Source organism: Triticum urartu, chromosome 7A (assembly GCF_056163025.1).
Source record: "Triticum urartu cultivar PI428250 chromosome 7A, HENAU_Tu73, whole genome shotgun sequence".
NCBI lineage: Eukaryota > Viridiplantae > Streptophyta > Magnoliopsida > Poales > Poaceae > Triticum > Triticum urartu.
Genome location: NC_141879.1, coordinates 169,392,414 through 169,464,502, shown reverse-complemented (window position 1 = coordinate 169,464,502; position 72,089 = coordinate 169,392,414). Strand labels below are relative to the sequence as shown.

The 72,089-nt window shown below is 46.1% G+C and overlaps 1 protein-coding gene and 1 pseudogene across 1 annotated transcript; one reads left to right on the top strand and one right to left on the bottom strand.

Annotated features, from left to right (window-relative positions):
* Positions 1-15,200: 15,200 nt before the first annotated feature.
* Positions 15,201-27,748, top strand: LOC147958812 (uncharacterized; annotated as a pseudogene).
* Positions 27,454-29,703, bottom strand: LOC125521635 (uncharacterized). The gene is made up of 2 exons (XM_048686697.2): positions 29,125-29,703; positions 27,454-27,932 (listed from the first exon to the last, which is right to left on the bottom strand). Exons 1-2 carry the CDS (start codon positions 29,521-29,523, stop codon positions 27,828-27,830), a joined length of 504 nt encoding a protein of 167 aa, XP_048542654.2. The 5' UTR covers positions 29,524-29,703; the 3' UTR covers positions 27,454-27,827.
* Positions 29,704-72,089: the final 42,386 nt, after the last annotated feature.

The following is a 72,089-nucleotide window of genomic DNA, read 5'->3' as shown; positions in this document are numbered from 1 at the left end:
TCCTTCATAGGATTTGGGATGAACTCTACCAAGTATCTTATTTCCCTTTGATTGTTCATGTACCTTGTGGATCTTGTGTGTTCGATTGTCTAGTGGATGTGTGATTGGACTTGTTCTTGAGTGTTCCTCTTGTTTTCCCTCTTGTGTTCATCTTTTTCTTGGGGATTCCCCCTCCAATTCATGAAAGATCTCCACTTAGGGTTCCACCCTACATCATTTTGGTATCATGAGCCATGGTTTCTCACGAAATTGGAGTCCCCCTCTTTGTTTTCTAGCCTAGTTTTGTTGATTTCGTCATAAATTCGAAAATTCCCCACCAAAAATAGCCCCAATTTTTTGTGATTTGTTGGTTTTGATGATGTTTTGTTGGATTTGATCCATGGATTTGCTTGGTTTCAAGTGGATCTAGCTTTCCTCCACCTTCCCCTACCTTCCATCCTTTGATTTTGACCCCAATTTCGAGATTACCCACGGATCCGGAGCAGTTCGTCCGCTCACAGAGCACCCCGTGCACACGGGCCATCGGGACCCCGTGCACATGGGACCCCATGCACACGGGCCAGACAGACCCCGTGCGCACGACCCTTCCAGTGCACTTCGGCCGCTGTCCCTTTGGGGCCTTTTCCGGCATCCTGTCGGAGGGGGATTTGATCACGGAGGGCTTCTACCACTACAAGAAATATCTCAACTTGCGACCACCACTATTGGTCACTGAAAGGTCATTGTTTTTCATTTGCGACCTTTTTTGACCAAAAATAGAAGGTCAAAAGGTGTCGGTCATAAACTGAAATTAACGACCTTCTCTGTGATATGTAAAAGGTCGTTGGTTCTTCGACCAAAATTTTGGTCACTAGCAGCCTCCCGAAGCCATGTAGGATCCAGCGTGGCAAGCTGACGTGGATAAGATTCAGCCCGGTCCGATTAGGTGTCTATATGGGCCGAGCCCATTAATTCAGCCTTTTTAATATATATTTTTCTGTTAATTTTCGCTAGCTACATGGGCCTGGCCCAACAATTTGGCCTTTTATATTCTAGAATGCAGCCTTTTATAGTCTACTGATTTCCTATTTTCAGCCATTTTATTTTGCAGCGGGTCCCACTTGTCATGCTTAGATTAAAATTGGTCCCACACATTAGAAATTTCGAAATTTGTCAAACAACCATTATAACTTGGACCGACTTGTCAGGTTTCCATTTCACGGGTATTCAAATCACATACACAATCATTGTTTCGAACAGACCAGAGAGCAAATGAAATTGGTCCAAAACAATACTGCATTAATCTATTACAATCGTTATAGTATATTATAACCCACATATGCCTACTACTGCCTACAGCTACAACACATAATATGCTACTCTTTGCTGATATGCTTCACAGCTTCGGACATGGATTCGCACTTCACCTGTGCAAGAAATAAGAATGAACATATAAGAATAAGAATAGGTACAGAACATCAAATAGTAGCCAATGAGGGATCCAATAACTTATAACCAAGAATTGACAGCAAATGCCATGTACATAAATAGTATGACTAACACTAACCAGTATGCGTTCATGAAGTGACTAAAATGTTCTCACTAGCTAGGAATTTTTTTGGTATATAATATACTGACATGTGCAACTCTCTAAATTGATCATAGAAATGAAAATTGTAAGACCGAGTTTTAGAATCCAGGCATGTCAAATTTTAAGCACCAGCAGAATAGATCTAACAAACCAGACCATGATCATCATGCGCATCAGGATTTATGGTTCTAGCAAAACAGTAAAGAGATGGACATACAAGCATCAAGCATACCAGCTACTGTATCACCATTCTCGTGAACACAGACATCACCATTCACTAATAATTCCCATTGGGAGATCAAACTATGCATCCAACAAGCTACAGCAACAGGGAATGCAGAAAAATTATGATCCGAGATGACGAATCAACTGGGTGCATCTCAATTTGAACAACCACGGCGAGACAACAACCCCATACTAATGCGGTGAATCAAATCCGCACGTAGGAGCAGCGCCGTTCGTGGCATCCACATGAGGTCGCGTAACATCAAGAACATGGCGCATGACAGCAACAGACCTAGAGATCTAGGACGGAGGGAGGGGGAGCTTACACTTGCGGATGCGGGCGGCCAGGTAACCGCACGAGGAGCAGGTGCTCTTCTGGAGGTGGAATCTGCGGTAGTCGCAACGGATGCAGAATTGAAGAGGGTCCTCATGTAGCAGTAGCAGCAGCAGCAGCATGAAGAATTGAAGACCGGCTAACAGAGCCTGCAATGAAAATAGAGAGGTGTGAGGAAACTGAATCCAATCACATCAAATCAAATCGAGCTACATAGGGAGGTTCAGATTATCTTCACTGTACTTTTAGTATTTTTTTACTTGAGACAAACTAAATGCTAACATCAGTGACAACAAGACTTGAACAGAAATAGCTATTGAAGAAACACGTTTATAAGATAGAATGAAAATGATTTACACCACAACATATAGTTCACATGTACTGGAGCTAGAGACTACAGAACACACATAATCACACATATGTGAACAGGGTACTACTCCATGGTTCAGGTTACACTAATAAACAAAATTATACAAGCGACTAGACGAGGCAGCGATGGAGCAAGTACAGGGAGCAAGTACTCTTAAAATCTGAATCTTATAGGCTTATACAACACCGGGAAATTCAGAGAAGAAAGGGAGAAAGAGAGATTGCAGGAGGAGGTCGAGGATTATGCAAATTAACTGCCATGTTCCTAATGGACCCCTGCCTGTCCCCAAATTCGGGACTCGCTCACTTTTATATATACAAAACTGGGAGTTAGCTATCTGTCATGTTCCCAAATTTGGGACTCGCTGTTCAGGCATCCTATAATACAACAATATATGCCCAGACAAGCAGTTGAAAAAAAATACTTAGAAAGAACTTTCACTTAAAAAGACACCCTGCCTATAATACTAGCTACACAAGCCCAGACAATGTGTTAAAAAATTCAGACAATGTGTTAAGAAAGACACCCTGCGCAGGTAATGAGGCGAGAAAAAGGACGCCAGCCAGCCCTTGATTTCTGAACAAGGGTCCAATGATGCCTGACTTGCACAGGTAAACTACTAGCAGCCTGATGCTTGGAGATGCATGGAGTAGGCTGGTGCTGTAACTTCAAAAAGAAACGGCACGACACGCATCATGCAGTAACTTTGAAAGTCGAAACGCTAAGATAACAACTAGATCTGCATGGTCGTAGTTAGGCAGCTAGCTACAGGTGGGCGAAGAAATAGTGGATAGTGCTTGGTGCTACTGGATAGACAGATGTGAATTGTTATTCTAATCAATGCAAAGCATATAAGAGTGGCCGAGGGTGTGGTGATCTGAATCTACGGGTAGACAATCACATAGTGACATGCATACTCCATAAGGCCATATGACACAAATGGATCCACACATGTTCTCTGTTTTGAATTGACAGCACATAACCTTGTAGAAATATGCAACAATAGAATAGAAGTAAATGCAACCTACATGGTTTCTAGATATATTATACGAAGATAATATTACTGCAATGTTTGGTGTGTGTGGTTAGTGCTACTGGGACAAATGCATAAGGAATCACAATTTTGAAAATCACTAGCTAGGCATCCTTTGCACCCGCAAGCACACACTATGCAAGTCATTTACACGTCTATCATTGGATTCCTAAGCATGTATTGCATATATGTATCAAACTGAAGTGGAAGCAGTCATCTAGGCTGGCTGCAGTGGTCACATGCGATCGCAGTCTTGGCTGGCTGCTGCCATCTAGGCGTTGGGCGAAGCAGACAATATGCATGGTGAGGGGGAGGAGCAGCAGAGGCGGCAGCGGTCAGTGGGAGTCGTGCGGGGCACCAGGCACGACCGCCCCTCTGTCTGGTGGGAGGCGTGGTGTGAGGAGGCTGGTGCTGATGGAGGCGGTGGCTGGAGATGGTGGCGCTGGTGGATGGAGGGGTGACGGAGGTGGCTCACCTCTTCTGGCTGGAGCCGTCGTCCTCCTTGAGCATGGTGATGTGGAACTCCTTGGAGGTGAAGGGCAGCGGGCCAGCGGTGTACATGCTCTTGCGGCGCTGCGGTAGACGGGTACGATGGGGCCGTCGGGGGGAGGATTTTGCGGAGGAGGACCGCTGCCACGGCGCAGAGCTCGACGGCGGTGGCTGTCGCCGCGAGCGACGAGGAGAGGCGCAACACGCGGAGGCGATGGGAGCGGCCTCAGCGGCTGCCTGGTCGGCGTTGGAGGCCGACGGGTGAGCAGCGCGCCGGACGTTGTTGGGTCGCCGCCCAGTAGAACCGCATAGATGGCTCGGCACGTGATGCGTCGGCCCACTCAGTGCGCCTCCAGCGCCTCTAGCGGATGGATGCGGTTGGGGACGTGCTGGATCTAATCTGGGACGGGGAAGAGGCGCGCCATGGCCGCCGGCGACAGAGCTCCCTCCCCTTCTCTTGTCTTGTGATGAGTGGAGGGGAGGGGAGGGTGCAGACGGTTGTAGACCGACGGCGAGGGGAGATCAGGTGGGTGTCAGAGGCGAGGGGAGAGGTGGGCGGCGGAAGGAAGGGGAGGATGGGGCGGCGGCGGAGGGATCTGGATCGGGGGAGAGGAGTAGGGGCGGGAGGGATCTGGATCGGCCAGGGTTCAGGCGTGTGTGTGCGAGAGAGAGAGAGAGGCTGCAGTGGGTTGGATGGATGGATGGATGGATGTATGGATGGAAGGATGGACGGATGTTTGCCACGTCATCGATCCATGCCACAATGGATTTCACCAGTCAGAATTCAGGTTATGTTTCTTTTCTAGTTTTATCCTCTTATTTAGGGCAAACATTCAACATATTAACCACGTATAGTTTGTTTAAATGATCTCGTATTGTGCACAAGGGTGCATCTTGGAATTCCAAACAATGTTGCCTAAGGGAGTTTTCATTTTCTTTGCACAGAAAATTCATTTTCTATTTTCTGAGTGCCCAAAATGAGTTTTTTGTGAAGGACCTACCATATATTTGTTGCAAAATTGGACCAAATCAATTTTATAAAATACTAGGCCATATTTAATGCACAATTGACAAAATGGTTGGGTGTTAAAAGTTTTGATCCACCTCTGGTGAAAAAGACAAATTCCCGCCGATTCAGTAGGAAGTGGGTCAAATTTGAACTGCAACTGCCTCATAGTTTGCTCTTTATTTTTTCCAAAAATCATTTCTAGGTACATAGGTATCTATTTAATCAGAGAAACACAAAAGGTTTTCCAAGATTCAACCACTAGCTAGGAACGGTCATTTCCGCGGTTTTGACCGCATTTTGAAACGGGCATAAAAAATTGAAATAAAATCAAAAAATTGGAAAACCTTCGCATTGTGTCATTATATGTGACCAAGTTACCAGGAAAAATAATAAACTTGTAATACGGTAATTATTTAAAAAAAGTGTTCTCAGAAACGAGCTATCGTGTGTTGGGATCAATGGCTTTCAAGCCAAATGATCAATCTTATGGCCACACTCATGACATAATTTGTTCAAATGATCTCATATTGTGCACAAGGGTGCATCTTGGAATTCCAGACAATGTTTCCTAAGGAAGTTTTCATTTTCTTTGGACGAAAAATTCATTTTCTATTTTCTGAGTGCCCAAAATGAGTTTTTTTATGAAGGATCTACCATATATTTGTTGCAATATTGGACCAAATCATTTTTATAAAATAATAGGCCATATTTAATGCACAATTGACCAAATGGTTGGGTGTCAAAAGATTTTATCCACCTCTCATGAAAAAGACAAATTTCCGCTGATTTAGAAGGAAGCAGGTAAAATTTGAACTGCGGCTGCCTCATAGTTTGCTCTTTATTTTTTCCAAAAATCATTTCTAGGTACATAGGTATCTATTTAATCAGAGAAACACAATTTTTTCCAAGATTCAACCACTAGCTAGGAACGGTCATTCCCGCCGTTTTGACCGCATTTTGAAACGGGCATAAAAAATTCAAAAAAAATAAAAAAAAATTGGAAAACCTTCGCATTGTGTCATTATATGTGACCAAGTTTACAGGAAAAATAATAAACTTGTAATACGGTAATTATTTAAAAAAGTGTTCTCAGAAACGAGCTATCATGTATGGAGATCAATGGCTTTCATGCCAAATGATCAATCTTATGGCCACACTCATGGCATAGTTTGTTCAAATGATCTCATATTATGCACAAGGGTGCATCTTGGAATTCCAAACAATGTTTCCTAAGGAAGTTTTCATTTTCTTTGGACGAAAAATTCATTTTCTATTTTCCGAGTGCCCAAAATGAGTTTTTTTTGTGAAGGACCTACCATATATTTGTTGCAATATTGGACCAAATCATTTTTATAAAATAATAGGTCATATTTAATGCACAATTGACCAAATGGTTGGGTGTCAAAAGATTTGATCCACCTCTCATGAAAAAGACAAATTTCTGCCGATTCAGACGGAAGCGGGTAAAATTTGAAGTGCGGCTGCCTCATTGTTTGCTCTTTATTTTTTTCCAAAAATCATTTCTATGTACATAGGTATCTATTTAATCATAGAAACACAAAAAAATTCCAAGATTCAACCACTAGCTAGGAACGGTCATTCCCGCTGTATTGACCGCATTTTGAAACAGGCATAAAAAATTCAAAACAAAATCAAAAAATTGGAAAACCTTCGCATTGTGTCATCATATGTGACCAAGTTTCCAGGAAAAATAATAAACTTGTAATACGGTAATAATTTAAAAAAAGTGTTCTCAGAAATGAGCTATCATGCGTGAAGATTCATGGCTTTCAAGCTAAATAATCAATCTTATGGCCACATTCATGGCATAGTTTGTTCAAATGACCTCATATTGTGCACAAGGGTGCATATTAGAATTCCAAACAATGTTGCCTAAGGGAGTTTTCATTTTCTTTGCACGGAAAATTCATTTTCCATTTTTCGAGTGCCCGCAATGAGGTTTTTTGTGAAGGAACTACCAAATAATTGTTGCAAAAACGGACTAAATCAATTTTATAAAATACTAGGCCATGTTTAATGCACAATTGACAAAATGGTTGGGTGTAGAAAAGTTTTATCGACCTCTGGTGAAAAAGACAAATTTCCGCCGATTTAGTAGGAAGCGGGTCAAATTTGAACTGCAGCTGCCTTATAGTTTGCTCTTTATTTTTTTCAAAAATCATTTCTGGGTACATAAGTATCTATTTAAGCATAAATACATGGTTTGGTGGTGATACGTTGAGGTTTGGATGGTGGCCCAGGGCCCCAACTCCAAAGCGTGTAGTCTTGCATGCCCGTCGCGTGGTCACCGCATGACCGTGGCGTTGCCATGCGGTCTAGGAAGCCTAGGCATGTCTAGTAGGTTTGGCACTCCTCAGGTAGATACTTGGAAGAAAATAACAACATAAGAATCTCACGAGGAGACCGAACAATGCTCAAACATGAATTAGCGCCCAAGTGTTTGATTAGTGGTACGGAAAATGCACATGGCCGATGGGCCTGAGTTTTGGCCGAGGATGATCATCTACTAAGGACACTATCTTGGAAATTTTGCAGCTCAAATGGAGGAGCCTGGGTGTCACTTGCTTTGCAACATACCACACTAGACAGAAATATGAATGTTGAAGCCACACATGTATTATTAGATGGGGCTCAAATTTTGTGGAGAGCAATGATTTGGGGATATAGAAGATGTGGCAAAAATTCTGCTCATTAGGATATGCTTAGCTAGTACTTCCTTCACAACAGTTCGAGTTGAACAAAAACTTTGGAAATTTGCTGAGGAAGATTTACAAGGCAAATGGAGTTGAATATTGTCATGAGGCAATGATTTGGATAGTAAAGAATGCCCAATTTTTTGGGGGACTTTTGGGAATGACAGAAATATAGGTTGCTTCACAACCTAGGGCAAAAATTGACACATGGACATGACACATAGGCAAAACTGATTAGGTGGCGCCTAGTCATAGCAATAAGTACCAATGCATCCACGTTCACAACCTCATGACCATTTATATTGGTCGTAATCAGGTAGAAATAAGGTCATTGGCCACTCTTGTCTGCTTTGTGACCATTTGGTGTAAGCAATTTCAGGGTTTGAGCCCTTCCAAGCGAAATGGACGTGGATTTACGACCAATTCAGTTGGGGTCACTAAGAGAAAGTCACAAGTTGACATATTTCTTGTAGTGTACATCAACTCTATTGCCCTTCTGATGAAGTGTGAGTAGTTTACCTCAGACCTACGGGTCCATAGCTAGTAGCTAGATGGCTTCTTCTCTCTCTTCGATTCTCAATACCATGTTCTCCTCGATGTTCTTGGAGATCTATCCAATGTATTCTTCTTTTGCGGTGTGTTTGTCGAGATCCGATGAATTGTGGATTTATGATCAGCTTATCTATGAATTTTACTTGAATCTTCTCTGATTCTTATATGCATGATTTGATATCTTTGTAATTCTCTTCGAACTATCGGTTTGGTTTGGCCAACTAGATTGGTTTTTCTTGCAATGGGAGAAGTGCTTAGCTTTGGGTTCAATCTTCGGTGTCCTTTCCCAGTGACAGTAGGGGCAACAAGGCACGTATTGTATTGTTTCGATCAAGGATAAAAAGATGGGATTTACATCATATTACTTGAGTTTATTCCTCTACATCATGTCATCTTAGTTAATGCGTTACTCTGTTCTTTATGAACTTAATACTCAAGATGCAGGCAGGAGTCGGTCGATGTGTGGAGTAATAGTAGTAGATGCAGAATCGTTCCGGTCTACTTGACACGAATGTGATACCTATATTTCATAATCATTGCCTTAGATATCGTCATAACTTTGAGCTTTTTATCAATTGCTCGACAGTAATTTGTTCACTCACCATATTATTTGCTATCTTGATAGAAGCCTCTAGTGAAACGTATGCCCCCCTGGTCTATTTTTCATCATATAAGTTTCCGATCTACTATTTTGCAATCTTTTACTTTGCGTTCCATAAACCAAAAAACCCAAAAATAATTACTTTATCGTTTGTTTAGTTTCATCTATCTCTATTAGATCTCACTTTTGCAAGTGACCGTGAAGGCGTTGACAACCCCTTTATCGTGTTGGGTGCAAATTGTTTGATTGTTTGTGCAGGTATTAGGTGATTTGTGCGTTGTCTCCTACTGGATTGATACCTTGGTTCTCTAACCGAGGGAAATACTTATCTCTACTTTGCTCCATCGCCCTTTTCTCTTCAAGGGAAAAACCAACGCAAGCTCAAGAAGTAGCACGCTGCCACCCCCCACTGTGACGCCCGGCCGCATGCCATGCTCTGGCCCAGGGGCTCCGACCCACGTCAGTCCCTCACGAGTGGGAGGGCCCCGAGTCCCCGCCGCCGCCAGCGACGGCAAGGCTTCGCCTGGCCGCGCCCTCGGGCGGTGGCAAGGGAGGACGAGGAGGGGGAGAGGGGGAGGCGGGTCAACGGGGTCTGGGGGCCTTCCGGCCGCCACACAGGGGTGACTTGGGAGGGGTAGAGAGCAAATGATCTTATTAAATGAATGATACACATATTATCATGCAAAAAAAAGCTTACATTTTTGTTAGATTTTGACAATTTCTAATTGTCAAATGCTTGTGAAAAACACATGGCTTCTTCAAAGAGTTTCAACGGTAAATTTAAGGGATTGTGGTCCTTACCTTTTTCTCAAATGCAGGTTGTTCAATTTGTAAAGGTAAAGTTTATAGGTATTTTCATACTATCCTTTTGCAAAATGTTTCACATTAAAAAATCATTAACTCAACCCTCTCGACAAAAATGATTTAGTTTTTGTATGTTCGACCGAACAACTTTTGGTGCTAATTCTATCAAATAGAATTCAAGTAGGGAATCATACATAATTCAAGTAGATACTCCCTCCGTTTTTATTTACTTCGCATATTAGCTTTGTCTCGAGCCAAACTTTGTAAACTTTGACCAAGTTAATACAAAAAAAATTAACATCCACAATAGCAAATCAATGCCATTAGAATCATCATTCAATATATTTTCATATTATATATATTTGTTATTGTGATAGTTTAGATTGTTTTTGATAAACTTGGTCAAACTTTATAAAGTTTGACTTAGATCAAAGCTAATATGGGGAGTAAATAAAAACGGGGGGAGTATAACATTGCAATACTAATAGACATAGGGGTGAGGTAGTTAATTATGAACAATCAATTATTGAGGCTTATTTTGCCATGTTATATATTTGTTGGGTTTTCTATTTAATAACAGTATATAGTAACAATCATGGTGAAACTGGAACACATTCGACAGAAAATGGATATTACCACTTGTTTTTCGAACAAAGATATTTGATACTATCCACATGTCTGATTCTGACGTTGGATATAATATGGAATGATTGATCCGACTACCCAAGGGTGGTAATGGAGCATAGAAGTCCACAACGTTGTCTTGGTCCTGGTGTTGTCGTTATGCCTGACACGATCCACCTGGAGATCTTGTGGTGTTTTAGTTCCGTAGATTGATGGATTCAAATCTCGTAGATTGTTGTCCAATGCTTCTTGTTTGGTGAGGGGTTGTGGCGACGATGGTTCCAATTGAGTTTTCATGGGTTCTCATATCCATTCCTTTCGCCGGTCTTCTTCGTCACCGATACGACTAGGAGACGGTGACTCAACGACTTGGCATGCAGAGGGTGTGTCCCCTAACCACGGCGCTTCAGGGATATATCAGAACCTTGACTATTCGAGTAGGCCGTTCAAGCGGCTTTTCAAAACCTTCAAGGTTACTAGCCCAACTTGTGTAGGCTCAGTGTAGAAGTGCGTGCTCTAGTCAATGTAATCAAAAGACCGATTTGATGGAAGAGACTAGACAACACATTATACGTCAACACTCTTTCTCACGTGTGGCTCCCTCAAATCTAAACGTGGACCGAAAATGGGCTGCAATTTAATTGCGTCAGCCGAGTCTTAAACTCAAGACTTCTTAGCTCTGATACCATATAAAAGTGCATGCTCTAGACAATGCAACCATAAGACTGATCTGATGCAATAGACTAGACAACATATTATACGTCAACACTCAGTCTTCTGCAATGTTTTCACTAGTTATTTAAAAAATCAATACACAAAAAGAGAAACACTGAGTTAGAAAAACGTTGACGGGACTTACAGTATTATGACCCATCGATGTTGTTTGCATTTTTTCCAATATTTTTGATCTGCTGCAAATGTATTGTGTTTATTTAGATACATGAAGACGGGTCATTGGTGTAAATACAATTAGCTAATTGTTTGGTTTAGTCAAGAAAACTTTCAGTTGGTAAATATGTTGTTTTAATTTGCTTCAGTGAGTTGACTTTGATGCCATCTCGCAAAAAGAAAAAAGAGAGCTGACTCTGTTGTCCCGAGAGCACCTCGCACAGTAACTATTCGACTGAAATCGCTCAGTTTTTTTTTATATATGAAACATTATGCATTTCGTTAGCTAGTGCGCACGGCTAAATCACCGGCGACAGCACCGATTACATCAAGGGGCAGGTCTGTAAGCCACACATGCTCATCTTCCGTCCGTATACTCGTACCAAGACTACGCTCAGCTTTGTACTTGTAGCAAAGTTGGAGCCACAGATGAACCGCATATGCCCATGACGGGACACAGCTTTGTGAACCGCCACGCGTGAGTGCGCGCTGGGCGCATGCGGACGGCATGCGTCGGTAGTGCCTCCTTTCCACCGTGAACCAAGAAACGAAAAGAAAAGACAGAGTAAACAGTTCATGCAATCCGGCATTCCAATACGATGGCGGCTAAATTTCGTGTTTTGACCCTTTTTCAATATCTATTCGAAATCTAGCGCTAGTTTGAAATTTTTTGTGATCTGACTCTTTTGCTATTGTCAGGGTCCATGACGGTGGGGTATAACTGCCTATCGCCAAGGTCCCTGGCAATAGGGTTGCACACCCTATCGCGAAATTTTGCTAAGTATTGAACACCGTGTGTACTTGTGCCTACTGCCGAGTACCTTGACGCTAGGGTTGTACATGTTACCGTCATTTTGTTTGACGGTAGGGATGTTTTCTACCGTCAAGGTCCTTGACGGTAGAGTGTTACATCCTACCGTCATGGACCCTGTCGGTAGCAAAAGGGTCAGATCTCAAAAAAAATAAATTAAACTAGAATTAGATCTCGCGTAGATATCAGAAAAGGACCAAAATATGAAATTTTGCCTACGATGCCCCTATGCCCTGGACACTTTTGCTCGCATGTCCCGGTCAGTGCCGCAGCCGCCCAACCCAACCCAACCCAACCCAACATGATGCTGAGTAAAGTCTGAAATAAACTTTGAGATTATAGATGCCGACGGGAACAAATCCTCATCTTCAAATCCCTGAAGTTGGTACCCAGTATTTACAGATTCCGGTCAATCCAAGCTGTGTATGAGTAAAATCTTGTTTGTTGTAATAGGAAGGCACGATCCCAGCCGGGATTGATTTTTACTGTGACTTACAATATAGACCCACCTATCATATGCATCTCCTCGGTGGCGAGCATGGCCGCGATGTCGGTGTCCATTGACTGATTGTTGGCGCTGTCGAGATTAACTGTGAACTACATTTCGATTATTATGAAAAGACAAGATATGCATCACAGGGCCTGTTGCAATCCATCCGTGTCCAGCGTCTTATGTGCGTGTATCCAGAAGAGATCATCTAATCAACCAAACTAGACTCATGTACTAGTTCAGGCATACATCAAGCCATCCATGTACGTGTGTGTCCTCCGGCGGAATTTCGATCCTGAGTCGGTGCTTGTCGATATCGTCGTGAATACAGAGAAGCTAGGTGGTTTTGGTCATCGTCCCCCTTGTCGCGCGTGCCCACAGACCACGTCTGCTAAGATGCAGCGGGAGGCGGCCATAGCAAGATGTCAAGCCACTGCGACGTCAGGAGCAGGGGCTAGCGGCACTGCAGCGAGATGGGGTCCTTGACGTAGCTCGAGACCCATCCCAGAGCACCGTCGTCGTTGCGACTCGACACAGGCCTCCAGGTCACGCGCCAGCTGCAGTGCTCTGACGCGAGTGCGCCCGCCGCGGTGGCCGCATGCATCGGCCTCAGCAGCGGCGGTGTACCCCTAACGCCTTACCTTCGTGATTTTTGGCAGGAGCTTCTCGTTGCGGACGGCGGCGGCCCGTAGACAGACGACGTCAACGAAGCCGAGGGAGATGTCGAGCCTCGTCCGGTGATCCTTGATGACGGCCTTCGTCCTTTTGATGGCAAACAACTCCTCTCCGTTGGCGTCCTAGCTCCTCAGCTGCCTTGGTTGTCAATTTGTCATGCACATGGCTGCCACCGCCATCATCGCCTCCTTGCTCACCATATGGCAGCAGGCTCGCCCCGGATGCATCTACTCCCGCCGATGCATCCTGCAGGCTATAGCTCGTCAACTCGCCGCCACCTTCCCTGGAGCATCTACCCGATAGACATAGATGGATCTGTGAGGAAAGGTAACAGTAGGATAGAGGTGTGCGCGAGGAAGAAGATGTGGCTTGACCCACGCAACCGTGAGAGAAGAGAGTTTCTGATCAGGATTGTGCTTTTCCAGTGTGCCAAACATATCTAGGGTCAAGATAGACCGGGATCAAAGAGTATAGGGTATCAACTTCAGGATTTGAAGGTGGGGATTTATTCATGTCGGCCTCTACAACCTCATGGTTTTTTTCAGACTTTACTCAATGCATGCGGGCGGAGTATGTGCGTCCTTGCGGGCAGTGGCGAATCTAGACAAAAAATAAAGGATAGGCTCAAAGGTTGGGCTGGCAAGTGACTGAATTAGACCTGAAGATTAGTAGTAAAAAACGTTTTTCAGTGCTGAAGGGGGGCTCAAGCCTGTTAAAAGCCCCTTATTAGATTCGCCCCTGCTTGCGGGGCTCCTTTCGGCAGGAACCCAACCAAATGCCCGGAACAGCGACCCTACGGCGGCGTGCATGATCATTTCATCGGAATCCGAAAAGGCTGAGATGGTATGGGCGTCGCGTACTGGCGGGGACGCGGAGGATCACACATAAACATGTGGAAGTAGTGGAGCCGTGGTGCATCCCCACGCCCTGGAACGGTATGTGGGCGCGGCCGTCCATCGCGTCCTCGGCGTGGCCTGCTTGTGCTTGTGGCCTGGCTCCGCGGCAGAGTGGGCGGAGAAGATCGAGAAGGCCCGCCTCCTTTCCGGGTGCGCCTTCTGTCGCCTGAAAACAACGGCGTTTACGTGTCGCGCTGCCGCGCGCTGGACTGCCCTGCTCGACTGAAAGCCCGTGTCCCAGTTAAAGTGGAGACCCGCTTTGCTAGGTAGGTCAGCGCGGCGAGCACTAGCGACCGTCTCTTACTCCTGCACAGGATGCTAAGCTAGGATACCACAATCGGCTCTCTGAAATCAATTAGGCACCAATCCAATCTCCAAAAAACATACTTATCACTTAGATAACACGATTACTCGTGGAGCATATCGTAACCAGCAGTGGGCTACTTGCATCAACATATACGCCTAGCTACTTGGAGGGTATCCTTATTTGGGGGTTGCAGAAACATGGCCAAATGCATCTTGATTCGGTGTGCCGAAACGAACAATCATTCCAACACAAGTGGCCCCACGATTCGTTCAGTTCAGGTGCGCGCGCGCCTGATCAAGGATCTTTCGGCCTTGTCAGTTGTCACTACCCACTCCATCTGCACAACCTCAAACAATAACAACACTGGACTTTGCTTCCAACACATAAGGCCAACTTCATCGCGCGATCCTATCCTATCCGACCCCGTTTGTTTGGGGCAAAAGGAACAAACGAGGCGGCTCAGCGCGCGACGGTCCGGACCCATTCTGTCCGTTTTGTATCCGGGCCGACCCATTTCGAGCGCAAACTTGCTGCGACGGACACCAAACGGGCGTGCGCCTCGTCCGCGTCGGGGCCGCGTGGCAGGCGACCACCTACCTCCCACCGGCCCACATCAATGCGCACGAGCGGGCGGCCCCACCTGCCATCCGCACATCGGACGGTCGTCATCCTTCTTTAAGTGGGAAGCGTGGACCGATCGTCGTCCACACTGCCCCACGCCACCCCGCGGCCTCCTCGAAACCCGACAGTGCCGAACCCTAGCCGAAGCTCTCCATTGTCCTCGAGCTCGCCGGCCGGCCACCTCGCCATGGGCTTCTGGAACAGCAAGGGGAAGCACGACCGTGAGGCCGGCTCCTCCTCGGGGCGCCACCGCGGCTCCGTGAAGAAGGAAGAATCCGCGTCTCCGCCGCGCTCCTCCCGTCGAGCCCCCGCGCCGGCCCCCTTCACCATCAACCCTAGGCCCGCCGGCGAGCGCGACCGGCAGTGCCTCGCGACGGACGTGTGCCGGAGTTACTGGGAGACGAGGACGCCGGTCCCGTGGAGCGACGTCCACCTCCCCAACGGATGGCACCTCAGCGCCGACCGGGTCCCGATCCCGCCTGTGCCGGCGAGCTGCTGCGCGCGCAACGATGAGATCGAGCGCCGCCGCCGCCTCCTCCCCGACGACCTGTTCTACGACGACAGGTACGCCCCCAGATTCTGACCTCTGGGACACGTGGCTCCGGGACGAGCACGACACGCGCTGCGCGTCATACTTCGCCGGCACGGTGTCGGGGCCGCGGCGGCCACGTCGAGAGGTGCGCGGGCGTACGCGCGTGCGCGGCCTCACGCCCACGCCGTCGCCTTCCCCGTCTCCGTCACCACCTCCACCTCCTCGCATGACAGCGGAGGAGGAGGCCCGGCTCGTGCAGCGTGTCATGAACGACTCCATGTACACCCACGACGAGCGCCAATGGGACGGCTTGGAGCAAGCGATGGCACTCTCTGCCGTCGGCGACGTCGCCTTCCCCGAGCTGCAAATGGTGGCTGTCAAGGAGGAGGAGAGGAGGGAGGAGGCAATGGAGGAGGAGCCGGTGGCCACGTTCCATCTGGGCCTGATGGGTCAGGGGTGGGGCTGGTCCTGCACTGCTTCGGAGATGGTGAAATATCGTGGATGTCGCCTAGAGGGGGGTGAATAGGCGCTTTAAAATAATTACGGTTTAGGCTTGAACAAATGCGGAATAAACCTAGCGGTTAATTTGCCAAGCACAAAACCTAAAACAACTAGGCTCACCTATGTGCACCAATAACTTATGCTAAGCAAGATAAACTACTAGGTGATAGCAAGATATATGACAAGAAACAATATGGCTATCACAAAGTAAAGTACATAAGTAAAAGGCTCGGGTAAGAGATAACCGAGGCACGCGGAGACGATGATGTATCCCGAAGTTCACACCCTTGCGGATGCTAATCTCTGTTTGGAGCGGTGTGGAGGCACAATGCTCCCCAAGAAGCCACTAGGGCCACCGTAATCTCCTCACGCCCTCGCACAATGCAAGATGCCGTGATTCCACTAAGGGACCCTTGAGGGCGGTCACCGAACCCGTACAAATGGCAACCCTTGGGGGCGGTCACCGAACCCGTACACTTTGACAACCCTTGGAGGCGGTCACCGGTACCCGTCAAATTGCTCGGGGCGATCTCCACAACCTAATTGGAGACCCCGACGCTTGCCCGGAGCTTTACACCACAATGATTGAGCTTCGAGCACCACCAACCGTCTAGGGCGCCCAAGCACTCAAGAGGAACAAGCTCAAGGGTACCAAGCACCCAAGAGTAATAAGCTTCTCAACTTGTAACTTCCACGTATCACCGTGGAGAACTCAAACTGATGCACCAAATGCAATGGCAAGGGCACACGAAGTGCCCAAGTCCTTCTCTCTCAAATCCCACTGAAGCAACTAATGCTAGGGAGGAAAATGAGAGGAAGAACAAGAAGGAGAACACCAAGAAGTCCAAGATCTAGATCCAAGGGGTTCCCCTCACATAGAGGAGAAAGTGATTGGTGGAAATGTGGATCTAGATCTCCTCTCTCTTTTCCCTCAAAAACTAGCAAGAATCCATGGAGGGATTGAGATTTAGCAAGCTCGAAGAAGGTCAACAATGGGGGAAGGACATGAGCTCAAAGGATTAGGTTCATTGGGGAAGAAGACCCCCTTTTATAGGAGGAGGGAAATCCAACTGTTATGTGCTCAGCCCGCACACGAGCAGTACTACCGCTGGAGGAGCGGTACTACCACTTAGCATGGTCAAAACACCCCAACGAGAGAGAAAAACACGAGCTGAAAAACTACCAGAGAGGTAGAGCAGAATGAGCGGCACTACCGATGTAGCCAGCGGTACTACCGTTGGCCGCAACGGTACTGCCGCTTGGCCCAGCGGTACTACCGCACAAGAGCGGTACTATCGCTCCTACTGCCGCTGAAGAGGCAGGGGAGGAATGCCTAACAAAAAGAGGAGGGAAACAAACTTGGCAAACACATTGCCAACCTCCAATCGAGAAGAACCAGCAAAACCTCCAACATCGAAAACATCATAGAAGATGCATGTGAACTCCGTTTTCGATGAACTCGAGCTTGTCATCAAGATGACCATAAGCTCTAAGACTCTCAAAGAGACCCAAACAAGAACTAAGAAAGATGATGCAAGGATGCAATGGTTTGAGCTTTCAACGAATGATACGATCAAACTACTCATTGAGAGTCCCCCTTGATAGTACGACAATTGATCCTATAACCCGATCTCCCAACTACCATTATGAGACCGGTAAAATAGAAAACCTATCAAGGGCAAACCTTTGCCTTGCACATGATCCACTTGAGCTAGATGATGACGATCTTGTCCTCCTCAAGATGGACCACCTTTCTTGATTGCGTTGGGTCGATGGAGACTAGATGATTGCTCCCCCATACTCCACTATGGGTGAGCCACTCTTCGGCACATCTTCACAAGTCCATTGACACCACAATGGATGGCACGCTTCAAGCACTTGATCTCTTTGTGATTCTCCACTTGAACTTGCACACTGCAATCTTGATGACGATCACCACTTGATGTCATCCTTCCCATGGGTTGTATGATATCATCCTCTTGACGCAAGCCCATGGACACGTACCTAACCCCACATAGACTCTCACATAGACCATGGGTTAGTACACAAAGTGCAATGGACAATGCTTACCATACCATGGGATCACTTGATCCCTCAGTATATCTTGTATGCTTTGTGTGTTGATCAACTTGATTCATTCTTGACTTAATCTTGATCAACCTTGAATCTTTTCAATTCTCTTCATTTGGATGATGTCTTGCAGGTAGACATGAATGATCACATAATCTTCTTCTTCAAGACATGCTTGCAATAAGCTCAACTCTCACATGACCAATCTTTGGATAATTCCTTGAATATCACCTTGGTCGACACCAACTCTCCTTGAAACCAACACATGTACTCCAAGAAAAGCCTATGGACAAAACCTTCAAATATAACTCAAGGCAACCATTAGTCCCTAGAGATTGTCATCAATTACCAAAACCAAACATGGGGGCACCGCATGTTCTTTCAATCTCCCCCATTTTGGTAATTAATGACAATCACTTTCAAGAGTGTTTATACAAAGAATTATGCATCACCGGTAATTGATGACAATCACTTTCAAGAGACTTTATACAAGGAATTATGCATCGCCATGCAATGAAACAACCAAGATGCATGCGTATGAGATGCAAATGCTTAGGAACAAAACCAAAGAAAGGAGAAAACTCTAAAGACTTCTCCACTAAACTCTCTGAAACTTCTCCTCCATTGACATCGATTGCCAAAATGGGCGAAAAGCTTAGAAGGCCAATATAGATTGAGTTCCTCCATAAATTGTGTATTTCTCAACAAGAGAGTGGAATGCAATACACATATCCAACGGTAATACTTGGAGGGAGACCAACTATATTGAGGCACCAAGATTGCTAAAGGAATGATATGCCACAAGGACATTACAAAGAGAGACACAAGCAATCAAGCAATCAAAAGATACCAATTGAAATAAGCTATCAAAAGATACCAATTGAACCAACTAGGCCAATGATCCTACGAGCCACATGATTAAAGGATATTATGATATGACCAAAGGAGTGTTCTAGAGAAACTAGAGAAGCTCCCCATGATTTGTGCACACATAAGGATATTTGTATTTCGATACAAAGTGCACAAAATAGGATCATAGCTCCCCCAAAATCAATAGAAACTAACAACAAGTGCAAGTGAGCATATAGGAAACTAAGCCTAGTACTTGCAACAAACACATGGTTGAGCAACAAGTAAAAGAGGCAACTGAAGAATGGGCTAAACCAAAATGATGTGAGTGAGTCAAGGCAATGCACTTGAGAAGACTAATGTACGGATGAGCATTAAGCATCAATAAAGTCTTGAAAGAATGAGGCACACGGTGCACGACCTATCATTCCCACACACAACTAGGAAATTGGTTCACAAGCTTACTAATAAGCATATAAAGAACCTATGCTTGTGACAACCCGTGGTGAAGATAGAAGATGAAAGCCTCATCAAGACGAGGGATACTAATTAAGATGGGAAAAGCCTCGTAAAGATAAGCATGAGGAAAATAATCTTCACCACACAAGAGTGCATCAAGATGCAACGAGATAAGACACACACTCAAGGCAAAAGCTCTCACGGAGCCACCAAAGAAATAACATAAGAAAGACAAGGTGGACGTGAAAGAAAGGATATCATCTAGATATGCAACTTCTCTCAAGTGTATAAGATTCTAGGTAGACGATATCTACAAAGAAGGGTGTACATCCGAAATAATTACAACACGAGGAACAAGATATCCAAAGGAAGTTCATACATATACCCATAAGATATTTGCTTGGAAGCATAGCACATGGCTAGATATGGTCTTATTGTATATAAATGAAGTCCACACACGAACAACAAAGACATCACAACTAGCAACAAGAGATCATTGTTGGGATACTTTGAGAAAGGAAACAAGTATCACAAGAATGAAAGAATAGCATGCCATGATACAACCTACGCAAGGTTGATGCAAGAAATGTGTGCATGAAGAATAAGAAGATACTTGTTACCGAGTTAACATTGGAAGGATGTAGTAGATACCAATTGAAGGTAGATAGTAATTCATTGATCATCCTAGCTCCACTCCAATATGCACATGATAACAACACCTTCCTTGTGAGTGAGCCGAGCATCCAATGTATCTCCAATTGTTCCTAGAAAAACAACACAAACAAAATGGTACCCAAACTCATTGGGACCAAAGAGTTAGAAACACCAATATACATAGGACAAACTCCACATAGATATGTGCATATAGATATGAAAATGAATTTCATGCACATCTCATCCAATTTGAGACTAGGAGGAGTTTCCCCTATATATTGGGTCAAAAAAAGGAAGCATGCCAAAGATACTACATGAAGTAAATATGCATGCTCAAGACTTTCAAGAGCCGATACCAAATGACAAGGAAATTCCAAGAGAAGAAAAGATACCAAATGAATAAATCATTACTTGGAGGATATCAAAAAGATACAACAAGGAATGAGATATCCATTGGCACACTCAAAAAAAAGATATCAAACTCCTAAAAGAGAGGATGGTTCCAAACAAACCAAGCTCTCTACAAAGTTTTATGATGGCACAAAGTACCAAAATGAAAACGGCTTGCCTTCCACCAACACACACTTGAAAAGGATCGCAAGATGAGTGTTTTATAGAAAATAGGATAGCTCCCCCAAGACTAGTGCATTATAGAGAATTTGCATTTGAATACAAAATGCACAAGGTGGGATCACCACTTTCACTATATCTAGAAAACACTAGACAAGATCAATAAATTAACAAGATCCACAAGTGTTATGGAAGACAATGGGAGTTGACACAATCTTGGCAAGAAATGAGGGCAAATAAAAGCAAAGGCCAATGTAAAGATGATCAATAATTTCGACCACACATAAGTGAGTACCTATTGTCATAAGACAAGAAGTAAATGGAAATAATTCCTGGTGGTAGATAACAAGGATATCCAACATCATCTTCACACCAAACACAAGCAAAATGTAACTTGTAGAGCTAACATGCCACCTAGGAACAAGATAATTTACAATATCAACACTAGGTGACAATATCTCAAATGTACACATTTTCTAGGCTAGTAATATACACATAGCATACTACTCCCCCATAAAGTGATACCAATTAAGGATAAACAAGAGGCAAATAAAAGGATCCAACAAGAGATAATTAATGGACTATTTAGAATTTAAATTTCTCATGAGAAGACATACCACATAGTGACTAGATAAGCTTGCAATATCAATACTAAGTGGTATTCCCCATGTACCACCTTTATAGGATTGTGAAGTGCACAAAGCACATCACTCCCCCATAATGGGATATTCCATTAATCTCTCACAAGAGCCAACTAAGATATTACCAAGATGCACAAAGGCTCAGCGAACGACACACATGTACATGATGTGCAAACCAACACACACATACTTGATTGCTCAAGATAATCAGGTTGGAAGCACAACATATACAAACACATGCAAGGAACAAAGCCAAACATGCAAAGGGGCAAGTAACTTTCAATGTAAACAATTTAAGCACGAGTTACCGCAAGGAGGAACATTGGATATAAGATAGAAACTTGATAATCCAAATGACTTGGCTTGAGACAATAAGAATGATGAAGTCCCCTTAATTCTTCATAATGTAGCCAAGTCTCCAATGTCCTACAACAACACCTATTGATCAAGTTTGAGCTTGTTGGTCCCCAACCAAGTTGGGTCCTAAGAGGTTAGTCACAATAGGATTGGCTACCCAAATGGTTCTTTGCTTCAAACCACTTTGAGTACCAACAAACTTGGCAAACACATTGCCAACCTTATCCCTCCCAAGAGAATAGATATCATCAATAATAATTGGGTTGATAGGTTACCACTAGTGCATGAAGAAGCGACATGACCTTTCTCACGACATAAGTAGCAACGTCTACTCTTCACTTTCTTATCACTTGATTTCTCAACAAGAGAAGCATTAACTTGAGTCTTCTTGGGAAGTGGCCTTTCTTCAACTTGAGGTTGAGCATGAGATTGAACTTGTGGCCTCTTCCCTTGTTGCTTGTCACTAATGGCCTTCTTCTTCAATGGGCAAGATCTAACATGATGCCCTTCAATTTTGCACTTGAAGCAAATAATCTTGGCCGAATTCTTGACTTGTTCTTGGCCCTTCTTCTTGATCATCTTGGACTTCTTCTTCTTATTGGAGTTGAATCCAAGTCCACCTTTGTCATTGGAGGATTTTTGCACACTCAAGATATTGTTGAGTGTGGATTTCCCTTCATGACTCTTTTCCAAGTCTTTCTTCAAAGAAGTGACTTGGGCCTTGAGCTCTTTGATTTCCTCTACATGGTTAGTCTCAACACAAGTACTAGAGGAAGTATAAGCTTCGCCATTTGAGCAGCAAGGCAAGGAAAGCAATTCATCACAAGATGTACCAACATTGTGAGTAGATGAATTACAAGGACTAGCACATGGCAATATGGCATTTTGACTAGAAGTAGTGCTAGTATCCACATGAGGCTCACTAGATGTTACCTTAAAAATCCTGGCCCCATGAGCTATATTTAGCTCATTATGGGATACTAGAATATCATCATGAGAGCTTGAGAGCTTTTCATGGTTTTCTTCCAATTTTCCATAATTGCAAGATAGCAACTCAAGTTGAGACCGAAGCTCAACATTCTCCTTCAAAATGGATGCTTCACAAGTAATAGAGTTAGTAGCACAAGCATCATCATTAGCAACAAGAGGAGAAGACAACTTGGCAAGCTCTTTTGAATATGAAGCTTTAAGTTGTGCATGAGACTCGATGAGTTTGATGAGCTCACTCTTAATGACCCTTGAGCCATTTTCGAGGTGCCCAAAGTCCTCAAGGAGTTTAGCATGCGCAACTTCAAGCTTCTAATTTTTAGTTTCAAACACATTGGCCACCTCAATAGCTCTATCATGAGATTCCTTCACTCTAGATAATTCTAGAGCAAAAGTCTCCTCAAGAGATTCCTTGGTGGTTTGTTCAAGTTCGAGAGCTTGGGAGAGGTCCGCGATCTCATTAGCGTAATCACGCTCATGACCTTCCATTTTATCAATGGTGACCTCATGCTCCTCAAGAAGAGATTCCAACTCATCAATATATTTCTTGCCCTCAATAGTAATAGACATGATTTCCATGAAGTTGGAACGAGCAATTTTATTCTTAAGAAGCGCTTTAAAAATCATTTCCCCCTTAATTTTTAAGGAGGCAACATCATCATTCTCTTCATCATAATCAACATCATCATCATTCTTGCCATCATTAATATCATCACAAGATATATTGGGATTCAAAGTGGGAGATACCTTTGAAGCCTTGGCCATAAGGCAAAATGCAATAGATGATGAAGTAGGATCTGTTAAAGCACCATTCAAGACCACATCTTGTTCCATGGGGTGTTGGGTTTCCTCTACGTTGTTAGCACAACAATTCGAGGAAATATATGCATTTTTATCATGGCAACAAGACATAGTAAACATATCATCCTGAGATTTAGTCAAGCAATTTCTACATGATATGCAAGGACTATCAATAGAAGCATGTGAAACATTTGGAGTGCTCGAAGTGTTAAAGCCCAAGGAAGGAGCATTGCAATAAGATAGTGATGAAGGATCATCCACAATAAGCATACTATCATCATTTCAATGACCAACACTACTCACCATATCATTACCTTGTGGCAAACTACATGTAGGTGAAGTAGAAGAAGTTGAGAAGACTATACAACCGGAGGTGGAGGGAGAACTATCATCCCCACAAAACTTGGACACGCCATATTTATCTTGAAGCTTTTTCCACAACTCATGAGCATCCCGGAACGACATGATTTGAAATATAACTACATTGCTCAAAGCATCGAAAAGCACATTAGAAGCTTGAGCATTGAGATAAGAGTTTTTCTCATCCTCTAAAGATAATCTTAGGGGATCCTTTGGAGGAGAAAAATCCATATCTACAATTCTCTCTAAATTTGGGTCCATGACCCTAAAGAGATTAAGCATGCGAATTACCCAAATATCAAAAATTGGCCATCGAAACTAAGAGTGTCAGAGAATCCTAATCCCCTAGTCGACATATTTACTCTCTAGGTGGTTAAGCCTAACAAAGAGAGACGAGGCTCTGTGAAAGATCGTGGATGTCTCCTAGAGGGGGGGGGGTGAATAGGCGCTTTAAAATAATTACGGTTTAGGCTTGAACAAATGCGGAATAAACCTAGCGGTTAATTTGCCAAGCACAAAACCTAAAACAACTAGGCTCACCTATGTGCACCAACAACTTATGCTAAGAAAGATAAACTACTAGGTGATAGCAAGATATATGACAAGAAGCAATATGGCTATCACAAAGTAAAGTGCATAAGTAAAGGGCTCGGGTAAGAGATAACCGAGGCACGTGGAGACGATGATGTATCCCGAAGTTCACACCCTTGTGGATGCTAATCTCCGTTTGGAGCGGTGTGGAGGCACAATGCTCCCCAAGAAGCCACTAGGGCCACCGTAATCTTCTCACGCCCTCGCACAATGCAAGATGTCGTGATTCCACTAAGGGACCCTTGAGGGCGGTTACCGAACCCGTACAAATGGCAACCCTTGGGGGCGGTCACCGAACCCATACACTTTGGCAACCCTTGGGGGCGGTCACCGGTACCCGTCAAATTGCTTGGAGCGATCTCCACAACCTAATTGGAGACCCCGACGCTTGCCCGGAGCTTTACACCACAATGATTGAGCTTCGAGCACCACCAACCGTCTAGGGCGCCCAAGCACTCAAGAGGAACAAGCTCAAGGGTACCAAGCACCCAAGAGTAATAAGCTTCTCAACTTGTAACTTCCACGTATCACCGTGAAGAACTCAAACTGATGCACCAAATGCAATGGCAAGGGCACACGAAGTGCCCAAGTCCTTCTCTCTCAAATCCCACTGAAGCAACTAATGCTAGGGAGGAAAATGAGAGGAAGAACAAGAAGGAGAACACCAAGAAGTCCAAGATCTAGATCCAAGGGGTTCCCCTCACATAGAGGAGAAAGTGATTGGTGGAAATGTGGATCTAGATCTCCTCTCTCTTTTCCCTCAAAAACTAGCAAGAATCCATGGAGGGATTGAGATTTAGCAAGCTCGAAGAAGGTCAACAATGGAGGAAGAACACGAGCTTAAAGGATTAGGTTCATTGAGGAAGAAGACCTCCCTTTATAGGAGGGGGGAAATCCAACCGTTATGTGCTCAGCCCGCACACAAGCGGTACTACCGCTCCATTAGCGGTACTACCGCTTAGCATGGTCAAAACACCCCAACGAGAGAGAAAAACACGAGCTAAAAAACTTCCAGAGAGGTAGAGCAGAATGAGCAGCACTACCACTGTAGCCAGCGGTACTACCGTTGGCCGCAGTAGTACTACCACACAAGAGCTGTACTACCGCTCCTACTGCCGCTGAACCCAACACGAGAAGAGCAGGACCCAAAATCGAGGCGGTAGAAGAGCGACACTGCAACGGTACTACGGCTAAGAGCTTCAAGCGGTACTACCGCTTGGGCTCGTGGTACTACCGTTGGGACCAGACAAAAGCCACTCTCAAGAAACAAGATCTGCCATAACTTCTTCATACGAGCTCCGAATTGAGCAAACTCAAGCTTGTTGGATACAAGACGACGAGTAGCATCAAAACAACGACTGGTTATAGTAAGAAGAAGCAGGGGAGGAATGCATAACAAAAAGAGGAGGGAAACCTCCAACCGAGAAGAACCGACAAAATCTTCAACATCGAAAACATCATAGAAGATGCATGTGAACTCCGTTTTCGATGAACTCGAGCTTGTCTTCAAGATGACCATAAGCTCTAAGACTCTCAAAGAGACCCAAACAAGAACCAAGAAAGTTGATGCAAGGATGCAATGGTTTGAGCTCTCAACGAGCGATACGATCAAGCTACTCATCGAGAGCCCCCCTTGATAGTACGTCAATTGATCCTATAACTCGGTCTCCCAACTACTATCATGAGACCGGTAAAATAGAAAACCTATCGAGGGCAAACCTTTGCCTTGCACATGATCCACTTGAGCTGGATGATGACGATCTTGTCCTCCTCAAGATGGACCACCTTTCTTGATTGTGTTGGGTCGATGGAGACTAGATGATTGCTCCCTCATACTTCATTATGGGTGAGCCACTCTTCGGCACATCTTCACAAGTTCATTGACACCATAATGGATGGCAAGCTTCAAGCACTTGATCTCTTCGTGATTCTCCACTTGAACTTGCACACGGCAATCTTGATGACGATCACCACTTGATGTCATCCTTCCCATGGGTTGTATGATATCATCCTCTTGATGCAAGCTCATGGACACGTACCTAACCCCACATAGACTCTCACATAGACCATGGGTTAGTACACAAAGTGCAATGGACAATGCTTACCATACCATGGGATCACTTGATCCCTCAGTACATCTTGTATGCTTTGTGTGTTGATCAACTTGATTCATTCTTGACTTAATCTTGATCAACTTTAAATCTTTTCAATTCTCTTCATTTGGATGATGTCTTGAAGGTAGACATGAATGATCACACAATCTTCTTCTTCAAGACATGCTTGCAATAAGCTCAACTCTCACATGACCAATCTTTGGATAATTCCTTGAATATCACCTTGGTCGGCACCAACTCTCCTTGAAACCAACACATGTACTCCAAGAAAAGTCTATGGACAAAATCTTCAAATATAACTCAAGGCACCCATTAGTCCATAGAGATTGTCATCAATTACCAAAACCAAACATGGGGGCACCGCATGTTCTTTCAGATGGCCGCCGCCGTGGGCGTGAACTGGTGCGCCACTCTGTCGCGGTCACCGGAGCGGGAGGCGTCGCCACGGGAGGAGGTCGCACAGGCACCTCCCGCCGTCCAGCCCGCCCCCGTCTACCATGCACCGCCGGCCCACCTCTGGACACCGCCGGCCTACGTGGACCTCGTCAGCAACGACGACGACGCCGACGGCGACGGCATCGAACGGGCACGGGCAGGAGTGCGCTGGCGGCGGCCGTTTTTTTTCTCTTTTTTATGTTTAATTATGTCAGGTTGGAAGTGAAACTGAGCCGTTTTGTGGCCATGGACCCTAACTTAAGTTTTAAGTTTTTTAAACTGCGTTTATTTACATTTTTAAGTCATTTTGTTTAAGTTTTTATGTTCTTTTTAAACACGTCCAACACAGACAAGATTTGGGGTGCGGCCGCGCGGTGGGCGCTCGCACGACCCAACGGACAGAGGCGGACACGGGCAAATCCATCAACGCCTCAAAGGGACAAAATCCGACCAAAACGGACATCCGTTTGGGGTCGTGCGGTGTAGTTGGCCTAAAAGCGTGGATTCCAGCTCCGAGTATATATCATAACATTGCAGCAGCCTTATGATTGCGAATTCGGCACCACCAACAACAATACTCACATTATAGTACACAGCAACAGCAAGATCCTCAAAACCCACCTGCAAAGATACGTACTTTGCATCATAACTGAATAATATACCACTACTACTACACCACCGAACACCAACACTGCTAGTTCAAACTTTCTCTTTGTCCCAACCCCAACACTGAGATGCGGAGGTACCAACCTTAATCTCACTAAAAACATGAGTTAAAACCGGTAATTTGCAGGCGCTCATCTTCCGGCGTTGAGCTGTCGAGCTTGAATAATCTAGCAACCATCTGATGAGACGAACTTGAGCTCTAAAATACAGGCCACACGTCGGCCGCATCAGCTGCTGACTTCGGCGATGCTGTGCAGAGACGGGCGCCACTGGCGATGCCTCGAGCCTTTCGTCGAGCTGCTCGGGTGGCCATCCCTGTCCTGCTGCTCCAACTGCAATACACACGACGGGCGGCAGCAGAATAATCAGAACATGCCAATTTGCCATGTTGTACCAAGTTTAAGGATCAGAGTAATCACTAATTAGTACATGCCACTTTGCCATGATATACTAAGTTTTAAAGATCGTAATGAGTGACGATTCCCATGAGTCTTGGGGGAATAAATAGTGAATGATTCCTTGTCCACTAGTAGTTGTAGGTAGGCGCCATATTCTTCATGTATCTGGCATTGCGATTGGAGAATGTCAACCTAGCTAGCTCGCGGGATTTTGTTTGGGCGGCGGCAGGAACTTCTAGGTATCCGTCGCTGCCGTTTCCATGTGGTGTGAGCAAAGCAGGATGTGGCCTAAAGTATAGTTTAGCTCTGAGTGGGAATAATGTGCCCGTTATATGTATGAGGAGCTATCATATCGTGTTTAGAGTAGTACATTATTCGAGTCATCATTGTGTCATGATCGGCTTAATGTATGATATCTTTAGTAAATCAAAAATGGTTGGGCGGTTAGGTACTATTGTGTCATGCATAACTCATACTAACTATATGATAGTAAGGTACTATAAAATTTGGGACGGTGGCCAACTGAGCAAGAAAAATAACAAGTGCAATGGTCTATGGTCAAAGGTACCCCGAGTTAATTAACACCAAACTGCAGCATCAGCAGGTTAACTAACTAGGCAGTTACCTACTCTTATGTCACAATCAAGAAAAACCTCTTTTCATATTGGAGATTGGATAAGGACTCTAAATACTCTTGTGAACTTCACAAATTTGAAAATTAGAAGTACATAAATACAAATTTTGGAAAAAACAAACGATGGGAGCAAAATCGCCTGCCTTATTTCGTTAGATACAAACGTTTTAGAGACTTAGTGATGACATGTCTTGATCAATTGCAAATATGCACTAGTTCGATATTGATCTCGATTAACTGCACATATGCACTAGTTCAAATTAAAAATGAGGAGGTAGTGGTAGTGATTAGTGAAGAGCTGGAATGAACCAGCGAAGAGGGGGAGACCACAGAGCAAAGAAAAAGAGTAGGTTCTTCTTGTACATGCAAAGTACTATTGGTTGATTATTGACCATTAAGGGGAAGAACATGCATGATACAGAAGCAAGGAGCTGCCATCGATGAACAGCGAAAGAAACATGGGTGTCAGTAATGAGCAAGAAGGTACTATACCTGATCGAGACCGTCGTCCATGAGGGACTGGTCGTCGCCGGCGGAGGCGGGCCCCCCGGCGGCCTGCTGCCGCTGCCGCTGCGCCCGCCTGGTCTTCTCCTCCTTCCTGGCCTGCACGGCCCTGGTGACCTCGTCGACGGCGATGAGGCGGTAGGCGTGGCCGAGCTGCAGCGTGTCCCGGGGCTTGAGCAGCTTCACCCGCGTCAGCCGCACCGCGCCGCGCCGCTGCTGCTGGCCGCCCCCCTCGGTGACGCGGAGGGTGACGAGCGCGACGTAGTGGCCCGGGTTGGCGCGCATGACCTCGGCGGCGCTGGTGGCCCAGTAGAGCCGCTCCACCCGCCCGCCGCCCGGGTGCTGCACCACCACCGTCGCCTCCTCCGCCGCCTGGCAGTTGCCCATCGGCGTCGGCGCTCCCTGCTTCTGGGCCGCCTCGTGAAAGGGGTGGGTCGATCGACGGGGGAGAAAGAATAGGAGGGCGGCGGCGGTGGAGGCGGGCAATGATGCTGCTGATTTATGGGGGCGGCGCCCGGTGGCGGTGGGTGGTCGGGTGGTACTAACGACCGAGGTGACGCTGCATGCTACATACTCTCGGGTCTGGACTCTGGTTGGGTGTCGCCCGCCGCTCGTCGCGCCTGCTGCTCTTGATGTTTGGCTCGAAGGGTTCGTCGTGTATCTTTTTTTTTCCAGGGAATTATGAGCTTTATTCAAATATAAACGCATTCACTGGCCAGTCAGCCAGAAGGCTACTGATCAGGAAGCTCGGAGTTTCAGTAAGCCAACTTTCAGTCACGGTCACAGTACAAGCGCGTTTTGCATAAAGGTGAGCTGAAACATTGGCTGATCTACTAACATGTTGAAATACAAAAGAAGTAAAACTAGCAGAAAGCTCACCAATGTCTTGAAGAATTGAAGCCACAACTGAATGACTGTTGCGACGAGTGTTCCAGAGGTTGACCACCTCGAGACTATCAGTCTCCAGTGCCACGTGCGTAAATCCTCTGAGATTTGCGAAGATAACTCCATCTCTTGCAGCTAGGGCTTCAATGATGAGGGGGTCGGTCACTCCATGGTGGGGTTTACACCAAGCACCCAAAAAGGCCGTAGATGAACGCGCAATACCTCCAGCTCCGCTTTTTCCTTCCTCACGTATAGTCGCCGCATCAGTATTTATCTTGATCTGGGGTAGCTTCGGGGGGCGCCAACCATGTTCTGGCAGCGTGATCACATGTTGTGAAGGAATATACAGCAATGCCAACGCCTCTCGGGTGAGTCTAACTGAATTTATTGGGTCTAGTTTGTCGACCCGAGAGTACTACTAATGACCGAGGTGACGCTGCATGGTACCGCCTGTTGGAATTTTGCTAGTGGGTCTTTGGCCAAAACCCAACAAAAATTTTGAAATTCTTTCGGCCCATTCGTGCATACATGTTTGTGGAGTAAGAGGCTAAACTTTAGTCCCACCACGGAAGTTGAGTTAGAGTTGCACCTCTTTATAAGGTGAGCTCTTCTACCACTTGTATGGGCATGAGAAGAGGAGACCTACACGCGCGCTCCTCCTCGCTCGCCACGCCACGCTTTGTCACGACGCGCCGCACCGCGTGGTTGGCGGATTGAGCCGAGCCGAGGACAGAGCTATGCATGTTGTCTATATTTTTGCTACTCGAAAAAATTAATGAGTAATTAATTAATAATTAACGGACGCATTAATTACTGAACCGTTTTCGATTCTTTTGAATCGCGACCCGCACTATATAGGCAGGCAGACGTCTACCCTAGCCGCAGCCGCTTTGTATGGTTTCGCATCACCGTTCCAGATCATTGCGCCGTCAAGCAAGTCTTCTCCATCCCTCCTTTCGGCATGCACCGGGAGAAGAAAAGCAGGTCTCCAGAACCCCGCCTCTCGTGATCCTGTACGGGAGAGGGGCGATCCGATTTTTGGGGAGCGCACTCGCGCGACTATTGGCATCGACGACTTCGCCAATGACGATTTCTTCCCCGACCTCGGCAACCCCATCCTCGACGACATGGGCAACAACGTCAACACCGGCGGTGCTGCACCCGCTGCACCGTATGTGATTCTATCCTTCCTGTTCGAGATCGTGGTATAATTCTGTAGCGACCCGACCTCAAACGGTCGAATCTCTATGCATAAGTGTCATCCCTGGATCGGTAATGCTGACACACACAGTACTTTGAAGGATTCATAACAAAGTAGCAATCACACACTTATTACATCGATAGTCTCAAGTGAGAGCTTAATACAATAATATGGCTTAAGGCCATCTAAATACGATAACAGCGGAAGGCTTGGAAAATAAAGTGAGTCCATCAACTCCAACGGCATAGCTGAGAGCACGACAACGACCTAGTGCACTTTACTCTTCGTCTGAAAAGTCTGCAACATGATATGAGGCAGCCTGAAACGGGTCAGCACATGGAATATGCTGGCAAGATAACACAGTAGAGCAATGAACAAGTAAAGACTATCACTACATGCATATGAGGCTGGTGGAGGCTCTATGGTTATAATGTTTTTGCGAAAAGCCAATTTTTTTTCCTACAACAAAGGAATATATTTATTTTACTATCATGGTAGTTGTTAAACATTGAGAAGGTTCCTCCAACTCAATCCCAATTAAACAGTATTAATAACCCAACATATTAATTTAGAGTGATGAGATCAATATGAAAATCCAAGAATCAGATACTCAAGATGTCCATAACAAGGGACACGGCTAACCATGATTAGTTTGTACACTCTGCAGAGGTTTGCACACTTTTTCCCACAAGACTCGATCTCCTCCGTTGGATTTCTCGCACTACATTATGTTTGAGAAACGGATGAACGAGACGCAGTCTTTCAGAAACATTTACTCTTTACTCTAGGTGGACAGTTACACCTACTTTCCCCTACATCTGCTAGCCCACCACTGAAAGAGGTCATACAACATAGTCAACTATGCTAGAGCCCATAATAGCTTGTGTCTGCACACGGAAGTTTCTAGCATGAATAATCTTATGATCCCTTTGAGCCTGGGTGGCGAACCATAGGATGATCTCACAGGTACTCCGGGATATCCTAGAACAACACTGGATTCTCCAGGTGCCCGCAACCAATCCATCCAGATGTGTATTTAAGTAGCCACCTTAAGTAAACCATTAATTAAGAATCTCATATCTGTCATGGATACACTCAAAACCAATCCACGTCTACGAGCATAGCATGGCAATATAAGCATAACGTACAAGTAACTCCCAAGGGTTTGGTAATAAAAGGGCAATAGGTTCTACCTCATCATCTACTTCCCAAACCCACATGTTAAGAGATCCTACTCAATGTTTGAGGGTTGCAACTAATGCATAAAAACTGGGTAATAGAGGGGTATGATCAACGTGTTACTTGCATTGCTGATGATCCGCAAAACCTAGTGACTCGTAGTAGCACGTTGTGCACTCCGGAAATTTTATCGCAAACAAACAATAGCATACATAAGTACTCAAGCAAAGATGCAAGTGTAAAACTTCAAATAATAAGATCAAATCTGAAAGTTCAACTTAAGAGATTCAATCTGCAAAAAGAATCAATCGAATCGGAACTACGGAACTGAAACTACGGTTAAAAGAACTTCAAGTACAAATCTGCTTTCAACCAAATTTTAATTTGTCAAAAACCTTGTTCAAGTTGATTTAACAGAAAGTGGGGTTTGAGACGAAGATTTTGGCGTTGGTTTCACTGGATTTGGACAAACGTTTAAGAAACGGCGAGGGTTTGAAGATCAGGGGCTAATCTGCGATAAAAATAATCACGGATAGGTCCCTAGCCGAAAATAAAATAAAATAAAAATAAAAGACTAACGAACGAACGTTCTCTGTCTGAACCTAACCGGCGAACAACGTTCGTTAAAACGAACGAACGGACAAACGTCCGCTAAGTAAATAAATCAACGAAAAACCGATCTAAGAAAATAAACCGGCAAACTAAAAAAACCGGGGTTAACCAAAAAAACGACCGGTCAAAACGAGGTCAACGGCGGCGGCTCCGGCGAGATCCGAGGCGGCGGCACCGAGTCCGGCAAGGCGGGCGACGGCGTGGCACGGGGCAGCGTGCGGCTTGCGGCGGCGCGAGTCCGGCGAGGCGGGCGACGGTGCGGCACGGGGCAACGTGCAGCGCGCCGGCTTGCGGCGGCGCGAGGCGGCGGGGCTGCAGCGGCGTGGGCGAGGGCAGGCGGCGGCGCAGGCGGCTTGGGGCTCCAAAGGGGCCCGGGTGGAGTATATAAACAGGGGGCGGCGAACCTCGGGAGGCGTCCCGAGTCGGCACGAGGCGGCGGCGGCGTTCCCTGGCCGGACTCCTCCAGGAGTCGGTCAGGGCGCTGGTGGCGGGCTGGGCCGCGGCTGCTGTCGGGCCTCGAGCCGGCCCAGTCGTGGCAGGGAAAGTTTTTTTAAACAGATTCCGCCGAAAAAAATCAAATAAATAAAAAAATTCTAAAAATGCTAAAAACAACTTTCACCGTCTAAATAGAATATTTAGAACAACGTGAACATTTTCTTCGCCTAAAATGCAATTTTTAAAAAATGCATATTTTTCTAATTCAAATAAAATAGCAATAAAATCCAAATAAAGTTATTTATTTGATTTTAACATTTTTCCTCTAGTATTTCATTTATTTTGGAGAAGTCATATTATCTCCTCTCATATATTTTAATATGAAATATTTTTGGAGGGAAAAATAATTAAAACCAAAAATGATCCTTGTTTCGATATTTGAGAAAATTCAAATATGAAAACGGTGAAATCCCCAACTCTCTCCGTGGGTCCTTGAGTTGCTTAGAATTTCAAGGATCGCAAGGCAAAAATGCAATTAAAATATGATATGCATATGATGACCTATGTATAACATTTCAAATCGGAAATTTGGAATGTTACAAACCTACCCCCCTTAAAGTGAATATCGCCCTCGAGATCCGGGTTAGCTAGAAAATAGGTGTGGGTGGTCTTTTCGTAGATCATCCTCTCGTTCCCAGGTGGCGTCATCCTCGGTATGGGCGCTCCACTAAACTTTGCAGAACTTGATAACCTTACTGCGTGTGACTCGGGTGGCAAACTCGAGAATCTTGACTGGTTTCTCCTCATAGGTCAGATCACTATCCAACTGAATTGCTTCCAGGGGCACTGTGTCTCTCAGAGGGATATCGGCCATCTCTACATGGCACTTCTTCAACTGGGAAACGTGAAACACATCATGAACTCCTAACAGACCTTCGGGTAACTCCAACTTGTAGGCTACTTCTCCCATACGTTCCAAAACTCGGTATGGTCCTACAAATCTTGGGGCTAACTTTCCCTTAACTCCAAAACATTTAACTCCTCACAGAGGTGACACATGAAGATATCCTCTGTCTCCGACTTCATAGACTACCTCCTTGCGTTTCGAGTCTGCATAACTCTTCTGCCTGGACTGAGCTACCTCCAGTCTATCTCGAATCAGCTTAACCTTCTCTTCTGACTCTTTGATTAAATCTGGTCCAAACAACCGACGGTCTCCAACTTCATCCCACACCAACGGTGTCCTGCACCTCCATCCATATAAAGCTTCGAAAGGTGCCATCTTCAAACTGGCATGGTAGCTATTCTTGTATGAGAACTCCGCGTAAGGCAAATTGTCATCCCATCTAGATCCATAATCTAGCGCACAAGCTCTCAACATATCCTCCAGAATCTGATTGACTCTCTCGGTCTGTCCATCTGTCTGTGGATGAAAAGTTGTACTGAACTCTAGCCTGGTGCCCAAGGTCTGGTGTAGCTGGTGCCAAAACTTTGAAATGAACTGTGTTCCTCTATCTGATACAATGGTTCTCGGAACTCCATGCAGACATACGATCCTGGTCATATATATCTTGGCCAACTTCGCACTTGTATAGGTGGTTTTCACTGGGATAAAGTGAGCCACTTTGGTCAAATGATGCACCACTACCCAAATAGAATCATATCCCGATCGGGTTCTGGGCAATTCGGTGATGAAATCCATGCCAAGCTTGTCCCACTTCCATTCGGGAATTGGCATAGGTTGCAGTAATCCTGTTGGCTTCTGATGTTCTGCCTTCACTCTCTGACATACATCACATAGGCCTACATACTCGACAATATCCTTCTTCATACCAGTCCACCAGAAACGCTCCTTCAAATCCAAATACATGTTTGTGTTTCCGGGGTGTATTGAGTATGGTGAGTCATGAGCTTCCTGAAGTAGCAACTTCCTGATCTCTGCATTATTGGGTACATAAACATGGTCCTCAAACCATAAAGTGTCGTGCTCATCCTCACGAAAACCCTTGGCTTTTCCTTTGCTCATTTTCTCCTTTATCTCGGCAATTTCTTTATCATCCTTCTGAGCTTCTCGAATCTTTCCCAATAATGTTGACTGAACCTCTAATGTTGCAACAAAACCTCTAGGGGCTATCTCCAAACGAAGCTCCCTGAGATCTTCGGCCAACTCCTTTGGTAAGCCTCCGCTTACGAGGGTATTGACGTGACTCTTCCGGCTCAAGGTGTCTGCTACGACATTAGCCTTGCCTGGATGATAGTGCAAATTTATATCATAATCCTTTATGAGCTCCAGCCATCTCCTTTGCCTGAGATTCAGCTCATTCTGGGTGAAAATATACTTCAAACTCTTATGATCCGTGTACACATCACAATGATTCCCAATAAGAAAATGTCTCCAGGTCTTGAGTGCATGAACTACAGCAGCTAACTCCAAATCATGCGTGGCATAATTCAACTCATGCGGTCGAAGCTGGCGGGAGGCATACGAAACAACTCTCCCATCTTGCATAAGTACGCCTCCAAGTCCTAAGCGAGATGTGTCGCAATACACTTGGAAATCCTTGCATATATCTGATAGAATCAACACTGGGGTTGTAGCCAAACGTTTCTTCAACTCCTAAAAACTTGCCTCACATTCATCTGTCCATCTGAACTTGGTGTCCTTCTTCAACAACTCCGTCATAGGTTTTGCAATCTTAGAGAAATTCTCAATGAATCTCCGATAATATCCCGCGAGTCCAAGAAAACTGCGGATCTCTCCAACTAAGGTGGGTGCCAACCACTCAGTGACTGACTAAACTTTAGTAGGGTCTACTGCTATACCTTCTCCTGATATAACATGTCCAAGGAACCCAACTTCCTTCAACCAAAACTCACATTTGCTGAACTTGGCATATAACTGATGTAACCTGAGCTTTTCAAGAACTAATCGCGAATGGTCCTTGCAGCTGGTCAAACAAATAATTGATCATCGGCAGGGGTACTTGTTCTTGATCGTCACTTCATTCAATGTGCGGTAATCAACAATCATTCTCAAGGATTTATCCTTCTTCTCAACCAAGAGCACTGTGGCTCCCCATGGTGACGAACTTCGGCGAATGTAACCTTTCTCCAATAACTCCTTAATCTGTTTCTTAATCTCCTCTAGATCATTCGCAGGCATCCGGTAGGGTCTCTTCGATATTGGTCCGGTGCCTGGCAACAGCTCTATCAAAAATTCAATGTCTCTATCCGGCAGCATGCTTGGTAGCTCCTCTGGAAATACATCTGGGTAATCCTTCACTACAGGCACTTCTTCCTGAACAACTCCCATGAGAGAATTTACTTGGGCCCTCTTTGGTGTATGCCTAGATACATACTTAATCCTTTTTCCCTCCGGTGTGGTGAGTAGAATTGACTTACTGGCGCAATCGATGTTTCCTCCATACATCGATAGCCAATCCATTCCTAGTATCACATCCAATCCTTGTGACTCCAAAATTATCAAGTCGGAGGGGAAAACATGCCTACATATGGTTAATGGCACCTGAAAACACCCTTGGCTTGCCATATGCTCCGCTCCTGGCGAGCTTACTAACATAGGTGTCCTAAGAACTTTGGTGGGCAACTTATACTTATCCACAAATCCCCTTGAAATGTAGGAATGTGATGCACCAGTATAAAAAAGAATGATTGCAGTAAATGACTTAACCAAAAACTTACCTATTACTGCATCGGGCTGCTCTTCAACCTCCTCCATGTTCACGTGGTTCACCTGTCCCCTATTGAAAGGGTTGGGCTTCTTCCTAGAGCTTCCATTGCCATTTCCATTCTTTGATTCAGAACACTCGGTGGTGTAGTGTCCAGTCTTCCCGCACTTGAAACAAGTGATGTGACTTAAATCCTTCTTGGCGGGCGTGCTTGGGTTAGAGCGGTTTTGGTTGCTGCCTGCTCCATTCCCGTTTCCATTGTTGGGGCCACTGTGGTTATGCAAAATTCCTACATTGTGGGTATGGCCTCCATGGTTATGGGTAAATCCTCCTAAGTTCGGGGCAAAACGGGGCTTCTGCTGAGCTCCTGAATTGTACTTCCCTGGTACATACTTCCTTTTATGGCTCTCAATTTGCTGCTGCTTTCCTTCAATCATGAGGGCCTTATCCACCAATTCCTGGTAGTTGTTAAATGTTGCCACCATCAACTGCACACTCATCTCATCATTCAGCCCTTCCATAAACTTCTCTTGCTTCGCGGCATCTGTGGCCACATCATCTGGGGCATAGCGAGCTAACTTGCTAAACTCCTCCACGTACTGCCCTACAGTACGGTTGCCCTAGCGTAAGTTGAGAAACTCACGCTTCTTCATGCTCATAGCTCCAGTTGAAACATGAGCAGTGCAAAATGCTTGCTGAAACTGCCCCCAAGTAACATTGACTATATGGAAAGTGGTTGTGTAATGGCTGTGTAATTCTCCCACCATGAGGCTGCAGGTCCATCCAATTGGTGTGAGGCAAAACACACCTTCTCAGCATCTGTGCAACCTGTAGTGGTCAACTCCCTTCCAATCCTGTGTAGCCAGTCATCTGCAACTATGGGCTCGGTGTTACTAGAAAACACGAGCGGTTGTAACCTCAGAAAACGGGCTAAGTTGTCAACTGGTGGTGGTGGCGGTGGGTTGTTGTTATTGTTTCCTTGATTCTGAACTAGCAACTGCATCAGTGTATTCTGCTGTTGGATCAACTGAGTGAGCTCCGGTGGGAAAGCAAATCCGGGGTCACGTCTCGGAGGCATCTGATAGGTTTAGAGGGGAGAGAATTAGAATAGAATGAGGTCTGGTGGGAAAACACTACCCATATGCACATGAGACAAACACACACATATCACTCCAAAACAATTTCAAGCAAGGGCATAAAATCGATCTAACTATCGTTACCGTGCTCGGACTACTATTATGTACATGGGGGAAAATACTACTAATAATATGGTGGTCTACTAGAAATTTTGATCGGTAGAAGACTCCATGATATCTGCTCCAGCTTCGTCTTCATAATCATCATCACTGGGGTCGGAGTCGGTGTCGTCGATGATGATGTAGTCCTTGGGATGGTCGTCATCTCCTCCTGGCGCAGGGTCTCCCATGAATACTCCTAGCTTCCTTGTCAGGTCGTCATTCTTCTCCACTAGTATGGTGATTTCCTCCTCATATCCGTCGCGTGTAGACTTGAGTTCCTCTTCCAGCTTCATGTTCCTAGTCATCAACTTCTTCAGATCTATCATGCTTGCGCACATTTGGTTCTCCTCGCGTCGAATGTGCTGGTTTAACTCCTGGATGTAAGCTGCAATGGACCTGTCCTTCCTGGTGCTGATCATCTCCCATTGCTCATCTCAGCGCCCACATATCTGGTAGATAGTGTCCTTAAGGTCCCTGTGATAAACTTCGCCAATGCGTCCTATGGTGATATGGGCTGCCATGCTCTTTCCTAGACTCCAGGTGGGTGCATCAAAGGAGAACTCTATGGGCTCAGTTACTGGCGTGAATGTCCTTCCTGGAACATGAACTCGAATCATCCAACGTTCCTCTTCTGGTAGAGTGGAGGTATAGGTCCCGGTGAAGCTTGGTATTCCAATGTTCAGGTACCTAGTGACTTCCATCAAGTGTCGTCCAAAAGGTATGTCTTCATCCGGCTGTGCAAACTTGTTCCTCGTGTCCGCCATCCTATAGAGTAGAAAATGGAGAGAAGTCAGAAATGGGTAGAGAAGAGTGACCTATGGCTTTTCTTAGTGGTCGTGCCCTACATTCAGCTTGTGCTCCGATACCATCTTGTAGCGACCCGACCTCAAACGGTCGAATCTCTGTGCATAAGTGTCATCCCTGGATCGGTAATGCTGACACACACAGTACTTCGAAGGATTTATAACAGAGTAGCAATCACACACTTATTACATCGATAGTCTCAAGAGAGAGCTTAATACAATAATATGGCTTAAGGCCATCTAAATACGATAACAGCAGAAGGCTTGGAAGATAAAGTGAGTCCATCAACTCCAACGACATAGCTGAGTGCACGACAACGACCTAGCGGACCTTACTCTTCGTCTGAAAAGTCTGCAACATGATATGTTGCAGCCGAAACGGGTCAGCACATGGAATATGCTGGCAAGATAACACAGTAGAGCAATGAACAAGTAAAGACTATCACTACATGCATATGAGGCTGGTGGAGGCTCTACGGTTATAATGTTTTTGCGAAAAGCCATTTTTTCCCTACAACAAAGGAATATATTTATTTAACTATCATGGTAGTTGTTAAACGTTGAGAAGGTTCCTCCAACTCAATACCAATTAAACAGTATTAATAACCCAACTTATTAATTTAGAGTGATGAGATCAACATGACAATCCAAGAACCAGATACTCAAGATGTCCATAACCGGGGACGCGACTAACCATGATTTGTTTGTACACTCTGCAGAGGTTTGCGCACTTTTCCCCACAAGACTCGATCTCCTCCGTTGGATTTTTCGCACTACATGATGTTTGAGAAACGGATGAACGAGACACAGTCTTTCAGAAACATTTACTCTTTACTCTGGGTGGACAGTTACACCTACTTTCCCCTACATCTGCTAGCCCACCACTGAAAGAGGTCATGCAACATACTCAACTATACTAGAGCCCATAATAGCTTGTGGCTGCACACGGAAGTTTCTAGCATGAATAATCTTTTGATCCCTTTGAGCTTGGGTGGCGAACCATAGGATGATCTCACAGGTACTCCGTGATATCCTAGAACAACACTGGATTCTCCAGGTGCCCGCAACCAATCCACCCGGATGTGTATTTAAGTAGCCACCTTAAGTAAACCATTAATTAAGAATCTCACATCTGTCATGGATACACTCAAACCCAATCCACGTCTACGAGCATAGCATGGCAATATAAGCACAACGTAGAAGTAACTCCCAAGGGTTTGATAATAAAAGGGCAATAGGTTCTACCTCATCATCTAATTCCCAAACCCACATGTTAAGAGATCCTACTCATGTAATGTTTGAGGGTTACAACTAATGCATAAAAACTGGGTAATATATGGGTATGATCAATGTGTTACTGGCCTTGCTGATGATCCGCAAAACCTAGTGACTCGTAGTAGCACGCTGCGCACTCCGGAAATTCTATCGCAAAATAACAATAGCATACATAAGCACTCAAGCAAAGATGAAAGTGTAAAACTTCAAATAATAAGATCAAATCTGAAAGTTCAACTGAAGAGATTCGATCTGCAAAAAGAATCAATCGAATCGGAGCTACGGAACTGAAACTATGGCCAAAAGAACTTCGAGTACAAATCTGCCTGCAACCAAATTTTAGTTTGTCAAAAACCTTGTTCAAGTTGATTTAACAGAAAGAGGGGTTCGATACAAATATTTTGGCGTTGGTTTCACTAGATTTCGACAAACGGTTACGAAACGGTGAGGGTTTGAAGATCAGGAGCTAATCTGCGATAAAAACAATCATGGATAGGTCCCTGGCTGAAAATAAAATAAAATAAAAAGAAACTACTAACGAACGAACGTTCGCTGTCTGAACCTAACCGGCGAACAACGTTCGTTAAAATGAACGAATGGACGAACGTCCGCTAAGTAAATAAACCGACGAAAAACCGATCTAAGAAAATAAACCGGCAAACTAAAAAAACAGGGTTAACCAAAAAACCGACCGGTCAAAACGAGGTCAACGACGGCGGCTCCGGCAAGATCCGTGGCGGCGGTGTGAGTCCGGCAAGGTGGGCGACGGCACGGCGCGGGGCGGTGGGGCAGCGGGCGGCGCGGAGCGGTGCGGCGCGGCGGCGTGAGGCTGCGGGGCTGCAGCGGCGTGGGCGAGGGCAGCCGGCGGCGCAGGCAGCTTGGGGCTCCAGGGGGGCCTGGGTGGAGTATATAAAGGGGGGCGGCGAACCTCGGGAGGCGTCCCGAGTCGGCACGAGGCGGCGGCGGCGTTCCCTGGCCGGACTCATCCCGGAGTCGGTCGGGGCACTGGTGGCGGGTTGGGCCGCGGCTACGGTCGGGCCTCGAGCTGGCCCAGTCGCGGCGGGGAAAGTTTTTTTAAACAGATTCCGCCGAAAAAAATCCTAATAAATAAAAAAATTCTAAAAATGCCAAAAACAATCCAAAAACTTGAATATAGGCAATTTACTATGGAAATTTGGGATGTTACAAATTCATGTTTCTAGTATGTGCCCTAGATGTGATCTGTTCATCTACTATGCTAGTTCGCATGATTAGTTTAATCTCTGTTATTGTAGTCATGATTTATCTTCTTCTTATTCGGATTAAATCTCGTAGTAATTTTCTCATATTTCCAACAATCCAAAAACCTGAATATAGGCAATTTACTCTAAGTGGATTGCCGCGCATTTGTAGCCACCTGCCTTTAAGGGGGCGCAATATAAGAGGTGGCGCACGAGAGCAGTCTACTAGTTTCAGACCATGTGCTGCTATGACGCCACTAAGGGCAAGCCTGAGGGCAATCTTAATCCAGCACAGCTGGAAGCTTTTGAGAAGATCAATACTCTCTTTAAAGGTGCTCTTCTGAGTGTTCTTGATGATTCCATTGTGGATTCGTATATGTCGTTTGACAATGGCAAGGACATGTGGGCTGCGCTCGAGGCCAAGTTTGGTGCCTCGGACGTCGGCAGCGAGTTGTACGTCATGGAGCAATTCTATGACTACAAGATGACTGATGAGCGCTCTGTTGTACAGCAGGCTCATGAGATACAGTCGCTCGTAAAGGAACTTGAGTACTTCAAGTGTGTGTTGGTAGAAAAATTTGTTGCCGGGGGCATCATTGCCAAGCTTCCACCTTCGTGGAACAATTTTGCTACTTCCCTGAAACAAAAGAGACAGGAGTTTTCTGTTGCGGATCTCATTGGTACTCTTGATGTTGAAGAGAAGGCGAGAGCAAAGGACACACGTGCTCGAGTTGCCGAGGGAGCTTCTAGTACCCACATGGTATAGAAGAAGAACTTCCAGCCCAACAAGTTCAAAAACAACAAGAACAAAACTCAGGGCAAAGGCAAGTTTGATACAAAGAACAAGCCGTCACATTCTACCAACTTCAAGAAGAATTCTCATAAGAAGGGGAAGGGACTTTGCCATGTATGCGGTGATCCTAATCACTGGGCTCCGAAGTGTCCTAACCGCTTTGAGGAGCGCGAACATGAGAAGAGCGGCAAGTCCGCTAATGTTGTCATCAGTGATAATGATATGAAGGAATCTGGGTATGGTATTCTTCCTACCATCCTTTCAGTATTTCAACCTCCTGATTGGTTGATTGACACCGGTGCCAATATACATGTTTGTGCTAATGCCTCTACGTTTTCTTCTTACCATGTCATAGGGACTTTTTCCGTGCTGATGGGGAACGGGTTGAAGGAAATATGCCCTAGAGGCAATAATAAAGTTATTATTTATTTCCTTATTTCATGATAAATGTTTATTATTCATGCTAGAATTGTATTAACCGGAAACATAATACATGTGTGAATACATAGACAAACAAAGTGTCACTAGTATGCCTCTACTTGACTAGCTCGTTGAATCAAAGATGGTTAAGTTTCCTAGCCATAGACATGAGTTGTCATTTGATTAACGGGATCACATCATTAGAGAATGATGTGATTGACTTGACCCATTCCGTTATCTTAGCACTTGATCGTTTTAGTTTACTGCTATTGCTTTCTTCATGACTTATACATGTTCCTATGACAATGCGATTATGCAACTCCCGATTACCGGAGGAACACTTTGTGTGCTACCAAACGTCACAACGTAACTGGCTGATTATAAAGGTGCTCTACAGGTGTCTCCGATGGTAATTGTTGAGTTGGCATAGATCGAGATTAGGGTTTGTCACTCCGGTTGTCGGAGAGGTATCTTTGGGCCCTCTCGGTAATGCACATCACTATAAGCGTTGCAAGCAATGTAATTAATGAGTTAGTTGCGGGATGATGCATTACGGAATGAGTAAAGAGACTTTCCGGTAACGAGATTGAGCTAGGTATTGAGATACCGACGGTCGAATCTCGGGCAAGTAACATACCGATGACAAAGGGAACAACGTATGTTGTTATGCGGTTTGACAGATAAAGATCTTCGTAGAATATGTAGGAACCAATATGAGCATCCAGGTTCCACTATTGGTTATTGAATGGAGATGAGTCTCGGTCATGTCTACATAGTTCTCAAACCTGTAGGGTCCGCACTCTTAACGTTTGGTGACGATCGGTATTACGAGTTTATGTGTTTTGATGTACCGAAGGTAGTTCGGAGTCCCGGATGAGATCGGGGACATGACGAGGAGTCTCGAAATGGTTGAGACATAAAGATCGATATATTGGACGACTATATTCGGACATCGGAAAGGTTCCGAGTGATTCAGATATTTTTCGGAGTACCGGAGAGTTACGGGAATTCGTCGGGGAGTATACGGGCCTTATTGGGCTTTGGGGGAAAGAGAGAGGGGAGGCTATGTGCCCCCCAAGGCCTTGTCCGAATTGGACTAGGGGGAGGGGCGGCACCTCCTCCTTCCTTCTCTTCTCTTTTCCCTTTCCTTCTCTTCTACTCCTACTACATGGAAGGGGAGAATCCTACTCCCGGTGGGAGTAGGACTCCCCAGGGCGCGCCATGGTAGAGGGCCGGCCCTCCACCTCCTCCACTTCTTTATATACGGGGGAGGTGGGCACCCCATGGACACACAAGTTGATTGTTTCAAGCCGTGTGCGGTGCCCCCCTCCACCATAATCCACCTCGATCATATCGTAGTGGTGCTTAGTTAAAGCCCTACGTCGGTAGCAACATCTTCACCGTCATCACGCCGTCGTGCTGATGGAACTCTCCTGTGAAGCTTGATACGTCTCCAACATATCTATAATTTTTGATTGTTCCATGCTATTATATATTCTGTTTTGGATGTTAAGGGCTTTATTTTACACTTTTATATTATTTTTGGGACTAACCTATTAACCCAAGGCCCAATGCAAATTGTTGATTTTTTTGCCTATTTCAGTGTTTCGCAGAAAAGGAATATCAAACGAAATGAAACCTTCGGGAGAGTTATTTTTGGAACAAACGTGATCTAGGGGACTTGGAGTGGACGTCAAGAAACAATCGAGGAGGCCACGAGGCAGGGGCACGCCTACCCCCCTGGGCACGCCCTCCACCCTTGTGGGTCCCTCGTTGCGCCACCGACCTACTTCTTCCTCCTATATATATTCATATACCCCGAAAACATCCAGGAGCACCACGAAACCCTATTTCCACCACCGCAACCTTCTGTACCCAAGAGATCCCATCTTGGGGCCTTTTTCGGAGCTCCGACGGAGGGGGCACCGATCACGGAGGGCCTCTACATCAACTCCATGGCCTCTCCGGTGATGTGTGAGTAGTTTACTTTAGACCTTCGGGTCCATAGCTAGTAGCTAGAGGGCTTCTTCTCTCTCTTTGGATCTAAATACAATGTTCTCCTTGATCTTCTTGGAGATCTATTTGACAACCCCTTTATCGCGTTGGTTGCAAGGTTCTTGATTGTTTGTGGAGGTACTAGGCGACTTGTGTGTAATCTCCTACTGGATTGATACCTTGGTTCTCAAAACCCGAGGGAAATACTTACGCTACTTTGCTGCATCACCCTTTCCTCTTCAAGGGAAAACCAACGCAGTGCTCAAGAGGTAGCAAGAAGGATTTCTGGCGCCGTTGTTGGGGAGTCTACGCACAAGTCAAGATATACCAAGTACCCATCACAAACTCTTATCCATCGCGTTACATTACATGCCATTTGCTTCTCGTTTTCCTCTCCCCCACTTCACCCTTGCCGTTTTATTCGCCCTCTTTCTCCGTTCCCCATCTCTTTTCTAGTTCGCTTTTTCTTTTTCTTGCTTCATCGTTATGGCTAGTCCTTTATCTACTCCTTTGTCTCCCGAGAATGAGGTCCTTAATTTTAAACAAAGGGAGGGAAAAAATCTAAAAGATGATTGGTACAGAATTTGCAATGCGCAAAATAGATCTACTAGGAAGCAATCTACTTCCGTTCTTCTTCGCAATTTTTACGTAGGCATCTTTCCTTGGAATAGATATATTTTTGATACCATTATCGGAGGAAATTTCTTGGGTAGCCACACTTTTGATTCTTATAATGTTATGATAGATTTTTTTGGCACACCACCTCTCTTGGTTAATGGAACTATGTTAACTTTGGAACACGTTATGCAAATGCTCGATATTATTGAAAATAAAGTTGCCACTTTTGAATTGATTGAGAATTTGGATAAAAAGATCCACAATCAAATTACCCAATATGGATCTAAGGTAGGAGTCATTTTGAAAAGTTTTAAATAAAAAGAACTCGTAGTGAATGAAAGAATAGACCAAGATTCCGAAAGAATTTAGGGTCCGCTTTTTCTGCCGTTAGGAGAACTTCAAATCCCCCTACCAAACTTGCCAAACTAATGTACGTTCCTAAGAATAAGGGTGAAACTTCTAGTAAGGAAAAAGCGGATATTAAATCCATAAGCGTTCACCCCAACTTTCTTGCTATCATTAAGGAACCTTTTGCTACAAATGATTTTCTTGATTTCTTGCCTAGGAGTTTGATCATTAATAAAAAGGAAATTCCAAAAGGGTATAAGTGTTCTATTGAAGAATTGCCTACCAAAGATGGCAATACCAAGATCTATCCTTGCTTTTATGCCTAGCTAGGGGCGTTAAACGATGGCGCTTGTTGGGAGGCAACCCAATTTAATTTTTTTCCTTGCTTTTTGATTCTGTTTAGTAATAAATAATTCATCTAGCCTCTGTTTAGATGTGGTTTTATGCTTTTAATTAGTGTTTGTGCCAAGTAGAACCTTTGGGAAGACTTGGGGAAAGTCTTTGTGATCTTGCTGTAAAAAACAGAAACTTTAGCGCTCACGAGAATTGCTGCCATTTTTTTTATTGAAGAGTGCTATTTAGTTAATTCTTTTTTCAGATTATTAATAGATAAATTCCTCACGTCCAGAAATTTATTTTAGAATTTTTGGGGTTCCAGAAGTAGTCAAAACCTACAGATTACTACAGACTGTTCTGTTTTTGACAGATTCTGTTTTTCGTGTGTTGTTTGCTTATTTTGATGAATCTATGGCCAGTAATAGAGTTTATGAACCATAGAGAAGTTGGAATATATTAGGTTTAACACCAATATAAATAAATAATGAGTTCATTACAGTACCTTGAAGTGGTAGTTTGTTTTATTTTACTAACGGAGCTCATGAGATTTTCTATTTGAGTTTTGTGTTGTGAAGTTTTCAAGTTTTGGGTAAGGATTTGATGGATTATGGAACAAGGAGTGGCAAGAGCTTAAGCTTGGGGATGCCCAAGGCACCCCAAGGTAAAATCCAAGGACAACCAAAAGCCTAAGCTTGGGGATGCCCCAGAAGGCATCCCCTCTTTTGTCTTCGTCCATCGGTAACTTTACTTGGAGTTATATTTTTATTCACCACATGATATGTGTGTTGCTTGGAGCATCTTGTATGATTTGATTCTTTGCTTTTTAGTATACCACAATCATCCTTGCTGTACACACCTTTTGGGAGAGACACACATAAATTGGAATTTGTTAGAATACTCTATGTGCTTCACTTATATTTTTTTGAGCTAGATAATTTCGCTCTAGTGCTTCACTTATATCTTTTTAGAGCACGGTGGTGGTTTTATTTTATAGAAATAATTGATCTCTCATGCTTCACTTATATTATTTTGAGAGTCCTTTAGAACAGCATGGTGATTTGCTTTGGGTATGAATTTAGTCCTAATATAATAGGCATCCAAGATCGGTATAATAAAAACTATCATACAAAAAGTGCATTTGATATTATGAGAAGTTTGATACTTGATAATTGTTTTGAGAGATGAAGATGGTGACATTAGAGTCATACTAGTTGAGTAGTTGTGGATTTTAGAAATACTTGTGTTAAAGTTTGCGATTCCCGTAGCATGCACTTATGGTGAACCGTTATGTGATGAAGTCGGAGCATGATTTATTTATTGATTGTCTTCCTTATGAGTGGCGGTCGGGGACGAGCGATGGTATTTTCCTACCAATCTACCCCCCTATGAGCATGCGCGTAGTACTTTGTTTCGATAACTAATAGGTTTCTGCAATAAGTATGTGAGTTCTTTATGACTAATGTTGACTCCATGGATTATACGCACTCTCACCCTTCCACCATTGCTAGCCTCTCTAATATCGCGCACCTTTCGCCGGTATCACACCCACCATATACCTTCCTTAAAACAGCCACCATACCTACCTATTATGGCATTTCCATCGGCATTCCGAGATATATTGTTGTTGGTGTCAAAACCGGCGGATCTCGAGTAGGGGGTCCTGAACTGTGCGTCTAAGGCCGATGGTAACAGGAGGCGGGGGACACAATGTTTACCCAGGTTCGGGCCCTCTCGATGGAGGTAATACCCTACTTCCTGCTTGATTGATCTTGATGATATGAGTATTACAAGATTTGACCTACCACGAGATCATAGAGGCTAAACCCTAGAAGCTAGCCTATGATTATGATTGTTCTTGTCCTATGGACTAAACCCTCCGGTTTATATAGACACAGGAGGGGGCTAGGGTTACACAGAGTCGGTTACAAAGAAGGAGATCTACATATCCGAATCGCCAAGCTTCCCTTCCACACAAAGGAGAGTCCCACCCGGACACGGGATGAAGTGTTCAATCTTGTATCCTCATAGTCCAACAGTCCGGCCAAAGTATATAGTTTGGCTGTTCGAGGACTCCCTAATCCAGGACTCCCTCATTAGCCCCTGAACCAGGCTTCAATGACGATGAGTCCGGCGCGCAGATTGTCTTCAGCATTGCAAGGCGGGCTCCTTCTCCGAATACTCCATAGAAGATTTTGAACACAAGGATTGTCTCCGGCTCTGTAAAACAAATTCCACATACCACCGCAGAAAGTATAACATTCCACAAATCTAATCTGCTGACAACTTTTCATAACATGACATCCTGCCGTGGTCCGGTCATTACGAACTATTTTTCCTAGCCTGCCACTGCACGTGTTGTGAGGCGGTTTATTGGCACGTCTTGTTGAAGCAGAGATCGTGTTCCCCTTATCACGGGATTCTCATGAATACGGGTGTGGGTAACCCTATCGTGCTTGTTAGTATGACTCCTCGATTTTAGGCAAGTTCCAAACGGCCACGCGGAGGACGGCTTGATATTCACCCTCTTTATAAAGGGGCCAAGGCTTGTCCTTTTATTCTCGCGCTCGATCCTTCCCCTCCCACACCTGGAGTTCCAACACCCAAGGCTCAGGCTAAGCGCTTCGGACCTCCAACTATGTCTGGATCCAACCTTCAAGGTCGGTGGATGGCCTCCTCTGTCACAGAGGAGGACATCAAGAAGCTAAGGGAAGCCAGGTATCTGAGTGCCGAAATCTCGCACAGGTTGCCTGCTCAAGGGCAGGTCATCCCCACTCCCGAACCCAACGAGAGTGTCGTATTTGTTTCCCACTTCCTCCGAGGGCTAGGATTTAGTCTTGATCCCTTTGTAAGAGGGCTTATGTTCTATTACAGGCTCGATTTCTACGATCTAGCTCCAGATTCCATCCTTCACATCTTGTCGTTTATCGTCGTGTGTGAGGCCTTCCTCTGCATCACCCCACACTTCGGCTTATGGCTCAAGACCTTCAATGTGAAGCCGAAGATGATCGACGGGAGACACGCAGAATGCGGAGGTGCCATAATAAGCAAAGGCGCCCATGCTCTATGGCCAAAGGGTTCCTTCCCGGAGGTGTCCAACTTATGGCAGCTAGAGTGGTTTTACATCACAGCTCCCCGAAGTACGAAGTGGGCAGCTGCCCCCGCCTTCCACTCCCCCCCCCCAGCCGCAACTGGCGTCATGGGTCAACAAGGGGATGGACTGGGGACCAGTTAATGATGTGCTAACATTGCAAAGTCGCATCCGAGATCTCCTCAAGAGGGATGTCAGTCTTGTCAAGGTAATGCAAGTTATGCTAGTTCGTCGGGTCCTGCCATGCCAACGTCGATCTCTCCGTATGTGGGAGTTCAACCCGGAAGGATCGCGAACTATTCAGTAGTTCTTTGGCGTGACGCTCGAAGAGATGTATGGATCGTTCTTCAGATCATGAATAAAGTGTCCGGACACCACCGAGGATGCGGGTCTCAACTACAACCGTCTAGATACCCACGTAAGTAATTCTGCGGCCGAACATGCTGTCTTTTTATTTGTCACAACATCATTCTGAAAAAATCGCTCTCGGCCAGGACTTGATAAGAAAGGCGGATATGATGAGGTGTTCGCCCCCCCTTCCCGAAGGCTCACCGGATCCTGTACTAGCCAGGATGCTTGAGCATGCACCTTATCAAGTGCCATCAGGGGAAGATAAAGGGAGGAATAAAGAAGCCGAAAGCGGGCTTCACGCATTACTCATCCAAACCGGGGGAATTAGTGTCTCCGCGAAAGAGGATAATCGGGGAGAAGAATCAATCCCCTCTCCCCAAGGAAGGAAAAGGACCGCCTCTGAAGACTTGGAAGCGAAGGTTTCCAAACGAGGGAAGAAACCTTCACCAGGGGGCCCTTCCTCGGAGGGCATCCTTACCGCATAGTGCCCGCAAGGGGGCCAGCCCTCCACTGAGCTGTAAGTGAACAAGAGTACTTTGGCAAATATATCATGTTTTATCTCCGAGGACAATAACCGAGACATATATCTTGCAGTCCGGCTCGTAGCCCTTCTCGACAGAGTTTGTCTTCGAGGGATCTTCTTCCGGAGATGATGGAGAGCGAAACGCCTCCCCCTGTCTCCCCGCCTCCTGGGGCGGACGACCCTGAGGTGCCATCACGGAGGATTTCTCCTGATCCGCCAAGGCCAGAAGGTAGCCCTTCGGCCACCCGAAGTCCAGAGTATTCGGCTCCTAAGGAGAGCAACAGAAAGAGTCTGGGATTGTCCGATGCACAACCGGATGCACTGATGGGTCTTTTGGACCAAGCGGCTATCTCAGAGGTGCATCGTACTTTAATGGGTACGGTGGTTTAGAGGATTTCATCCGCCAAAAGTGGGTTGCATGAGGCTTTTACGAGCCTGCTAAGATGTTTTGAGGTACGCAAAGTAATATAAAAAAATGATGGTATCGCACACGCTAGGTGTGCTCTATACAGATAGTAGCCCTTGAGACTCTGGTTGCTGTCCAGAGGCGGCAAACAGAGGATCAAAGTCACAGGTAATGATCGCGCTGCTTTCATGTGCAGGCGGCTGAGGGTCTGGTGGCTGGCCGGACTGTTGAGTTTGCCGGACTGAGGCGGCAACTTGACGCGGCAGATGCCGACATTGCTCTTGTGAACAAGCGGTTTGACGAGGCACAGGGTATGTATTTTCGGGTGGTCAACAAATATTAAGAGGAGCATGATGCAAGTATCTATAATATGATGTGACAGCAGATGGAGCTACCGCCGTGGAGACCCTTCGGGCGGAACTTGCCCGAGCCAAGGAACAAGCCAGGAGAAGTGATGCGACCGCCCTAAAGGCATCCGAAGACTTAAGAGCCGAACAGGCCGCTCATCGCCAGAGCGAAGGTAAGATAGCCAAGATGGCTGTTGATCTGAAAGATGCCGCCAGCCGATATGAGCTTCTTGAAAAGGAAAGCCAAGCAAAAGCGGCTGACCTAAAGAAAGCCATGGAAGCAGCCAAGGAAACCCGCTCTGAAATCAGAGCGGCGAAGGAGGAGCTCCATCAGGCTGGAGATATCATGGCTGGGAAGCCCTTTTTGTTGCGGACAAAGTTTGGAGATCCGCAGTATGCCCCTCTAGATCAATTATGGAGTGCTGCAGACGCGTATTCGGACTTGGCAATGAGTGCTGCTGATGCGACTGAGTTTTTCAAAGATCAGAAAGATCATGAAGTGGAAAATTTGTTCTGGTCGCAGTTTAGTGCTCCAACGCATCCGCTGCTGTTAAATGAACAAATGGCCGAGTGGGCCGAGCTCCATAGGTTGTCCGGACTTGCCATGAGTTTTGCCATGGATCATCTTTGGCTGAAGGGACCAAGGCCGAATAGTTATTCTGGTTTAGTGCAAAGATTCCTTGGTGTTGTGCCGCATATCGACGCTGTAAAGAGGTCGGCGTGCATAGAGGGTGCGCGGATGGCCCTTGCCCATGGTAAGACATACTGGGCAGAGATGGAGGCCACCGCTATTGCAACCCGGGATCTCGTCGTAGGCCAGGTCCCGGCTGAGCACTATTTTGAAGAAGTCCTAGAAGGCGCTTGTCGGTGTCAAAACCGGTGGATCTCGGGTAGGGGGTCCTGAACTGTGCGTCTAAGGCGGATGGTAACAGGAGGCAGGGGACACGATGTTTTACCTAGGTTCGGGCCCTCTTGATGGAGGTAAAACCCTACGTCCTGCTTGATTTATTCTTGATGATATGAGTATTACAAGATTTGATCTACCACGAGGTCGGAGAGGCTAAACCCTAGAAGATAGCCTATGGTATGATTGTATGTTGTCCTACGGACTAAAACCCTCCGGTTTATATAGACACCGGAGGGGGCTAGGGTTACACAAGGCCGGTTACAAAGGAGGAGATATACATATCCGTATTGCCTAGCTTGCCTTCCACGCCAAGTAGAGTCCTATCCGGACACGAGACAAAGTCTTCAATCTTGTATCTTCATAGTCCAACAGTCCGGCCAAAGGATATAGTCCGGCTGTCCGGAGACCCCCTAATCCAGGACTCCCTCAGTAGCCCCTGAACCAGGCTTCAATGATGATGAGTCCGGCGCGCAGTGTTGTCTTCGGCATTGCAAGGCGGGTTCCTCCGAATACACCACGGAAGAATTTGAATACAAGGATAGTGTCCGACCCTGAAAAATAAGTTCCACATACCACCGTAGATAGAATAATATTTCCACAAATCTAATCTGCTGACATGTTTCGGCAACATGACATCATGCCGTGGCCCGGTGATTATTCGAACCGTTTCTTTTAACTAGCCCCGCACATAACGCGAGGCAGTTTCTTGACACGTCTTGTCAAAGTAGAGATCGTGTCCCCCTTATTACGGGATTCTCATCAATACGGGCGCGGGTAACCCAACCGCGCCATCAATTACGGTGCTTGGGGGATAAGCGAGTTTTACCAGGCTAGTGGGGGCGCATAGTTTCAGCCTCCCTTATAAGGGGATAAGGTTTAACCTTTCTCTACCCACGCCTTCTTCCTCCTTGCTCATCCATTCTTGCTCACTCGAGCTCCAACGCCCAAGTCCACATCCTTCCCCTCAACATTCTCCAAACATGTCCGGAGCGGGAGGAAAATGGATGGCTTCCTCCGTTACGGAGGGACACATCAAGAAGCTGCACGGAGCCGGATACTTAGCTGCGAATATCACGCATCAGCTGCCTGCTGCGGGGCAGATTGTTCCTACCCCGGAACCTCACGAGAGGGTAGTTTTCCTCCACCACTTCCTCCGCGGACTGGGGTTTCCCCTCCATCCATTCATCCGTGGTCTTATGTTCTACTACGGGCTGGACTTTCATGATCTAGCCCCGAACTTCATCCTCAACATTTCGGCGTTCATCGTCGTGTGTGAGGCTTTCCTCCGCATCCGGCCCCACTTCGGCCTGTGGCTGAAGACCTTCAATATCAAGCCGAAGGTGGTGGGAGGCCAACAAGCAGAATGCGGAGGAGCCATGGTGGGCAAGATGCCCAATGTTATATGGCTTGAAGGCTCCTTTGTGGAGACCATAAAGGGGTGGCAATCGGTGTGGTTCTACATCACCGAGCCGCGTGACACCAACTGGGTGGCGGCCCCCGAGTCTCGATCCGGAATCCCCATGCGGCTCACCTCTTGGAAAGAGAAGGGCCTATCCTAGGGTTCATCGGTGGAGCTGGATGGACTCCAGAAATGTATCCGGAATATGGCAAGCAAGAAGCTCAAGCTTGTCAACATAGTCCAGGTCATGCTCTTCCGCCGGATCCTCCCGTGTCAACAACGGAATTTCAACTTGTGGGAGTTCGACCCGGCCCAGCACCAGACTCTGAGCGAGCTCTTCAACACAACGCACAAGGACGTCTAGAGGGTGCTGTTCAAGGGTGCCGAGGTCCCTCCCTCTCTCACCGAGGACCGCAGGCTAAGCACGAAGTGCCCTGCGAATCCGGTAAGTTTTGTACATCTGGTAGGATTTTTACTTCCCATAGCTTAACCACGCACGGGGTCTGAGCTCCCATGCCTTTGACAGGACTGGGTGGGGGCATCGAAGAAGATCGATTGTCCGGCCCCTCTGCCCGAAGACACCGCGGACGCTCTCCTGGCGGAGATGCTGACTCCGGCTCCATACAAGGTGCCGGAGAAGACCAAGAAGAAGGCCAAGGGAACCCAAAAGAGTTCCCGGCGCCAGGTGATTATGCAACGCACTCCTCCCCTGAAGACGAGGAGGAAGATGAAGATGCTCCCTCTTCAGCCGGGGGAGACAAGAAAAGGAAGGTCGCCCCAACCGGGGGGCAAAGGGTCCAAGAAGGGAAGGACTCTCCTTCCGGACTGCTCCACCACCATCGCCGAAGACGAAGATGAGTGGCTGCTCAGGGCCAAGCCCCTGGCGAAGTCGTAAGTATTTGGATACCAGAGTAACTCATAGCATACCTTTGACGCACTGCTTCTCCTAACGTCGAATATGATTATGCAGACCGCCCCAAGCCCGTATCGATGTATCTTCGTCGGGCGGCTCCTTGGACTCATCAGATATGGATAGCGATCCACTTCTGACCGCCACCTCCCTTTGCCCTACGGACAATGCCGAGGTGCTATCTCGTGAGGCACCGGGTCGGGGGAGACAGTCCCGAAGGCGCCTCAAGGCAACCTTCCGGACTCCGGGAGCAGAGGGGGTAAGGCTCCCGAGGGCTCCGAGTTCGGCCTTCAGCCGAACACTGCGCCGGAACCCCCAGTGGTTCCGGACTCGGTCAGGCGGCCTCCTTCCAAAAGGGGCAAGACGCCCGTGCCGGTGACCTCTGTCCATCCAGAGGCACCGGACAATCTGCTGGGAGCGCTTCGCGGTGCTTCCATCGACGAAGAGCACCACACTATTATGAGTGCGGTGATCCAGAAGGTTCAGTCCGCCAAGAGCGGACTGACTGAAGCCTGTGCTAGTCTTCTAACAGGCTTTAAGGTAAGTATTTGAAATATAGGAAAAATATTACCGCATAGACAGTAGCCCCTAATGCTCTATTTGGTGTTCAAAAAGAAAAGCCGAATAGAGGATCAACTAATATCTGTAGGAGTCTAATATAAGTATGTCTATATGCGTATGCAGGCTTCACTGCTGGCCTCTGCCGCACTGACTGCGGAGGTCGCCGTACTGAAGTAGGACCTCGAAGGGTCCAAGAAAGAGCTTCGCCTTGCCAAGAGGCAGCTCAAGGAGAACAAAGGTAAGTACTACCTAGTCTGTAGATATGTATATATATAAAAGTGATGCGATTGCAAAATGACAGGATCTTCTTTAATCTGCCAGGGACCATGACCGAAGTGGCAACCCTAAAGCAAGCGCTATCCAAGGCCGAAAACAAAGCGGCCCAGGAGCGCACCGAGCGAAAAAAACAAGAGGCACGGGTGGGCGAGGTGCAGCAAGAGCTCCACGCTCTCGTGACGAAGCACGAGGCGTTGGATCTTGACTTGAAGACACGAGAGTCTGAGCTTGCCACGGCCCTTGAGAGTGCAAAGAGTGACAAGGCTGAAGCCCAAAAGGCTCTCCAGGAGATTGATGCGATGAAGAAGATAGTGGCGGGTAAGGCATTCTATATGCAAAGCAAGCATGTGAAAGTAAATTACTTGTTACTTACCCGAATCCGGAGCTCTCCAGGAGCATTCACAGATTTTCCCTGCAGCGTGTCGAATACTGCATAGTTTTACCAGGCCGAGGAGGGAAGCTCAACAGAGAAGCTGTTCTGGTCTCAGTATACTGAGACCGAACACCCGATGCCTATGAGCGACCAGCTGAAGCAACTGGTCGAGCTGCACAAGGCGGCCGAACAGGCCATGAAGGGCTTTATAGTCAGGATGTAGCCTGGTGACGCCCTTCCCAACAGCTACTTCGGCCTGGTGAGGCGGCTTGTGCATGCCTTCCCACGGCTGGAAGTCATCAAGCGGTCCGTTTGCATCGAAGGTGCACGCCGGGCTTTCGCCCGTGCGAAGGTGCACTGGGCCAAGATGGACGTCATGAAGCTAGTGAAGGAAGGGCCGCCGGAGGGCAAGGAGCATCGCCACCCCAAGATGTACTATGAGGGTGTCCTGAAGGGTGCCCGTCTTGTAGCGGACGAGTGTGCGAAAGATGTAATATTTGAGTAAACTTGCTCGTGTAATCCTGTATTATGAAAACTTGTTCATATGCGCTATGCAACGCTTGTTTGAATTTAAAATATTGCCTTCTGTTCGGCTGTTTATCAAATCTGAGAGATGGCTAGTCGTCGGCTTCTGCCCCCACGCCACGAGTGCTGAGGTGTTCGGGATAAACCTGAGCACTCTTGTTCCCATTGTTGGGTCCTTCGAGGGAGGTGCTCAGCACAATGAACAAGGCAATCGGACTATAATGCGTTATCACTCTCACTTAGCCATAGAATTCTATAATTTTAAATTTCAGCGAAGCCCCTAGTATTCGGAAGGCCGAATTCGGGGCGCGATACACGCCTTAAGCCGGATAGGGCCGACTCCTCGCTCTAAGCGGCATAAGTCTTTAGGGACTTGAAACCTCTTGAATAGCGACCAGTCTCTCGCCTTATCATGACAGTCAGTTTTTGCTTTCTCTACTAAGGTGCTTAGCCCAGCAGAACCGGGGTACAATCACAGTAGTTCTCCCAGTGCTACCTTAGACGATATAGCGGAACGTAAGGTACCAAAACATGGGAGCCGGGCAAACCCAACTATTGACCCAAGACATGATTCGGAGCTGATGCATATAATGCTATAAGTTTGGGGTGCCGCACTGTTGAAAGTGTTCGGACTTCTCACGCCGCATTATGGGGTATGCTTAATCCCCTGGCGTATTGGCCGTACCAGAGTGTACGGGTGCTAGATGTCATGAATGAACATATATATGTAAAGGAAGAATGCAATAATAGTCTTAATGATATGCATTGTTTTATTCAAAAAGGTAGAGCAGAATGATATGCATTGTTAGAGCAGAATGATACAAGTAGTGCGATAAGCAAAAAGTAGGACTATTTGACATGTCCCTTCCAAGGACAAGCAGAGGAATAGTATTAAAGCAAGTATTTCACTCATTATCGTAATCCACCTGGGAGTTCCATGGTGTGACGTAGTTCTCTGCTTCCTTGGTTGCTGCATCATGTGTTCGGCAATCATGCTGCCGGACAGGGTTTCCAGAGATTAAAGTCCTGAAAGAGAAAAATAACAAAGCGGGAAGCCCCTAGTGCGGTTTAAGCCGCGTCTTGGGCCGTGCCGTACTTGTGCCCCCTCCCCATCTGTGCCCATGGTATTTTTAGTGCGTAATTATGTACGCGTGGCACGGATTTCGCTGTTTGGCTACGACCGGGGTGGGGGCTGTATTGCTATGCGAGCTCGGAACATGCTAGGCGGTCCAGTTGCCGATTACTCCGGGCGCGCTTGAAGGTGTTATTGGGGAACGTAGCAATTTCAAAAAAATTCCTACGCACATGCAAGATCATGGTGATGCATAGCAACGAGAGGGGAGAGTGTTGTCTACGTACCCTCGTAGACCGAAAGCGGAAGCATTAGCACAACGCGGTTGATGTAGTCGTACGTCTTCACGATCCGACCGATCCAAGTACCGAACACACGGCACCTCCGAGTTCAGCACACGTTCAGCTCGATGACGTCCTATGAACTCCAATCCAGTAGAGCTTCACGAGAGAGTTCCGTCAGCACGACGGTGTGGTGACGATGATGATGTTCTACCGTCGCAGGGCTTCACCTAAGCACCACTACAATATTATCGAGGACTATGGTGGAGGGGGGCACCACACACGGCTAAGAGATCAATGATCAACTGTTTTGTCTCTGGGATGCCCCCCTGCCCCCGTATATAAAGGAGCAAGGGAGGGAGGCGGCCGACCTAGGAGGAGGGTGCGCCAAGGGGGGAGTCCTACTCCCACCGGGAGTAGGACTCCTCCTTCCCTTGTTGGAGTAGGAGAGAAGGAAAGAGGGGGAGAGGAACAAGGAAAAGTGGCATGCACCCCTTGTCCAATTCGGACCAGAGGGGGGGGGGGCGCGCGCCTCCTTCCTTTTGGCCTCTCTCCTCTATTCCCGTATGGCCCAATAAGGCCCATATACTCCCCGGCGAATTCCCATAACTCTCCGGTACTCCGAAAAATACCCGAATCACTCGGAACCTTTCCGATGTCCGAATATAGTCGTCCAATATATCGATCTTTATGTCTCGACCATTTCAAGACTCCTCGTCATGTCCCCGATCTCATCCAGGACTCCGAACTCCTTCAGTACATCAAAACTCATAAACTCATAATATAATTGTCATCGAAACCTTAAGCGTGCGGACCCTATGGTTCGAGAACTATGTAGACATGACCGAGACACGTCTCCGGTCAATAACCAATAGCGGAACCTGGATGCTCATATTGGCTCCCACATATTCTACGAAGATCTTTATTGGTCAGACCGCATAACAACATATGTTGTCCCCTTTGTCATCGGTATGTTACTTGCCCGAGATTCGATCGTCGGTATCTCAATACCTAGTTCAATCTCGTTACCGGCAAGTCTCTTTACTCGTTCCGTAATACATCATCCCGCAACTAACTCATTAGTTGCAATGCTTGCAAGGCTTAAGTGATGTGCATTACCGAGAGGGCCCAGAGATACCTCTCTGACAATCGGACTGACAAATCCTAATCTCGAAATACGCCAACCCAACAAGTACCTTCGGAGACACCTGTAGAGCACCTTTATAATCACCCAGTTACGTTGTGACGTTTGGTAGCACACAAAGTGTTCCTCCGGTAAACGGGAGTTGCATAATCTCATAGTCATAGGAACATGTATAAGTCATGAAGAAAGCAATAGCAACAAATTAAACGATCAAGTGCTATGCTAACGGAATGGGTCAAGTCAATCACATCATTCTCTAATGATGTGACCCCATTAATCAAATGACAACTCATGTCTATGGCTAGGAAACTTAACCATCTTTGATTCAACGAGCTAGTCAAGTAGAGGCATACTAGTGACATACTGTTTGTCTATGTATTCACACATGTATTATGTTTCCGGTTAATACATTTCTAGCATGAATAATAAACATTTACCATGATATAAGGAAATAAATAATAACTTTATTATTGCCTCTAGGGCATATTTCCTTCAGTCTCCCACTTGCACTAGAGTTAATAATCTAGTTCACATCGCCATGTGATTTAACATCAATAGTTGACATCACCATGTGATTAACACCCATAGTTCACATCGTCATGTGACCAACACCCAAAGGGTTTACTAGAGTCAATAATCTAGTTCACATCGCTATGTGATGAATACCCAAAGAGTACTAAGGTGTGATCATGTTTTGCTTGTGAGGGAAGTTTAGTCAACGGGTCTGCCACATTCAGATCCGTATGTATTTTGCAAATTTCTATGTCAACAATGCTCTGCACGGAGCTACTCTAGCTAATTGCTCCCGCTTTCAATAGGTATCCAGATTGAGACTTTGAGTCATCTGGATTAGTGTCAAAACTTGCATCGACGTAACCTTTTACGATGAACCTTTTGTCACCTCCATAATCGAGAAACATATCCTTATTCCACTAAGGATAATTTTGACCAATGTCCAGTGATCTACTCCTAAATCACTATTGTACTCCCTTGCCAAACACAGGGCAGGGTATACAATAGGTCTGGTACACAGCATGGCATACTTTATAGAACCTATGGCTGAGGCATAGGGAACGACTTTCATTCTCTCTCTATCTTCTGCCGTGGTCGGGTTTTGAGTCTTACTCAGTTTCACACCTTGTAACACAGGCAAGAACTCTTTCTTTGACTATTCCATTTTGAACTACTTCAAAATCTTGTCAAGGTATGTACTCATTGAAAAACTTATCAAGCGTCTTGATCTATCTCTATAGATCTTGATGCTCAATATGTAAGCAGCTTCACCGAGGTCTTTCTTTGAAAAACTCCTTTCAAACACTCCTTTATGCTTTGCAGAATAATTCTACATTATCTCCGATCAACAATATGTCATTCACATATACTTATCAGAAATACTGTTGTGCTCCCACTCACTTTCTTGTAAATACATGCTTCACCGCAAGTCTGTATAAAACTATATGCTTTGATCAACTTATCAAAGTGTATATTCCAACTCCGAGATGCTTGCACCAGTCCATAGATGGATTGCTGGAGCTTCCATATTTTGTTAGCACCTTTAGGATTGACAAAACTTTCTTGTTGCATCATATACAACTCTTCTTTAATAAATCCATTAAGGAATGTAGTTTTGTTTATCCATTTGCCAGATTTCATAAAATGTGGCAATTGCTAACATGATTCGGACAGACTTAAGCATAGATACGAGTGAGAAACTCTCATCGTAGTCAACACCTTGAACTTGTCGAAGACCTTTTTGCGACAATTCTAGCTTTGTAGATAGTAACACTACTATCAGCGTCCGTCTTCCTCTTGAAGATCCATTTAATCTCAATGGCTCGCCGATCAATGGGCAAGTCAATCAAAGTCCATACTTAGTTCTCATACATGGATCTCATCTTAGATTTCATGGCCTCAAGCCATTTCACGGAATCTGGGCTCATCATCGCTTCCTCATAGTTCGTAGGCTCGTCATGGTCAAGTAACATGACCTCCAGAACAGGATTACCGTACCACTCTGGTGCAGATCTCACTCTGATTTACCTACGAGGTTCGGTAGTAACTTGATCTGAAGTTACATGATCATCATCATTAGCTTCCTCACTAAATGGTGTAGTAGTCACAGGAACAGATTTATGTGATGAACTACTTTCCAATAAGGGAGCAGGTACAGTTACCTCATCAAGTTCTACTTTCCTCCCACTCACTTCTTTCAAGAGAAACTCCTTCTCTAGAAAGGATCCATTCTCAGCAATGAATATCTTCCTTCGGATCTGTGATAGAAGGTGTACCCAACATTTTCTTTTGGGTATCCTATGAAGACGCACTTCTCCGATTTGGGTTTGAGCTTATCAGGTTGAAACTTTTTCACATAAGCATTGCAACCTCAAACTTTAAGAAACGACAGCTTAGGTTTCTTGCCAAACCATAGTTCATACGGTGTCATCTCAACGGATTTAGATGGTTCCCTATTTAACGTGAATGTAGCTGTCTCTAATGCATAACCTCAAAACTATAGTGGTTAATCGGTAAGAAACATCATAGATTGCACTATATCCAATAATAGTACGGTTATGATGTTCGGACACACCATTATGCTGTGGTGTTCCAGGTGGCACGATTTTGTGAAACTATTCCACATTGTTTTAATTGAAGACCAAACTCATAACTGAAATATTTGTCTCTGCGATCAGATCGTAGAAACTTTATTTTCTTGTCACGATGATTTTCCACTTCACTCTGAAGTTTTTGAACTTTTCAAATGTTTCAGACTTATGTTTCATCAAGTAGATATACCCATATCTGCTCAAATCATCTGTCAAGGTCATAGAATAACGATACCCGCCGCGAGCCTCAACATTCATCGGACTGCATACATCAATATGTATTATTTCCAATAATTCAGTTGCTTGCTCCATTGTTCCGGAGAACAGAGTCTTAGTCATCTTGCCCATGAGGCACGGTTCGCAAGCATCAACTGATTCATAATCAAGTGATTCCAAAAGCCCATCAGCATGGATTTTCTTCATGCATTTTACACCAATATGACCTAAACGGCAATGCCATAAATAAGTTGCACTATCATTATTAACTTTGCATCTTTTGGCTTCAATATTATGAGAATGTGTATCACCACGATCGAGATCCAACAAACCATTTTCATTGGGTGTATGACCATAGAAGGTTTTATTCATGTAAACAGAATAACAATTTATTCTCTTACTTAAATGAATAACTGTATTGCAATAAACATGATCAAATCATATTCATGCTCAACGCAAACACCAAATAACACTTATTTAGGTTCAACAGTAATCCCGAAAGTATAGGGAGTGTGCGATGATGATCATATCAATCTTGGAACCACTTCCAACACACATCGTCACTTCACCCTTAACTAGTCTCTGTTCATTCTGCAACTCCCGTTTCGAGTTACTACTCTTAGAAACTGAACCAGTATTAAATACCAAATACCGAGGGGTTGCTACGAACACTAGTAAAATACACATCAATAATTTGTATATCAAATATACCTTTGTTCACTTTGCCATCCTTCTTATCCGCCAAATACTTGGGGCAGTTCCACTTCCAGTGACCAGTCCCTTTGTAGTAGAAGCACTTAGTCTCAGGCTTAGGACCAGACTTGGGCTTCTTCACTTAAGCAGCAACTTGCTTGCCGTTCTTCTTGAAGTTCCCTTTCTTTCCCTTTGCCCTTTTCTTGAAACTAGTGGTCTTGTTAATCATCAACACTTGATGCTCTTTCTTGATTTCTACCTTCATCGATTTCATCATCATGAAAAGCTCGGGAATCGTTTTCATCATCCCTTGCATACTATAGTTCGTCACGAAGTTCTACTAACTTGGTGATGGTGACTAGAGAATTCTGTCAATCACTATTTTATCTGGAACACAAAGGACAATCTGAACACATGCTCACTGCTTGAGCTATTCTCCTCCATCTTTTAGCTATAGAACTTGTTGGAGACTTCATATCTCTCAACTCTGGTATTTTCTTGAAATATTAATTTCAACTCCTGGAACATCCATATGATCCATGACGTTCAAAACGTCTTTGAAGTCCTGATTCTAAGCTATTAAGCATGGTGCACTAAACTATCAAGTAGTCATCATATTGAGCTAGCCAAATATTCATGACGTCTGCATGTGCTCCTGCAATAGGTCTGTCACCTAGCGGTGCATTAAGGACATAATTCTTATGTGCAGCAATGAGGATAAACCTCAGATCACGGATCCAATCCGCATCATTGCTACTAACATCTTTCAACTTAGTTTTCTCTAGGAACATATCAAAAATAAAACAGGGGAGCTAAACACGAGCTATTGATCTACAACATAGATATGCTAATACTACTAGGACTAAGTTCATGATAAATTTAAGTTCAATTAATCATATTACTTAAGAACTCCCACTTAGAAAGACATCCCTCTAATCTTCTAAGTGATCACGTGATCCAAAGCAACTAAACCATAACCGATCATCACGTGAAATGGAGTAGTTTTCAATGGTGAACATCACTATGTTGATCATATCTACTATATGATTCACGCTCGACCTTTCGGTCTCAGTGTTCCAAGGCCATATCTGCATATGCTAGGATCGTCAAGTTTAACCTGAGCATTCTGCGAGTGCAAAACTGGTTTGCATCCGTTGTAGATGGACGTAGAGCTTATCACACCCGATCATCACGTGGTGTCTGGGCACGACGAACTTTGGCAATGGTGCATACTCAGGGAGAACACTTTTATATTGAAATTTAGTGAGAGAGCATCTTATAATGCTACCGTCAATTAAAGCAAGATAAGATGCATAAAAGATAAACATCACATGCAATCAAAATATGTGACATGATATGGCCATCATCATCTTGTGCCTTTGATCTCCATCTCCAAAACATCGTCATGATTTCCATCATCACCGGCATGACACCATGATCTCCATCATCTTGATCTATATCAATGTGTCGTCACATGGTCGTCTCGCCAACTATTGCTCTTGCAACTATTGCTATCGCATAGCGATAATTGTAAAGCAATTATTTGGCGCTTGCATCTTATGCAATAAAGAGACAACCATAAGGATTCTGCCAGTTGCTGATAACTTCAACAAAACATGATCATCTTATACAACAACTTATATCTCATGACGTCTTGACCATATCACATCACAACATGCCCTGCAAAAACAAGTTAGACATCCTCTACTTTGTTGTTGCAAGTTTTACGTGGCTGCTACGGGCTTAGCAAGAACCATTCTTACCTACGCATCAAAACCACAATGATAGTTTGTCAAGTTGGTGCTATTTTAACCTTCTCAAGGACCGGGCGTAGCCACACTCGGTTCAACTAAAGTTGGAGAAACTGACACCCGCTAGTCACCTGTGTGCATAGCACGACGGTAAAACCAGTCTCGCGTAAGCGTACGCGTAATGTCGGTCCGGGCCGCTTCATCCAACAATACCACTGAACCAAAGTGTGACATGCTGGTAAGCAGTATGACTTATATCGCCCACAACTCACTTGTGTTCTAATCGTGCATATAACATCAACACATAAAACCTAGCTCGGATGCCACTATTGGGGAACGTAGCAATTTCAAAAAAATTCCTACGCACACGCAAGATCATGGTGATGCATAGCAATGAGAGGGGAGAGTGTTGTCTACGTACCCTCGTAGACCGAAAGCGGAAGCGCTAGCACAACGCGGTTGATGTAGTCGTACGTCTTCACGATCCGACCGATCCAAGTACCGAACGCACGACACCTCCGAGTTCAGCACATGTTCAGCTCGATGACGTTCCACGAACTCCAATCCAGTAGAGCTTCACGAGAGAGTTCCGTCAGCACGACGGCGTGGTGACGATGATGATGTTCTACCGTCGCACGGTTTCGCCTAAGCACCACTACAATATTATCGAGGACTATGGTGGAGGGGGACACCGCACACGGCTAAGAGATCAATGATCAACTGTTGTGTCTCTGGGGTACCCCCTGCCCCCGTATATAAAGGACCAAGGGAGGGAGGCGGCCGGCCTAGGAGGAGGGTGCGCCAAGGGGGGAGTCCTACTCCCACCGGGAGTAGGACTCCTCCTTCCCTTGTTGGAGTAGGAGAGAAGGAAAGAGGGGGAGAGGAACAAGGAAAAGTGGCCTGCACCCCTTGTCCAATTCGGACCAGAGGGGGGGGCGCGCACCTCCTTCCTTTTGGCCTCTCTCCTCTATTCCCGTATGGCCCAATAAGGCCCATATACTCCCCGGCGAATTCCCGTAACTCGTTGGTACTTCGAAAAATACCCGAATCACTCGGAACCTTTCCGATGTCCGAATATAGTCGTCCAATATATCGATCTTTACGTCTCGACCATTTAGAGACTCCTCGTCATGTCCCCGATCTCATCCGGGACTCCGAACTCCTTCGGTACATCAAAACTCATAAACTCATAATATAACTACCATCGAAACCTTAAGCATGCGGACCCTACGGGTTCGAGAACTATGTAGACATGACCGAGACACGTCTCCGGTCAATAACCAATAGCGGAACCTGGATGCTCATATTGGCTCCCACATATTCTACGAAGATCTTTATCGGTCAGACCACATAACAACATACATTGTTCCCTTTGTCATCGGTATGTTACTTGTCCGAGATTCAATCGTCGGTATCTCAATACCTAGTTCAATCTCGTTACCGGCAAGTCTCTTTACTCGTTCCGTAATACATCATCCCGCAACTAACTCATTAGTTGCAATGCTTGCAAGGCTTAAGTGATGTGCATTACCGAGAGGGCCTAGAGATACCTCTCCGACAATCGGAGTGACAAATCCTAATCTCGAAATACGCCAACCCAACAAGTACCTTCGGAGACACCTGTAGAGCACCTTTATAATCACCCAGTTACGTTGTGACATTTGGTAGCACACCAAATAGCATTGTTTTCAGGCAAAAGTATAAACACAACATTTATAATCCAAATAGCATTGTTTCTACAATTGGGATACATGTCACTCGAACATGATACTCTTCGAGCACTGAGCCTATATTAAACGAGCGCTGAGGGAGTCCTGGATTAGGGGGTCTCCGGACAGCCGGACTATATCCTTTGGCCAGACTGTTGGACTATGAAGATACAAGATTGAAGACTTCGTCTCGTGTCCGGATAGGACTCTACTTGGCGTGGAAGGCAAGCTAGGCAATACGGATATGTATATCTCCTCCTTTGTAACCGACCTTGTGTAACCCTAGCCCCCTCCAGTGTCTATATAAACCGGAGGGTTTTAGTCCGTAGGACAACATACAATCATACCATAGGCTAGCTTCTAGCGTTTAGCCTCTCCGATCTCATGGTAGATCTACTCTTGTACTACCCATATCATCAATATTAATCAAGCAGGATGTAGGGTTTTACCTCCATCAAGAGGGCCCGAACCTGGGTAAAACATCGTGTCCCTTGCCTCCTGTTACCATCTGGCCTAGACGCACAGTTCGGGACCCCCTACCCGAGATCCGCCGGTTTTGACACCGACATTGGTGCTTTCATTGAGAGTTCCTCTATGTCGTCGCCATCGGGCTTGATGGCTCCTACGATCATCAATAGCGATGCAGTCCAGGGTGAGACCTTCCTCCCCGGACAGATCTTCGTCTTTGGCGGCTTCGCACTACGGGCCAATTCACTTGGCCATCTGGAGCAGATCGAAAGCTATGCGCCTGGCCGTCAGGTCAGATTTGGAAGTTTAAACTACACGGCTGACATCCGCAGGGACTTGATCTTAGTCGGATTCGAGCCACTGCCGAGCGCGCCGCACTATCACGACGAGCAAGATCTAGCTATGCCGCCGAGCAGTGCCTTGGAGGCCGCACCCGCATCGGCTTCGACCCTTAATTCGGAGCCAACTGCACCGATCGAGGATGGGTGGTTGGACGCCGCCTCAGGGGCTGTGATCCCAACGGCGGTCAAGCCGAACACCGGCCCCGCACTCCGCGAGACTCGTGACTCCAAGGAGCCGGACTCCTCTCTGGACCCCGAACCCTCCGCACCCCTGCCAATTGAATCCGATTGGGCGCCGATCATGGAGTTTACTACCACGGACATCTTTCAGCACTCGCCTTTCGGCGATATTCTGAAGACACTAAAGTCTCTCTCTTTATCAGGAGAGCCCTGGCCAGACTATGGTCGGCAAGGTTGGGATACGGACGATGAAGAAATTCAAAGCCCACCCACCACCCACTTTGTAGCCACTGTCGACGATTTAACCGACATGCTCGACTTCGACTCTGAAGACATCGACGGTATGGACGCCGATAAAGGAGACGATGAAGAACCAGCGCCTATTGGGCCCTGGAAAGCCACCTCGTCATATGACGTATACATGGTGGATGCACCAAAAGATGACGACGAGGAGCGTAAGGACGCACCGAAGGCTTGTTCCCTCGAGAAGCAGTCAAAGCGGCGACGCAAGCGCCACCCCAAATCCCGCCTCGACAGAAATAACAATCACACAGACCCAGCGTTGGAGCCGGGAGAACCGCTGCCGGACAACGGCAATCCGGATAATCAAACCGAACAAACAAATTCTATCAAGGATAATGGTCCGGACGACATAACGTCGGACAGGCACCCGGAGCAGCAGAATGCCCGTAAAAGGCTTGTTGCCACCGCGAGGAGTCTTAAAAAGCAGAAGCAAAGGCTCAAGGCTGCGCAAGACACACTCCAAATCAGATGGAGTAAAATACTCAACACAGCAGCGAGGTACGACGACAATCGCCCCTCCAAGAGCTACCCAAAGCGTAAGCTGCTACCTGAATTCGATGAGGAGGCCTCAGACCCCCCACAACCAAATATCAAAGCAGCCACCTGGCCGGATAGACGACCCCTCTACCAACACAGAGCGGCATACAACGCCACTCACAATACAACACGCGACCCATGCGAGGGCTCGCACCCAAAGGACGGCGCAACAAGATCCATCTATGGACCACGCAAGAGCGCCCCAGCATACAATGCAACACAACAAACATCCGAACAACGCAGTACACCCAGCTACAGGGGTGCCGCACATCCCCTATGTTTCACCGATGAGGTGCTGGACCATGAATTTCCAGAGGGATTCAAACCCGTAAACATAGAGACATACGACGGAACAACAGACCCTGGGGTCTGGATTGAGGACTACATCCTTCATATCCATATGGCTCGAGGAGATGATCTCCACGCCATCAAGTACTTACCCCTCAAGCTCAAAGGGCCAGCTCGTCACTGGCTTAAAGGCCTCCCCGAAGGCTCCATTGGAAGTTGGGAAGATCTCGAAGACGCCTTTCGGGCAAATTTTCAAGGGACTTATGTCCGACCTTTGGATGCGGACGATTTGAGTCATATAACTCAACAGCCCGGAGAGTCAGCCCGAAAGCTTTGGAACATGTTTCTTACTAAAAAGAACTAGATTGTCGACTGTCCGGACGCCAAAGCCTTGGCAGCTTTTAAGCATAGCGTCTGTGACGAATGGCTTGCCAGACACCTCGGCCAAAATAAGCCGAGAACGATGGCCGCATTAACAAGCCTCATGACCTGCTTTTGCGCGGGTGAGGACAGCTGGCTAGCCAGATGCAGCACAAGCGACCCCAGTACATCTGAAGTTAGAGATGGAAACGGGAAATCACGGCGCAACAACAATAACAAACGCTGGAATAAAGAAGACAACACAAAGGCCACAACAGTAAACGCCAAATTCAAAAGCTCTCGGCCAGGTCAAAAGCCGCCCTCTAAAGGCACCAGGGATGAACTCTCCAGCCTCAACAAAATTCTGGACCAAGTATGTCAGATCCATAGTACCCCTGGTAAACCTGCTAATCATACCCACAGAGAATGTTGGGTCTTCAAGCAGTCCGGCAAGCTCAACGCCGTACACAAGGGGGAGGATACACCAAGTGAAGACGAGGACGAGCCTCCCAAGCAAGACACTGGGGAACAAAAGAAATTTCCACCATAAGTCAAAACAGTAAACGTGTTACACGTGATCAAGGGAAAAAACAACGCGGCACTCCTAGGAAAAAATACCCAAGTGCCTGTCACCGCGAAGTTCTGCCACTGGTCGTCTCAACCTACCACTTTCGACCATCGCGATTACTCAGCAAGTATCCGACGCGCAGGATGGGCTCCCCTAGTATTAGACCCAGTAATTGGCGGATATCACTTCACACGAGTCTTGATGGACGCTGGCAGCAATCTAAACCTAATATATCAGGATACAATCCGCGGGATGGGGTTAGAACCAACACAAATTTGCCATAGAAATACTACCTTTAAAGGAGTAACGCTAGGCCCAGGGGCTCGTTGTACGGGCGCCCTCCTACTACAAGTTATATTCGGCTCCCCCAATAACTTCTGTCGCGAGCATTTAACCTTCCACATCGCTCCGTTCCAAAGTGGCTATCAAGCACTACTCGGACGCGAAGCTTTCGCTCGCTTTAATGCAATACCACACTACGCCTCCCTCACACTCAAGATGCCCGGTCCACATGGTATCATTTCAGTGAACGGAAATATCAAGCGATCTCTGCGCGCCGAAGAGATGTGGCTGCCTAGGCAGCTGCACACTAAAGGCGCCCGGACCAGCGAAAGCATCCAATAGGTCGTCAAGACCTCAGACACAACTAATCAAGTCCGGCGCTGCTATTTATACCGAATAAATGGTCACACCCCTATTTGTCAATACAAGGGGCTCAATGCACGCAGACAAGTGGCAATTTCTTCTCATCTTGAATTATACATGGTTTCTTTCAAAAATTATCTTTTTGCACGACAACTTTTTCACCTAAATTCCTCTCTTTTACAGACGATCATCATGCTACACCCGTCCAGGATACGGCACAACGGAGACACAGGCGCAGACGCGTAGCAGGGACCCGCTCCAAGGATTCTTTTTAGATTAAGACCCTACATAAACCTTTTTTACTGTCTCTTGTTGATACATATCCACCGTTGAGAAGGATGCTGAAGTCTTGGCATGTGGCCACGCCAGAACAATGCACGTACCTGGACACAAGGGGCTTCTTACAAAGGCCATTATATAGGCCCGGTTTATACCACAAAGACCGAATACCTTAGGGAGTGTTCGGCGTCGCGAGTTTGGCCCTATATGCATCAGCTCCGAATCATTGTCTCTGGTCAAATGTTGGGTTTGCCCGGCTCCTGTGTTTTGGTGCCTTACGTTCCACTTTACCGGCTAAGGTAGCACCAGGAGAACTACTACGATTGTGCCCTGGTTCATCCGGACGAGCACCTCAGTAGAGAAAGCTGAAAACTGACTGTCATGATATAGCATGAGACTGGTCAACCACTCGATGACCTGTTGGAATGTTAGAATTCCTCCGCCTTAATGAAGGGCCGTTTTCCGGCCAGGCATGTACGCACCCCGGGATCGGGAGAGTGCGGAGCCACTAGGGGCTATCTAGTAGCCCCACTGTCAAACTCCTATGGCTAAGTGAAAGTGCTAAAGCATTATAGTCTGGTTGCCTCGCTCGCTCCGCTATCACCTCCTTAATTGGACCAAGACATTGGGTTAAGTGTGAACGCATGTTTTTTGCGAGCACCTCCGCATTATATGTGTGGGGGTTGAAGCCGACGGCTGCAATCTTTCAGGTTATACACATGTATACATAAACGGCCGCCCAGGAGGCATCATATTACTTTCAGGAAAAAGTATAAAAATAGCCTTATAAAAAATTTAAAAGCATTTCGCCTACAATGAGATTACATATCACTCAAACATAATATCTTTTGAGCACTGGGTCTCTATCAAATGAGCACCCTCAAGAACTTCTTCAAAGTAGTGCTCAACAGCCATTCGACCTATGGCCGAATCATGCGCTGCAACAGTGGTAGCATCCATCTCCGCCCAGTATGCTTTAACACGGGCAAAGGCCATCCGTGAGCCCTCTATGCATGCCGACCTCTTCATCGCATTAATGCGTGGCACCACGTCAAGGAACTGCTGCACCAAGCTGAAATAGCTGTTCGGTTTTGGCCTTTCCGGCCATAGCTGATCCACAACAGACCTCATGGCGAGTCCGGACAACCTATTCAGTTCGGCCCATTCGGCTAATTGGTCAGTCAATGAAAGCGGGCGCTCGGGAGAATGGAATTGTGTCCAAAACAGTTGGTCCACTTCACGGTCCGTCTGACCCTGGAAGTACTTGGCCGCATCGGCAGCGCTCGCCGCCAAATCCATATACACATCCTCCGAACTCCACAACCGATCCAGAGAGGCATACCATGGATCTCTGAACTTCCTCCGCAACATAAAGGATTTCCCAGCTACAATATCCCCAGCTTCCCGCAGCTCCTCCTTCTTCGCGCTCATAGCAGAGCGGATGTCTTTTCACGTCGCAGCAGCCTTCTCAAGGTCCGATGCCTTCGCTAGGTTTTCCTTTTCAATAACCCAGCAACGGTCGGCGGCGGCTTTTAATTCTATGACCATCTTATCTCGGCTCTCGCCATGTGCGGCCTTCTCGGCCTTCAACTCTTCGGCCGCCTTCAAAGAAGCCGCGTTACCAAACCTTGCTTGTTCCTTGGCTTGGGCAAGTTCTGCCCGTAAGGCTTCAACAGTGGCAGCTCCATCTGTAGTCACAACATATTAAAGATACTGGCATCATGCTGCTCTTACCATGTGGCGTTTACCAGATAATGACACTTACCCTGTGCCTCGTCAAGCCTTTTGTTAACAAGCTCGATGTCGGCATCTGCCGCATCCAACTGCCGTTTTAAATGGGCAAACTCGCTAGTCCGGCTAGCCACCGGAGCTTCCATCACCTGCACATAGAGGCAGTATGGTTATTACCTGGGAATATGATCCTCTGTTCGTCGTCGTTTCCGATGACAACCAGAGTCTCAGGGGCTACTATCTACACAGGGCACACCTAGCATGTGCAGGACTATCATACATTATTTTACGTACCTTAAAGCCTGTCAGTAGACTCATAAAAGCTTCATGCAATCTGCTTTCGGTGGACAAGATTCTCTCCATCACTGTATTCATCAGCACACGGTATTCATCTGAGATGGCCGCTCGCCCCACCAACTCCCTCAGAACATCCGATCGCACACCAGACGGTGTCAGACTCTTTTGTCCGCTCTCTTTGGGAGCCGGACACTGGGAGCTTCGGGGGTCAATGGGATTATCTTCTGGCCTCACCGGACTCGGAGAGCCCCTCCGCGACGACACTTCGGGGTCGCCCGCTTCCGAAGCGGAGGAGTCCGGAGGAGGCATTTCGCTCTCCATCATCTCCGGAAGAAGATCCCCCGAAGACGAGCTCATTTGAGAGGGGCTAAGGCCCGAACTGCAAAGATATATGCGGTGGTTATTTTCTCAGAAGAAAAATATGGCATACCTGTACTGTCGATGTCAAAACTGGCGGATCTCGGGTAGGGGGTCCCGAACTGTGCGTCTGGGCCGGATGGTAACAGGAGGCAAGGGACACGAAGTTTTACCCAGGTTCGGGCCCTCTTGATGGAGGTAAAACCCTACGTCCTGCTTGATTAATATTGATGATATGGGTAGTACAAGAGTAGATCAACCACGAGATCGCAGAGGCTAAACCCTAGAAGCTAGCCCATGGTATGATTGTTGTTCTGTATGTTGTCCTACGGACTAAAACCCTCCGGTTTATATAGACACCGGAGAGGGTTAGGGTTACACAAAGTTGGTTACAATGGTAGGAGATCTATATTTCCG

Excerpts from the sequence above, each read along its gene's own strand:
- LOC125521635 (XM_048686697.2), bottom strand. The coding sequence starts at position 29,523 with ATGGGCAACTGCCAGGCGGCGGAGGAGGCGACGGTGGTGGTGCAGCAC. Across the intron at positions 27,933-29,124 it reads TGGACGACGGTCTCGATCAG|TTGGAGCAGCAGGACAGGGA; the intron begins GTATAGTACCTT and ends TGTGTATTGCAG.